This window comes from Sceloporus occidentalis, unplaced genomic scaffold, assembly GCF_023333645.1.
Source record: "Sceloporus occidentalis isolate IW3139 unplaced genomic scaffold, rSceOcc1.0.p SCAF_72, whole genome shotgun sequence".
Classification (NCBI taxonomy): domain Eukaryota; kingdom Metazoa; phylum Chordata; class Lepidosauria; order Squamata; family Phrynosomatidae; genus Sceloporus; species Sceloporus occidentalis.
In genome coordinates, this window is record NW_028317052.1 from 5,185,658 (window position 1) to 5,257,746 (window position 72,089).

The 72,089-nt window shown below is 40.4% G+C and overlaps 4 protein-coding genes across 5 annotated transcripts in view; all 4 read left to right on the plus strand.

Moving 5' to 3' along the window:
* The first annotated feature begins 1,404 nt into the window (after positions 1-1,404).
* LOC149286232 (pre-mRNA-processing-splicing factor 8-like) lies at positions 1,405-16,067 on the plus strand. Its single transcript, XM_089494449.1, has 42 exons — positions 1,405-1,501; positions 1,785-1,953; positions 2,290-2,454; positions 2,619-2,837; positions 2,964-3,176; positions 3,302-3,427; positions 3,608-3,713; positions 3,859-4,049; positions 4,131-4,250; positions 4,324-4,513; positions 4,629-4,748; positions 4,832-4,966; positions 5,048-5,177; positions 5,292-5,488; positions 5,766-5,972; positions 6,083-6,246; positions 6,453-6,579; positions 6,702-6,894; positions 7,318-7,505; positions 7,759-7,997; positions 8,112-8,258; positions 8,469-8,679; positions 8,764-8,880; positions 8,994-9,241; positions 9,432-9,611; positions 9,692-9,827; positions 9,924-10,093; positions 10,219-10,348; positions 10,439-10,585; positions 10,841-11,001; positions 11,195-11,386; positions 11,512-11,749; positions 11,835-11,963; positions 12,251-12,364; positions 12,613-12,786; positions 12,870-13,063; positions 13,308-13,547; positions 13,695-13,836; positions 14,122-14,262; positions 14,386-14,525; positions 15,467-15,669; positions 15,913-16,067. Exons 1-42 carry the CDS (start codon positions 1,405-1,407, stop codon positions 16,065-16,067), a joined length of 7,005 nt encoding a protein of 2,334 aa, XP_089350575.1.
* Positions 16,068-23,091: 7,024 nt separating this feature from the next.
* On the plus strand, positions 23,092-34,845 carry RILP (Rab interacting lysosomal protein). Its single transcript, XM_089494450.1, has 9 exons — positions 23,092-23,367; positions 23,698-23,700; positions 29,148-29,271; positions 30,059-30,180; positions 30,746-30,940; positions 31,961-32,118; positions 32,566-32,688; positions 32,927-33,010; positions 34,731-34,845. Exons 1-9 carry the CDS (start codon positions 23,092-23,094, stop codon positions 34,843-34,845), a joined length of 1,200 nt encoding a protein of 399 aa, XP_089350576.1.
* Positions 34,846-43,483: 8,638 nt separating this feature from the next.
* On the plus strand, positions 43,484-57,136 carry LOC149286234 (scavenger receptor class F member 1-like). Its single transcript, XM_089494451.1, has 8 exons — positions 43,484-43,586; positions 44,549-44,650; positions 45,473-45,998; positions 46,147-46,365; positions 47,018-47,146; positions 47,613-47,716; positions 53,220-53,357; positions 56,091-57,136. Exons 1-8 carry the CDS (start codon positions 43,484-43,486, stop codon positions 57,134-57,136), a joined length of 2,367 nt encoding a protein of 788 aa, XP_089350577.1.
* Positions 57,137-71,812: 14,676 nt separating this feature from the next.
* LOC149286235 (large neutral amino acids transporter small subunit 4) overlaps positions 71,813-72,089 on the plus strand; it is a 20,063-nt gene continuing 19,786 nt past the window's right edge. For both annotated transcript variants that reach the window (XM_089494459.1, XM_089494460.1), the window contains exon 1: positions 71,813-71,972. In XM_089494459.1, the coding sequence (XP_089350585.1) occupies positions 71,813-71,972 (160 nt within the window). The remainder of the gene's footprint in view (positions 71,973-72,089) is intronic.

The window sequence follows — 72,089 nt, forward strand, 5'->3', positions numbered from 1 at the left end:
TTACTGTATATTTCTGTGGCACCGCCCAGTCCGCGCGTCACTTCCTTGGTTTGTATACACTGTCTTCCTATTGGCTAACGGAGAAACCATTCGTAGTTACGTAGAAGGAACTGAAATTATTCGCTTCCGGGTTAGCGCGCTGGTCGTAAGGGGCGCGTTTGGCCGCCATTGTGTTCCTGGAAGAAGCGCTGTTGCAGAAGTGTGCCTCTGTGAAAGCTGCAGGTTTGTGTGTTTGATGCGAAATAGCGTGTAGCTCCATATCAAGTGCGGGGGAAGTAGTATTTTTTTTATTTGGGTTGTTTGAGGAGAAGGAACAGCGTTGGAAAGTGAAGTTGAGGCCTAAGAGGTAGCATCTAACGAGGCCGTAAAGTGTTGTGCGACTTGGCTCAGAAATGGCGGGGGAAGCAAAGCTCTGCTCTTAAGCCACACTTTCGTGCAGCGTTGTTTTGTACGTAGGGCTTGCTTGGCCTATCGCACAACTCTAACGAGATTGTTTTCGGAAGCCACTAAGGCGAATACCCGTAGGAACCAGGAGCCACGAGCGGCGTTGGGTACCCGCACTCTAACTTCATGGCTTTGAATTTATCCCTAATTTAAGATTGCTCTATCAATACCTTCTCCTGGGGCTAGGAAATGGTTTTCGTTACACATTTGGTGTTTGGTTGCTGGGAAATGTTTGGGGTCGTCTGCGTTAGTAGCCCATGGCTTTATATGAACGTGTGCTTCCTGTGTATAGCTTGTGCTGGAAAGTTTTCCCAGGATATGTGTGGCTGTTGGGAGATTTCCCTGATGTTCTTAAGTCTTTTTATTTGCTGTTCTATATGTTATAAATAGAGCTGATTTGCAGTCGGGGTTGTAATATGAGTTTGCTGTTAACTTTTTATAATTTTTGGTTTCACTTACTGTCTTGTTTTTGAAACGGTCCATATGCTGCATGTGTATTTTGGTCACAACAAAAGATTTGAAATCAATTTCTTGTCCAGCGAATGGGCATTGTTTTAGTTTCGTTTGTATAACATAGTCCTTATTAATATACAGACCTCTACTAATGAAGGTACAGTTTAGCTTTGTGTTGTTGTCATTAATATAAGGTTTTCTGTTATACAATCTGAGAATTGCTTAAACCAACCGCCTTTTCCCCTTTACTCTTAGTAAGGATAGACTTGAAGTGTATTTGCTGTGCCTGTTCATGGAATTTGTTTTGACTATAACATATAGCAACTTTCAGTTAACTGCAAAAAGGTAGTGCTGTGTTGGCTCTGACTGTTTGGACTATAGCTCCCATAGACTTACCCGGTAGAATCGTAGTTATTCATCTTCAACAGTTACAGAAGGATAACTGTTGGTTTTGTTAAAATACAAAATTTTGACCTGTTTTTCTCTTTGCTTCCAGTTTGAAACACCATGGCTGGGGTGTTTCCATACAGACCGGGGGCTCCCCCAATTCCCGGTCCACCTGTTGCTCCTGATTACATGTCCGAGGAAAAGTTACAGGAGAAAGGTATGTTCAGGCCGATTTAAGTTTGCTTCAACTGTATGTCAACATGTTGGGTTAATCATTTGATATCTAGATTTTGTATTCCTCCTTATAAAAGCTTTTATATCATAGGCGGTATCAGTTTTATTTGCCAGCCAAGACTGAATTGTTTTTCTGTAGATTAGAAAGAAGTAGGTATTGTGCTTTCAATTCTTTGGATGTCAAAATGCGTTACGATAAATGCTAAAAGCAGTAACTTAAAATTTCCAACCATGTTATTTTACCAAATATATATTTTATTTTCCAGCTCGCAAATGGCAGCAGTTACAGGCAAAGCGTTATGCAGAGAAAAGGAAGTTTGGCTTTGTAGATGCTCAGAAGGAAGACATGCCACCAGAGCATGTCCGAAAAATCATCCGTGACCATGGAGATATGACAAACAGAAAGTTCCGACATGATAAGAGAGTGTACCTTGGGTAGGTGTGCTCGTTACTGTGATGAAGAACAGTATATATGTTACACTTTTCTTCCTTTTGTTGTAATGCAGCTTTTACCTTGTAAATTCACAATTATTTACTTATGTTAAGGTTACTTTGCATATATGAGCACAGTTCTTGGTAGCAAAAACTAAACCATTCCATAAAATGTTATAAAACCTCTCTACTATTAATGTAAAAAAATGCTAAGTCTAAGACTGCAAAATAAAGTGTGCCCAAAGGATTTTTGAGTAGTTGGCAGTAGAGTGTAGAGTAAAATGATAAATATCTAAGATGTCGCAAAACAATAATTTGACTCATTTGTTTATTTTGCAGAGCTTTGAAGTATATGCCTCACGCTGTGTTGAAATTACTGGAAAACATGCCCATGCCTTGGGAACAGATCCGGGATGTGCCTGTGCTGTATCACATAACTGGCGCCATCTCATTTGTCAGTGAGATTCCTTGGGTCATTGAACCTGTATACATAGCTCAATGGGGGTAAGTAAATTTACTTTGCTTTTTGTATTGTTGATGCCCATGTAACTTTACTTCTTATGGTAGTGTGATTAAGAAATCACTATGTAAGGTTGCAGGAGTCAAAACTAAAACTTCAACTGGGAATACCTCTTCCCCCTATTTTTTTTTCTCCTCACCTCGAACAGCTCTATGTGGATTATGATGAGACGAGAAAAGAGGGACAGACGACACTTTAAAAGGATGAGGTTTCCACCTTTTGATGATGAAGAACCTCCACTGGATTATGCTGACAATATCCTTGATGTAGAGCCCTTGGAGGCTATCCAACTAGAGCTAGACACAGATGAAGATGCACCAGTCATCGACTGGTTCTATGATCACCAGCCTCTAAGAGACAGCAGAAAGTAAGATGTAGTAATGTTCGCTTTGTTCTGCACATGTCTGTTTCGAGTACATTGGAGAATTACATTTATATTGCACTTAGCCAACATTGCTTTACCCAATTTCTTCAATTTTTGCTTGTTTTGCAGGTATGTGAATGGTACTACATACCAGCGTTGGCAGTTCACCCTACCAATGATGTCTACACTTTATCGATTGGCCAACCAACTGCTCACAGATCTGGTGGATGATAACTATTTCTACTTGTTTGATCTCAAAGCCTTCTTCACCTCTAAGGCTTTAAACATGGCCATTCCAGGTGGACCAAAATTTGAACCTTTGGTTCGGGACATTAATTTGCAGTAAGTGAAACATGTTTTGCTTGAACCGCAACACATGTTCTAGATCTCAAACTTGCTACCCAACCTTGTTTAAAAGCAGTGCTTCATTATTTGCGTTAATTGTTGACCCTGTTTTTTTATTTCAGAGATGAAGACTGGAACGAGTTTAATGACATCAATAAAATCATTATCAGACAGCCAATCCGCACAGAGTACAAGATTGCTTTCCCCTATCTGTACAACAACCTTCCCCACCATGTACACCTAACCTGGTAAGTGCACAATATTATGCAAGATTGTGATTTTTTTTTTTTATTATTTTTTTTTTTTTTTTTTTTTTTGCGCCTTTTAAGTTGCATATTGTCCTTCATTAGGCACAGTTTGCAAGGTTTGTTGCAGTCAATTACATAGCACCATGATTTAATAGCTATGTGTAAAAACTATTTTAACAGGTATCATACTCCAAATGTTGTTTTCATCAAAACGGAGGATCCTGATCTCCCGGCTTTCTACTTTGATCCGCTTATCAATCCCATATCTCACAGACACTCTGTAAAGGTGAGGTTGCGAGTTGTTTTTTTTTGTGCTGTCCCACACATTTCTATATCTACTTTAGTGTACACCATTTATAAACTTAATTGATAATTTAGCGATTTAATATTGTCAGCATGACAAAATGCATTAATTTTTAATGTTCATTTAGAGTCAAGAACCACTGCCAGAGGATGACGAGGAGTTTGAATTGCCTGAATATGTTGAACCATTCCTCAAGGATACCCCTCTGTATACTGATAACACAGCAAATGGAATTGCTTTACTCTGGGCACCTCGTCCTTTCAACTTACGATCTGGCAGGACACGAAGAGCTGTGGACATACCCCTGGTGAAGAATTGGTGAGGATCTTTGTGTTTATTGTGTAATAATTCATTTGCAAATCCTTCAGACGGAAGCATCATTTTTATTTATGTTTTTAGGTATCGTGAGCATTGTCCTGCAGGACAACCAGTGAAAGTTCGGGTCTCTTACCAAAAGCTGCTGAAATACTATGTTCTCAACGCCCTTAAACACAGGCCACCAAAGGCTCAGAAGAAGAGGTATGTTGACAGGCTTGTGTGACTTATCTTATCTAGTGCCTGACTGCATCTAATGAGTGTCCTTTCTTCTTAGGTATCTTTTCCGTTCATTCAAAGCCACAAAGTTCTTCCAGTCAACAAAGCTGGACTGGGTAGAAGTCGGGCTGCAAGTTTGTCGTCAGGGCTACAACATGCTGAACTTGTTGATTCACAGAAAAAACCTAAACTATCTCCATTTGGATTACAATTTCAATCTGAAGCCAGTGAAAACGCTGACCACAAAGGTATTCATAGACGCTTCTGCCATAAATATGCGTTCTGTGTTGGTTTAGTGGTGGTTCTTTCAGGGAAGTCAGCTGCACCACCTTACCATTAAGATTGTTCTGTGTGTATTCTCAGGAACGTAAAAAGTCTCGATTTGGAAATGCTTTTCATTTATGTCGAGAGGTTCTTCGTTTAACCAAACTGGTTGTGGACAGCCATGTACAGTACAGACTGGGAAATGTGGATGCTTTTCAGGTAATTTTTAAAAAATATATATATATTTTTTAAATGTTTTATACGTGAATATATAGAAATTAAACTTGCTAATTGCCTTTTAGTTGGCAGATGGATTGCAATACATCTTTGCCCATGTTGGACAGCTGACCGGGATGTATAGATACAAGTACAAACTTATGAGACAAATCCGTATGTGCAAAGACTTAAAACATCTTATCTATTACAGATTCAACACGGTGAGTACATGATTAATTTATTGTGCTGCTCTGTTCAATTTTATGTAACAAAAGCTATAAAATTTGCATGTTTTCTTTTAGGGTCCTGTGGGTAAAGGACCAGGCTGTGGCTTTTGGGCAGCTGGTTGGAGAGTTTGGCTCTTCTTTATGCGTGGAATCACCCCATTGCTAGAAAGATGGCTTGGAAACCTACTTGCCAGGCAGTTTGAAGGTTGGTGTTTGAGTATTCTTGTAATGCATATTGTTTAAAATTACAATTTATTTTTTTTATTTTGAGTTGTGTGTTTGTACCTATCCTAAATTTGTTTCCTTCTGTCTTAACTAGGACGCCATTCCAAGGGAGTAGCAAAAACTGTGACAAAGCAGAGGGTGGAATCTCACTTTGACCTGGAGCTCAGGGCTGCTGTAATGCATGACATCTTGGACATGATGCCAGAAGGTATCAAGCAGAACAAAGCTCGTACCATTTTGCAGCACTTAAGTGAGGCCTGGAGATGCTGGAAGGCGAATATTCCCTGGAAGGTGAGTTCTATTTATCTTTAGAGTTCTTATTAGCACAGAAAAGTGTTCATAGACCCTTTGGTTCAACACTAGAAATGAGATTGTGATGGCTGGAACACATGAAAATGGGTCTGGGGTTATGACTGGACTATGATCAGTCTAAAATAGACTTGAAGTTCAGCTTGGATTGAGGCCTAACCTACAGTATACAATATACATGTATTGTTTAATGAAATAAGCCGTGATGCTGGGGAAAACTGCGTTTGTGTGTTCCTTTTTCAAGCATATCTTCTTTTAGGTACCTGGCCTACCAACCCCCATTGAGAACATGATTCTTCGCTACGTAAAGGCAAAGGCTGATTGGTGGACAAATACAGCTCACTACAACAGAGAGCGTATTCGTCGAGGAGCCACTGTGGACAAAACAGTGTGTAAGAAGAACCTGGGGCGTCTGACCCGTCTCTACCTGAAAGCAGAGCAGGAGAGGCAGCACAACTACCTGAAGGTGATTATTTTTTTATTTTTTAAATCTTTGCCAATCTGTGCCCTGTGCAATCTTTGAATGTTATCGTAATGATAACCTGCTTGACTTTTTTTTTCCCCTCTCACTTAAAGGATGGGCCATATATCACCGCAGAAGAGGCAGTAGCTGTGTATACAACCACTGTGCACTGGCTGGAGAGCAGAAGATTCTCCCCTATCCCATTCCCTCCTCTCTCCTACAAACATGACACGAAGCTGCTCATTTTGGCATTAGAGAGACTAAAAGAAGCATACAGGTGATTGTCTTGTAACATCTAAATATGTAATATAGAATTGTTTTGTAAAGGAATATAGACTTAAGCACTTAGGTATGTAAACCAGTTCAGTGTATATAATGCTCGTTTAGTTAGGGAATTAAGCACCTTTATTAGAAGGCATTGAAGCCACCCTGATTCACATAACTATTATGATTTACAATTTCATATAAATGTATATATTTCAGTGTGAAGTCCCGTTTAAATCAGTCTCAGAGAGAGGAGTTGGGTTTGATCGAACAGGCTTATGACAACCCCCATGAAGCCCTGTCCAGGATTAAGCGTCACTTGCTCACTCAAAGAGCTTTCAAAGAGGTAATTTCAGTATTGAAGAATATTTAGTATGCATTTTATTTCTGCACCACTACTGATTAGTGGTACTCTGTAAAGAGCGTTTCTGTATTATGTTTTTTTTTTGTTTTGTTCCCCCCCCTCAGGTGGGAATAGAGTTCATGGACCTTTACAGTCATTTAGTCCCTGTATATGATGTGGAACCCCTAGAGAAGATCACTGATGCTTACCTGGATCAGTACTTGTGGTACGAAGCAGACAAGAGGCGGCTTTTCCCTCCATGGATCAAGCCTGCTGATACAGAGCCACCTCCTCTGCTGGTATACAAGTGGTGCCAAGGTTGGTTCAGTTTCTCCCTAATTTGCAGATATTAACTTGTGTCCCACAGCTGTTGCTTATACAATTCATTTTCTTTGTCAAAAAAAACAATTCTTGTATGTTGCAGTTTGTCATAGCTAATTTGCGAAAGTGTTATGTTGCGCAGCCCCATTAAAAATGCCTGTTTAACGTCAAGTATTTTTACTTGAAGCGTTACTTTGTTTTGCGATATACTACAGTTCAAAAGTTTAGGGTCGCTTAGCTGTTCGCATTGATCATTAGGAAACCATTGAGCACTTGGCTAATTCAATTTTAAAAGGCTAGCTCTCCATGCCATTGGGACAAAGGGGGGTGGTGAAGCATACTGTTCTTTGTGACAGTAGTAATAAACATTTTCTTGATAGTACTGCAGAAAATACTCTAGTGCACTCTCACATTTCTTAGGTATCAATAACCTGCAAGATGTTTGGGATACCACTGAGGGCGAGTGCAACGTAATGCTGGAGTCACGCTTTGAGAAGATGTATGAGAAGATTGACTTGACTCTACTTAATCGTCTCCTGCGTCTCATTGTTGACCACAACATTGCTGACTACATGACAGCCAAAAATAACGTGGTGATAAATTACAAGGTAACTTTGCATCACCGCTTTTCTCTCAAGCTATATATGTTGGAATAGCAGCCTACTTCTTGGCTGCTACTACCCTTGGTTTAAAAGCATGTCAGTAGATATGCAATGGTTTTCATTGTTTGTTCTGTTTAGTGTTTCACTACTATAGTCAACTGGCGTAAACATAGTAAAGTGTTTATCACAATATTTCTTGTTAATATGACACATCCTGAACAATCTGGGTATATGTGCGTAACTTCTTTCTTTTTTCCAGGACATGAATCACACAAACTCGTATGGAATTATTCGTGGTCTGCAGTTCGCTTCTTTCATTGTTCAGTATTATGGGCTGGTAATGGACTTGTTGGTACTTGGGTTGCACAGAGCCAGTGAGATGGCTGGACCACCACAGATGCCCAATGATTTTCTCAGCTTCCAGGATGTGGCCACAGAATCTGCTCATCCCATTCGACTTTTCTGCCGATACATTGATCGGATCCACATCTTTTTCAGGTAGGGGTTAATAAGAGAAATGGTGATAATGTTTCATTAGTGCCAACTGTTGCCTTGATATGCTATGCACCAAATCTAAATTTATATCCTCATGTGGTTTTTTTTCTCCCCTAGGTTTTCAGCTGACGAAGCTAGAGATCTTATTCAGAGATATCTTACTGAACATCCGGACCCCAATAATGAGAACATTGTCGGCTACAACAATAAGAAGTGCTGGCCAAGAGATGCTAGGATGAGACTTATGAAGCACGATGTCAATCTGTAAGCATTTTATGTGCAGCTTCAGTTCTTGTTTGGGTTATTCCATTATCTTAACTACTGGTTATTCATGGCATATTTGTTCTATCTTCATTGCCTTAGGCCATCTATATTGAAAAAGGTTAAAGATATTCTGGCACTTACATGTCTATAGGTGCTAGCCATTTCTGTATTTTTGTTTTTGATCTAATTTTAAACTCTTGTTTTGCTTAGGGGGCGTGCTGTTTTCTGGGATATCAAAAACCGTTTGCCTCGATCAGTCACAACCGTACAGTGGGAGAACAGCTTTGTCTCTGTATACAGCAAAGACAACCCCAACCTGCTTTTCAATATGTGTGGCTTTGAATGCCGCATCCTTCCAAAATGTCGCACCAGTTACGAAGAATTCACACACAAAGATGGGGTCTGGAATCTGCAGAATGAGGTGAAGCACCATGCAGTGTGTACTCCGGTCTTCCTTTCATCCACATTCATTTGAGCACTTCAGAAATGTTGTTTCCCATTGCAGGTGACAAAGGAACGCACAGCTCAGTGTTTCCTGAGAGTGGATGACGAGTCTATGCAAAGATTCCACAACAGGGTTCGTCAGATCCTTATGGCCTCTGGTTCTACTACCTTTACAAAGGTGAGGTTTTGGGGGGGGGGGGTTTGTCATCCCCCTCAATCCCCCTACCCCCCTCGCATTTGTTTTTTCATCTGCAAAAAATGAACTTTCTAATAAATTATCCTTGCCTTCAGATTGTAAACAAGTGGAACACAGCCCTCATAGGCTTGATGACTTATTTCCGTGAGGCTGTCGTTAACACCCAGGAGTTGCTTGATTTGCTTGTTAAATGTGAAAATAAAATCCAAACCAGAATAAAGATTGGACTGAACTCCAAAATGCCCAGCAGATTCCCACCTGTTGTCTTCTACACACCTAAAGAACTTGGGGGGCTTGGAATGCTGTCCATGGGACACGTGCTCATTCCACAGTCTGACCTCAGGTAATGTGCTTGCTTATTTGAAGGAACTCACCACTGCAAATGTCTTTCTTGGCTTCATACAATTTTTAATCAGATTACCATTTTTCTTCCTCTGTGAGAACATAACCCAAGGATACTAAAACCAGATTTCAAATTCAGGATTTACAGTGCTTGTTTTGTAGATATCTATATTTTGTTCCTATCTTGATAGGTGGTCTAAGCAGACAGATGTTGGCATTACCCATTTCCGCTCTGGCATGAGTCATGAAGAGGATCAGCTGATTCCTAACCTGTACCGTTACATCCAGCCATGGGAGAGTGAATTCATCGACTCTCAGAGAGTCTGGGCTGAATATGCCCTAAAGAGGCAGGAAGCCATTGCTCAAAACAGGTAACGATAAGCTGCGGGGTTTTTTGTGTGTGGCCCGTTTGTAAGGTAGCTTTTTGTGATTCGGTTGTGTTACTTTCTAGGCGTTTGACCCTGGAAGATTTGGAGGATTCATGGGATAGAGGCATCCCACGTATAAACACTCTGTTCCAGAAGGACAGACATACCTTGGCTTATGACAAGGGCTGGAGAGTTCGTACAGACTTCAAGCAGTACCAGGTAATGTATGCTTAGCAATGGACTGTGTTAATGGACCAGTGTTAATGTACTGCATAAATGTAAACACTCCATATGAATTGTCTTTTTGGTCTGCAGGTTCTGAAACAAAATCCCTTCTGGTGGACCCATCAACGCCATGACGGAAAGTTATGGAACCTGAACAACTACCGCACAGACATGATCCAGGCTCTCGGTGGTGTGGAGGGTATCTTGGAGCATACACTTTTCAAAGGCACATACTTCCCCACATGGGAGGGTCTGTTTTGGTACGTGAACCTGTTTGTTGGATAGGATTCTAACAGCATGTTTCTGCTCCCTTTTTGGATGACTCCTTGCTTTGTTCTGTAAGTCTACCAAAGACTTATCGTTCCCTCTCACTTTTTTTTATCAGGGAGAAAGCCAGTGGCTTTGAAGAATCTATGAAGTGGAAGAAGTTGACCAATGCTCAGAGATCTGGTCTGAATCAGATTCCAAACAGAAGATTTACTCTATGGTGGTCTCCCACAATTAACAGAGCAAATGTATGTTTGACGTTTTATTTATGATCACAGTATAGGAGTGCCTTTATCTTCAAGCCGGTTATACACTCAATATGTTCTCTTCTATCTTAGGTCTATGTCGGATTCCAGGTGCAATTGGATTTGACCGGCATTTTCATGCATGGCAAGATTCCCACTTTGAAGATCTCCTTGATTCAAATTTTCAGGGCCCACTTGTGGCAGAAGATCCATGAGAGCATTGTCATGGATTTGTGTCAAGTGAGTAGTGGTGCATTTAAACACGGTTACCAATGTTTTCGGGATAACCGTTATAAATATATACAGAAATACTGATGTGGAGTGTGTTTTTGCTATGTTGTACCAGACAATGAAATATATTCAGCAAAGTGGAAACATTATTTTAAGAAAATGCAGTTTGTCATTTAGTTTGGGTTTTTTGTTACACCTTTTCTGCTGCCTGGTTACCTTTAATAGACACTTATTCACTGCATTTTATTTCCTTCATACATCCAGGTATTTGACCAGGAGCTGGATGCTCTTGAGATTGAAACTGTGCAGAAGGAGACCATTCATCCAAGGAAGTCCTATAAGATGAATTCATCTTGCGCAGATATCCTTCTGTTTGCTTCGTACAAGTGGAATGTGTCCCGGCCCTCCCTACTTGCTGATTCCAAGTATGTCTTATCTATTTGGAAATCTGTTTTGGCTATTAATACACAGATAATGGCTTCTGACTTTCTGTTGGATTCTTTCTCTGTATTTGATACGCTTGAATACGTGCTTTGGGTCGTTATTGAATATAACCCCTCTTTCCTAGTGGTGTGTGTATATACAAGATACTTCAATTAACACAATTTTCTTTTTTAGGGACGTGATGGACAGCACCACCACCCAGAAATACTGGATTGATATCCAGCTGAGATGGGGAGATTATGACTCTCATGATATTGAGCGATATGCCAGAGCCAAGTTCCTGGATTACACTACAGATAACATGAGTATCTACCCATCCCCCACTGGTGTGCTGATTGCCATTGACCTTGCTTATAACCTTCACAGGTGAGATTCTCTACCCTGCATGAAATCTGCATATAAAGTATTTTATTTGCTAGCAACATACCATCTTCTTGTAAGTCACTTTTTTTTTTTTTTTTTTTTTAAATGTGTTTACATTTTACTTTTAGTGCCTATGGAAACTGGTTCCCTGGTGGCAAGCCTTTAATACAGCAGGCGATGGCAAAGATAATGAAGGCAAATCCTGCTCTTTACGTTCTGCGTGAGCGTATCCGCAAGGGATTACAGCTATACTCATCTGAGCCCACTGAGCCTTACCTGTCATCCCAAAACTATGGAGAACTTTTCTCCAATCAGATCATCTGGTTTGTGGATGACACCAATGTGTACAGAGTCACCATTCACAAGGTATATCTTATGTGAGACATGACATGAGTGCGTGTTCAGTTGGGTACCTTCTGTCTGCTTAAACCTCTTGTTTTATTCTTTATAGACTTTCGAAGGTAACTTGACAACCAAGCCCATCAATGGGGCTATTTTCATATTCAACCCGAGGACTGGGCAGCTTTTCCTGAAAATCATTCACACGTCTGTGTGGGCAGGGCAAAAGCGTCTTGGACAGGTATGTTTTAAGCAGGAGCTCCTAATTGCCCCAGTAAAATTTATTACAATTGCCCTTATGTTATAGTGGAAATGATGGGAACACGTTTCGAAGTGTTTATTGGTAAGATGTAAAAATTGCGTGCATTCTAATAGTATTGCATGTAGAATGTAGAAACCTAGTGTAGTTTGTGAAGTGACAGTTGCGCAGAAAAAATGCAGCATTTGGCATGTTGATCACTGTTCAAATGTTTCCCAAATTTTTTTTTTTACCGGGCTTATCATACATGCAATCTATTCTCATCATAGCTGGCAAAATGGAAAACTGCAGAAGAAGTTGCTGCTTTGATTCGATCCCTGCCTGTTGAGGAGCAGCCGAAGCAAATCATTGTTACAAGGAAGGGAATGTTGGATCCCCTTGAGGTATGAGGGCTGTTACTTTGCACACATTTATCACAAATGGTCCTAAAGGGTTACCTAGGAAGTTATTTTGTTGTGTCCTGGGCAGCATAAATCATCACAGCTGGCCTTACTTGTGCTTGCTTGTTAGTTGTAGGTCTAGAAAATCTTCAGTTTCTGCATAGACCTTTGGATGACATCCAAACTTTTTAATTAAGATAAAATGAATGCCTTTTTATGCTGTATTTATTAATGGTCTTTTTTTAATTCAGGTTCACTTGCTTGACTTCCCTAATATTGTGATCAAAGGATCTGAGCTGCAGCTACCTTTCCAAGCGTGTCTGAAGGTGGAGAAGTTTGGAGATCTCATTCTAAAGGCCACAGAGCCTCAGATGGTTCTCTTCAATCTTTATGATGACTGGCTGAAGACTATTTCTTCATATACAGTATGTATATATAATTACAAGGTTTTTCAGATTTTAAACTCATCTATTGATTAACCCTAAGCATGAGTTGTCTCTTGTTTTAGGCATTCTCTCGTTTGATTTTGATTCTACGAGCCTTACATGTCAACAATGATCGTGCGAAGGTTATCCTGAAACCGGACAAAACTACAATCACAGAACCGCACCATATCTGGCCCACTCTGACTGATGAAGAATGGATTAAGGTTGAGGTTCAGTTGAAGGATCTGATTTTGGCTGACTACGGAAAGAAAAACAAGTAAGAGCGGGATTTTAAGTCCTTAATAAAATGCTGTTGCTTTTTTCATGCAAAAATATATAGATTGTGCCCCCCCCCATAATTCTAAAAACTGCATGGATCATGCTGTTTGCTGGTACTCCACAATGTAACTTCAATAATGTCATTTCCAAAAAGTGTAGTAAGTATGACTGCATTTAAAGGCATCAAATGCAAGCAGTTTTGGTCACTTATTTTTTTTTATTTTTTTTTTCCTTCCATCCAGCGTGAATGTGGCTTCTCTAACTCAATCTGAGATCAGAGACATTATATTGGGTATGGAAATCTCTGCCCCATCCCAGCAAAGACAGCAGATAGCAGAGATTGAAAAACAGACGAAAGAGCAGTCTCAGCTCACCGCTACTCAGACCCGAACAGTCAACAAACATGGAGATGAGATAATCACTTCCACCACAAGCAACTACGAGACCCAGACTTTCAGCTCCAAGACTGAATGGCGTGTCAGGTATGTACACTGGTAGACTACTGTGGTGGACTATTGCATATAGTCTTTAAATATTGTTGAAAGCTTTTTCTTGCATGCATGCTAACTTTGAAGGGTTTTGCTACCAAAGACTTGCCCCCAGGCTAATTCAAAGTGTTTTCTGAACAGGGCGATATCTGCTGCCAACCTTCACCTGAGAACCAATCACATATACGTGTCTTCTGATGATATCAAGGAGACTGGTTACACTTACATATTGCCCAAGAATGTACTTAAGAAATTCATCTGCATCTCTGACCTGCGTGCTCAGGTAGGTACTCATGGTTTTACCTGAGTATGTTCATAACTTGGGAGGTTTTTGTCATAAACGTATGTGTATGTAAATGAACATGTTGGGCTGGATGTATAAGCTTGGACATAAGGATGTTGGCCCAGTTAAGTGGTGTAATTTGGCCGATGTGTACATTTATCATGCATAGCATTGTAAAAAGTTGCTGTCTGTGTTGTACAAAGTTTTAGTATGTTTTATAGTTTATAGTACTCCACCTGACAAAAGGAACATCATAGTTTGATATGTTATGTGATTTATTCATAGATTGCTGGCTATCTATATGGTGTGAGCCCCCCTGACAACCCCCAAGTAAAGGAAATCCGGTGCATTGTCATGGTGCCGCAGTGGGGAACACATCAGACTGTCCACCTGCCCACCCAGCTGCCACAGCACGAGTATCTTAAGGTGAGGTTTTTGGGTTTTTTTTCTTCACCATTTCACTTTTGTCATTCTCATGTTATCTTTATGTACATGTGCCCAATATTAGATTTGGAAACTTGAATTAATTTTTTTTTTCTTTTTCTCCAGGAAATGGAACCTTTGGGATGGGTTCATACTCAGCCGAATGAATCGCCCCAGCTGTCTCCTCAGGACGTCACCAGTCATGCTAAAATCATGGCTGACAATCCTTCTTGGGATGGAGAGAAGACCATAATCATCACTTGCAGGTAAAGTGAAGACGTGTGAAACACTTCTGCCAGATTCTTGGGGCACTTATGTCCACTACACTCTTACTACATGTATTATAGACATCTGCTTTGGTCATCAGATTCGTATTGCCATGATTTAATACAAGAAGCTATTGTTTGGGATATGTGACAATCTGTCAACTTGTGGGATTTAGTTCTCGGGAATTCATCTCTTGTACATTCAGATGCTTGAGACCTAAAAACCGAATTTGACCGCAGATAATTACCGCTCAGCCCATGTAATATGTACTTTTTTTCATTCCTTGCTGTGAAAACTGGAAGCCTTATTTGTTCTTTTGTTCAGGATGTCTAATGCCTACCCCTTGTTTAAATTCTCACTGTATTCACCTCTGTCACGTCTTATAAGGCAGTAGCCATATCATACTGTGCCATTGACTTATTTTTGTGGATCTTTTTGTTCCCATTTCTTATACGGAAATGCATTTTCATATATGTGTACCAGGAGAAGAAATCAAACTAAGGGATCAGAGGCTTACGTGTAATGTAAGAGTTTCTTTAAAGAAAGGGTAGTTGATAAACAGACTCCCATCAGAAGTGGTAAAGGCTAATGCAAACATGCAAGGGGCAGACATACAGCTTTTCTGAATCTAAAGCAAGATCCAGGGTTGATTAAAAGTTGGGTTGGCAGAATAAATACAGCTACTTTAATCTTGAATGTGCACAGTACTCCTCTTAAAATCTGATTTTGTTAGTGATTGGGATGTGGAGTACGTCCCTTTTTATATCGCTTGCATCTTCCTGCTTTAAGAAGCGATGTGTGCTGACCAATAGCTATAACTGCACAAGGACTGATTAATGTGTGAGTCTGAGAAAACTGAGCGTGCTGAATCGACGGAATGGTTCTTATCTACCATCAAACTTCAATGATCATGTGACACAAATCTTTTTGTATTCTTCAGTTTTACACCAGGCTCCTGCACACTGACTGCCTATAAGCTGACACCCAGTGGTTATGAGTGGGGAAGGCAGAATACAGACAAAGGGAACAACCCGAAAGGCTACCTGCCGTCTCACTATGAGAGAGTTCAGATGCTGCTCTCTGATCGGTTCCTTGGCTTCTTCATGGTGCCGGCTCAGTCTTCCTGGAACTACAACTTCATGGGTATGTGCTATAGCTGCATTGTAAAACGAAATAGACAACACTGATTAGTTTAAGACCGGAAAGAGCTTTGGCCTCTGTGTGACTTTACCCCAACCCGCCTCCCCCATTTGCTAATTTACTGACTAGATTAAACGTTTATTACAGTTAATACTGTGAAATAGTGATTTGATTGCTGATTAGTAACAGAACTTTTTTCCTTTGCCCTTATGTCACCTGATTTTTTATTTGTATTTTATTTTTTAGGTGTCAGACATGATCCCAATATGAAGTATGAGCTGCAGCTTTCCAACCCCAAGGAGTTTTATCATGAAGTTCACCGCCCGTCGCACTTCTTGAATTTTGCTCTTTTGCAGGAGGGTGAGGTGTATTCAGCGGACCGTGAAGATCTCTACCAATAAATCCTGTATTTAGCAGTTTTGAGGATTTCAGTGACTGTTGATATTCAACACAAGGCTTTCGAGAATTTGTTCAGAATTTCAGTACAACTTGTTTTGGGTTTTTTTCTGTGATAGCTCTCATCTTATCCATAAAAGGCATGAGTCTTTCACTCTTTGGCCACAGCTCTGTAGAAATTGTCTGAACAGTGTCAATATCTTAAGGTATTGTGGTATGTACTTCACAATATTCGTTAATAAAAAATTTTTATAAATGTGATTTTTGTTGCCGTTTAAATTTTCTCAAGTTAGAGGACTATAGGCACAGGCTTGCCTTTAGGACATTTTTCATATGGGGAGATTTTTATAAAGAGCAAACAGGCAAAACCTGTCAATACAGGTCTTAAGGGCTTTATTCACTAAAAACTGAGGTTGGCAGGAGAGGTGCAGTTTTATTTCCATGCATCATGTGTACAATGGAAAAACTCTGTATAAAGTATATTTAAATTGGTCCACATTTGATGTAAATGTCTTGACGTTCCCCTTACTGCTTGAACTGTGATTATATACAGAGCCAGCTCAGCCATGTCAGAAATATTTGCCAGGCACAGTCCATAACTAGTGAATTCACGTTGTTGAAACCACAACTCTGGTAAACCCTGCTGTTAACTACCAATTTAGTGAAAAAAAACAAAAACCCAGGGTCTAAGACCACCAAAAAAACTACCATCTGTACAGTATAAGGCTAATGGGACAACTGCCATTTCAACAGCACTGTGTCTCCACTTAAAGCATAATGTTTTTGATGCTTCGGGTTTATCAAAGGTACCAAAGAAACCTCTAGGGCAGTTCATGCAAACTTCCATGCAAATGATCCCTGTAGCGTTTACTTTGTGATCCCACTACGAGGCCTTGTAAGAAGTTGTAAAATGCCTTCTATGATCTTCATGTACAGTTTGAAGCAACATTCCAGCCATCACATACACTTTAATGCATATGACAGCTGAGTCGACCCTCTGTATGCATTTACCCTTTTCACTGCCCTCTCCATTTAACTTTAAGCAGACTCCACATGCTGTAGCTTTTTCTACATTTTGAGTTTGAGAAGTAGCTTTAAAAGTTAAAGGGAAACTCATCACATTTTGCTTAATTCATTTACTTATCCATGTACTGATTTATACTTATTATAGTATAATTGTTTGGGGATATTTAATTTCAAAGGTTAAGGAGCAGTCCAATGAGCAATGCGTATTTAAAATACATCAGGTAAGCTAATGCTGGAGCTGTCTGTGAATTTAGTGTGCATGCGCTTTGGTAAGAAGGCAATCCATTCGGCTGAATCCAACTCCTCAGCCTAGGAGCTTGGGGTGCTTGGAGAAAGAGAGGCAAATGGATTGGGAAGGAATACATATAACCTCTCAATACATTTGCAAGCGGAAACCATTAAATTTAAGGGGGTATTAAGTTGTCGTACTCCACTAAAGTGTACATGATGACTGAAATGTCCTTTAAACTTCATGAGCTCAGTAGTATAGCCACTGTTATCAGAGGTTATAAGTTAATTGGGGGGGTATCATACAGACAAACATGTATAACCCATAGGAGAAGATTTTACATAAGGTTGGTTTCCAACAGAAATAAGTTGCTTATTTTCTTGTGAACATAGTTGCATTTCAGTTTAGTTTGTCTATAGAACTGTAAAATATATTTGAGAAAAGGGACAGATCTGCTTTAGGAAATAAAATGAGGGGGGGGGGGGGATAATCTTACAAATCCAGTCAACCCTGTCAAAGGCCGACAGCTTCTTGCAGTTCTTTGCTGAAATCGGCAGCTCCTATAAATTTGCAGCGCTCAAACTGCTTGTCCAACTTTCCACACTACAAACCTAAGCCAGAGGCATGGAGTCGCACAACTTTTACTCTTAACACGGCCCAGGTATCACCATCTTGCTTGAGGTGTTTCCTCGTGTGCTGTCCTGACTATAATGGTCAATTTTCATCCTCTTAAGAACAGTGAGACCATATGTATAATTAAAAACTGTTTTACCATTTATTATGAATTCCTATTATAAAAATAGTAAATTCTTCCAGGACACTAAAACAGCAATTGCTACTCGTACTCGTTACGTTATACTTGTCGGTTACAGGCTGATGACTGAAAGTATCTTGCGGCTCTGTATTGCGCAACATTCTCCCCACAGCGCACACCTAGAGAGATCCTGTGATGCTACTAATATTCGTGTCCCTGTAACTGCCCTAAACTTCTGCCACATTCACATAAAACCTTTGAGCAGAGGTAAAGGGACAGCCTCACTAAAGAATGCATATTAAAGCAGTTTATGAGCACTTTAATATGCTTTTTTCAGAAAAGAAAAAACTTGATGCAGAAACTGCAATTGTGCTCCTCTGTGCTCCGGGGCTGTTTCCTACTGAATATTGTAATCACAGCTGGGCACGCAATTTTAGTCTATTTTTGTTTCTGGGAACCATTCTTACTTATCAGGTAATTGTTAATTCACACGTCCTCTTCCTGATATTTTATGTAACATCAGAAGCCTCAGCTGCTCTAAAAACTAAATAATAAAGCTTTCAGTCACTCAAATTATGGGATTATTATTGGGTGAGCAAACTGACCATTCTTGTCATTTTTACAACACAATGTATGCTTAATGGGAGCATTTATAGGTCTAAATTGGGAAATCCATGGCTTTGCTGATTGTAGCTTATCATTCACTATGGAGTTATAAGCATCAAACCATGTCTTTATGGACCTTGCTTTGTGTCATGCTGGAATAGAAAAGAGCCTTCCCCAAAATGTTCCCACAAAGTTGGAAGCATAGCATTGTCCAAAATGTCTTTGCATGTTGTAGTAGTAACATTACCCTTCATTGGAACTAAGGGGCCTGAACCTTGAAAACAGCCCCAGATCATTATCCCTCCTTTACAGAGGGCATTCTGGTGGGTAGTGTTCTCGCATCCACCAAACCCGACCATAAGACATCCAGATAGGCATGATTCATCACTCCTAAAAAAAAGCTACGTAGCTACCGTTACTCCAAGATGCTTCCACTTCACAATAACAGCACTTAGTGTACTAGGGCAGACATTTCCTACACTTGTCTATGGAGATTGCCGCCTATGTGCTTGATTGTATATTCCTGTTAGCAATGGGTGTGCCTGAAACACCTAAACTTAATGAGGAGGGGTGTCAACATACATTTGGTCATATAGTGTACTTGCTGCATGTTTGCTGTTTTTATTTGGCTTAGGTACTGTCAGAAGGGAGCATTGTTTGGCCCATAGAGTTTTTTACAACATTTTACTGTAAACAGTTCACAATGGAAAATACGGCTATAAAACCATCAAGCTCGGTAGATGATTCCAAGTGTAAAGTGATGTTGTGGAGGCTGGACAAAAGTAGAAAAAGTGTACAAAGTGTTAAAGGCAGTGTCCAGAACTCTAGGCAGATGCCGCCATCCAGTTGGGTAGAGGGATTGTGCCTGTCCAGGTCACTGGGAAAGATACATCCAAGGTCTTAGCTGAACCTGAAGACCCTCCACTCTTCCTGGTGGGATCTCTAGATAACTGATAGGTCTCCCTGGTGGTTGATTACCCATCCTGGGATTGTTATCTACCTGGATGTAGTACCCTTTGTCTCAAATCTGATGCTAAAATAAGCAGCATGGAGACCAGAAGAGGCACTCTGTGACTCACTGAACCCCTACGTTCAGAGCCTTTTACTTGCCATTTACCGTATTGGCCCGAATATAGGCCGCACTTTTTCCCCCCACTTTAAGTCTTTAAAGTGGGGGTGCGGCCTATATTCGGGGTCTAGCGCCCGACGCCCGGGACATACAGCGGGGTTAGGATACAGATCTCCCGCAGGGGGGCACGGGAGGTTGTCTAAGCGCATCGTGCGGACGGTCACCTGCCGCAGAGGTTGTTTACCCGCATCGCCGCAGCCAGTGACCGTCCGCACGATGCGTTTTACCTCTGCCCCCAAGACTTACCAGTGAGTGCCGGCACCGGAAGTTGTATACGCGTATTGCGTTGATGTCCCCCGCCGGCCCCGCAAGACACCCAGGAGTCTGCTCTGGTAAGTTGGGGGGGGGCAGAGTGGCAGCATATCTCGGGGGGGGGGAGGAGGAGGACAGTGGCAGCATATCTCGGGGGGGGGGGACAGTGGCAGCATATCTCGGGGGGGGAGGAGGACAGTGGCAGCATATCTCGGGGGGGGAGGAGGACAGTGGCAGCATATCTCGGGGGGGAGAGTGGCAGCATATCTCGGAGGGGGGGGACAGAGTGGCAGCATGTTTTTTTGGTGCTTTTTTAAAGAAAAAAACTTTTTCTTTAACCCCCTTCGTTCCCCTATAGACGTACCGGGACGTCCAAAAAACGCCCACAAAGAAACCCCTATGGACGTCCTGGTACGTCCAGCCCTTCGTGCAGCGTCAGGGACACATCCCTGCCGCTGCACGGGAGACCAAGCTGTTGTTTGACAGCCTGGACTCCCCTCTGGCAGCAGAAGCCGGCATCGCCGGCTTTCTGCTGCCCGATCTCCCGTAACAGCTTCCGGCATGAAAGCTGGTAAGCTGTTGCAGTTGAAAGAAGGGCATTCCCTTCCGGGTTGCGTCACTGCTAACCTTGACGTAACTTGACGTAACCCGGAAGGTCATCGGAGGACAGGATATCCCCTGCGATCACAGTGTGATCGGTGCAGGGGGATCGTGGGGAGGGGAGTGAGAAACCATCTCTCTCACTCCCCCTCCCGTCCTGAAAGAGAAAAGCAGAAAAAAAAAGTTAATTCATTTAAAAAATAATATTAAATAAATCATTAAAATAATAATATAAATAATACAAAAAAAATATTATAATGTGAGCTGTGATGTCATTGTGACATCACTGGCATGTTCAGGAGGTCCCTAGGAGGACCTCTAACCATTTCCGTGTAAAAATAATATATAAAAAATAAAAAAAATGTAAAAAAATTAAAATTACAAAAAATAAAAAAAATATATATAAAAAAAGATAATAAAAAAATTATTAAAAAACCTTACTTCCCATTGCCCTAGCATAACATCTAGCCAGTATAACCCTTCTGCCCCCGTTCACAACCCCCAAACCCGTTAAGCCATAGGCATAAAAATTATACAAAATTGTACACCTTATAGTATGCTCCCTGGTGCTGGGAAAGTCTTTAAAATCTATATAAATTAGGTATTTCTGAAATCAGGACACCTAAATTAATAAACTTGGAGGGGATTTTCCATCACTTTACCTAATTTTGTGAGGATTCAGAGGGAAAATGTAAAAAAAATTCGTTAATTTTTCTAATCTTCGCTAGTTTTTACTAAATTTCTCATTCTAAATTTTCAGCTAATCATCCAACTATGGTATCAAAGGAAAGCTCTATCTCTCCTTGAAAAAACAATATATAGTTTACATGGGTACACTAGTCACAGGAAAAGAGAATCATCGCTAAACCGACATACCCCAAAAATGGCAAAATTGCTCTGGGCTTTAAGGTACTTTGAGGGATTGAAGGGGTTAAAAAAGCACCAAACTTTTAGGGTGCGGCCTATATACGGGGGCGGCCTATATCCGAGCCAATACGGTATTTTCTCATGTATGCAATGATCCTACCAGCTGATCCCTTCAACCCAGGTTTCCTACACTTATTTCAGGACTGATGAACTGTGTGAAATATACAAATAGTTAAGTATCTGGTCCTGTCTATATGAAAACTTTTAGGCATTTCGCATTTCAGTTTAGGATTTAAAAAACACAAATCAACACAGCCTGCCAGAAAGGTGTCCATGTTAACACACAACAGGGCCGCCATGAGAAACCTTAGGGGTTTAATACAGACATAAAGGGTCCTCTCCACCCACCAGCCATAGGCTAGAGCAAAAAAAAAAGGCAGGTTGAAGGCTCTAACCTGCATTAATGTTCTTATGTGCAGCGCCATGAAAAGCGTCCCGCACAACCGCACCACAGTGAGTGCCACGGGGTGCCAAACCAGGGGGCTCGGGCTTTGTGAACCTGTCAGAGGACCAAGCTTCCCTTCTTTCACGGGTACCGCCTTAACCAGGGCCGGCCCTATAATGGGGCAGACTGGGGCAATTGCCCCAGGCGGCACTTTAGAAGGGGCGGCACTTTGCCGGCCAATGCGCTTTTTTTTTTTTTTTTTTTTGAAGCGGAGGAGAGAGAGAGGGGCACCGAGTGGTTTTCGCTTACCCTCTCGGCGCCCCTCTCTCTCTCTCTCCTCTGCGGCGAGTCTCCCTGTTCGGTCCCGGTGCCGGCTTGTAATGCAGAGCGCCGGAAGTGACGTCAATTTCCGGCGCTCAGCATTACAAGCCGGCACCGTGGCAGAGCAGGGAGACTCGCCGCAGGACTGTTTAAAGGTAAGTACCGGGGGGGGGATCGTAGATTATGGCGTCGGCGAAGTTTAAAATGCCGCCCCCCCCCCCGGCGTCGGCGGGGGGGGGGCGGCGTTTTAAACTTCGCCCCAGGCGGCGTTAAGTCTTCGGCCGGCCCTGGCCTTAACCTTAGCCAAAAAGGCAAGAAGCGGACAGCACAAGTAACCATCCTGATTGGAAACTTACTTCAGCCAAACTCTACTCAGAGTGATGACTCCACATATTATGTTTTCATAAACAAATGGTATAATAGAGTAAATTAATGACGTATAATAAGCTGCAATTACTAATGACGTAATAATGAAGATCAGTCCATTTATAGCATCATATATTCATATGTAGCCCTAAGTGACGTTATGCGAATGAATGGTGGAAACCCCAGCAGCGTCACATTAGCACCGGACACGCTCACACCGACTGACCTGACAGCTCTGGTGACAGCAAGCCCCGCCCCTGCACGCTGCGGAACGCCCTCTATGGGTGGGGCTAACATTGATCTGTAAACAGATTTTGTGGGCGTTTCTTGAGAAGTCTGCGCGTGTAGGTCGTGGTAGGCGTGGTTTTCCTTAGATGACTCTCACATGACAGCTGGCTGCCCCCGTATTAGAGGACTGTCTACCCCGCGTAAGCATGGACGTGCCGGAGCCTGTGTGGTTAAAGGCCCCGGGGTCGTTGTCGGTACAGGACGTGTACCATATGGCCGTGTGCCTCGGCTCTGAGCTAAAGACGTTAACGGAGCAGTATGGTCCGGATTCGGTGTCAGGGGTCGTACCTCAAGTGGTGCGGGTGCTCGAGTTATTGGAGACTTACGTGGACTCCGGGAGGGAGCGGAGCTTCCCGGAGAAAGAGCTGCTGATCCGAGCCGTGCAGAGCATGCAGATCGCCAAGGAGGAGCGCACTGCTCCGGTGAGCGGGAGCGGGGTTAAAACATTTACATTGGAGTATTGCTGATCAGGGAGCCTGCGCACAGTGTCTGGTTCGGTGCCAGGGACACTAATAGACAGCATGCCGTGCCTTTGGCCGCTAATATCCTCTTTTGACACTTTTTTGCTTCACACTGTAATGGGTTGTTTTAGAAAAGCCATATAGCGCCAACATATTCTGCAGCGCAGTGCCGAGGTATTAGACCGGACGTAACAGTAGACCGAATGTAACCGCACGGAATACTTTCCTTTCGGTTTCCCACCCGTTAGCGTTCCAATCCTATGTTCCTTTCGGTTATCCGTCCCGGTTCAGGCTGTGTCTTATGTTCTTGTATGCAGACCGTACACGGCTATTAATGTACAATGGATGCTCGGGCTTGTTAATATTCATCAATAAATCTAATTACATTTTATATCATGTATAACTGTTTTATACATCACATTGGATCCCGTTGGTTAAAACATAGGCATGTACCTTATACACTTCTTTAAAGGGATACTCTGGCCATCCTATGCACTTTAATGTATATGACAGCTGAAAGGCCCCTGTGACATTCGCTGAGCCAGCGCTGGAGCTCCCTGGGGTTAATTTTTTCAGTACAAGTGCTTTCCTTGCGTTGATTTAAGGAGGTGGGGAGCTGCAGCTTCTCCATAAAGCACGTAATTCCTTTATTTTATTTTTAATATGCGCATGTGAAGCGCTTTAAAAAAGCATTCCTCTCTGTTGAGGTCTCCTGAACATTAAACTGTCCCTTTAAAGTGGACCTGCCATTCCTGTGAGGACAAGATCCCGTTTGGGTAATCTATACAATTTGAAGATCCTTGTTCACAATATCTTTCCCAAAATGTTTAGATAAAAACTATTGTATTAACCGGACCTTCTTTTCTCTACTGGTACGTGGGCCGTGAAGTGGGCTCACACTGCCGTGGGCTGGATGTTAATACACTGAGCATGGTCAGGCATGTTGCGTTCGAGGCACCTGCATGCTTGTTGAAGGTGGACGGACAGCAGAGTAGAATTTCCAGTTCTTTGTATGATGGCAGCTTGTCTGGGTCCTGATGCAGTAAATCACCCCAAAACCATGATGCTGAAACCACCACCATTGGTATGAAGTTTGTTAATGTAGTATTTGGCTGTCACCAGGCATAGCTGGGTCCCTGTCATCCAAAAAGTTCCACTTTTGACTCCTCTGTCTACAGAGCACTGTTCTGTATATTAGATGAGCATCCGTAGTCATGTTGGAGAGTAGTAGCGCCTTGCTGCTGCCATGAACACTGGCCTTAGCTGACACATAGGACGCCAGCCCATCGCCGGGTGGTGTACTAGGCTCCTTCTTTAATGAGATTTTGGCATGTGGGTCACACCCAGGAACATGCATTTGATCAGCATGACAGTAGGAATTTCCAGACTGCATTCAGGGATGTCTTTTTGAATCTGGCATGATGTGGCTTTGGGACCTTGTGTCCTGATGGAAATGGCCAACATTTGCCAGAATTGTGTTGGGCAGGCCTGGTCCAAAAGTAGGTTTCACAAGGTCTTCCAACCCATGACCCTAATATTCCCTTTTGATGGGTTGGGGTTGGGTTTTCAGACCTGACACTTGGACCCTGGGCCAGAACAGAACATAGAAAAACAAATATTGGCGTCCTCCCTAATTGCTTCTATGTATTACTACAACACACAAAATGATCTGAGCACGATTACGAAAAATCTATGGAGAAAATCAGAAAATGGGTAAAAACTTTTTAGCGGTACCAGCCACGTATCACTCATGCCAAAAAATCAGATTAAAGGTTCATACATTTTCATGTTTCTGGAATTATTCATAAATGATTACTGGTGAATAAGGTTGTTTTAGGTAAATTGACTAACTATTGACACTGTTATCAGATTGCATATAAAGAAACACCCGTTCTTGAATTAATCGTGATTATTGATCTCGATTCCTTCCTGGATGTTCCCCATGAGTGAGAGGCCTATTAATTATCTAGACTGGTTTTCTACAGGAGGGTTCTTTTAATGTAGAGTAACTGTACTGTTTAAATACCAAGGGCTATCGATGGAAGGCGGCCTTAATCTCTAGGGCTTATTCTCTAAAGTGTGAGTTGGTAGAAGAGATGTGGTTTCATCACCCTGAATTCACTATGTATTATGAACCATCCACGTAAAATATCTTGGCAAGAATGGCTGGCCCTGTATAATGCATGCCTTATACAGAAGAGCTATTCTTTGAACAGGAGCTCGCTGCGCTTTGCACCCCATACCGTAAATTGGTTACCAAAATGAAACTGCAGCTCTGCTGCTAACTCCTTCTCATTTGTGTGTATGTGTAAACAATGCTGTCTGCTTGTTAAATACAATTGAATCGCATACTGTATGCAAGATCACTTTGTTTACATGGGAAATTCCCACGTTCTATCAGAAACGCACCCTGCTTGCACGTAGAAAAGTCCGTTAGGCTCTGATACTAACTGGTGTTAAAGGCTCATTTTCACTTTGAGATTAGGGCTACGAACAAGTAATTGGGCCATGAAGGGTTTGTATCAATCGTAGATATGGAAGAATATTCTTCAGGATATGTCCTGCATTCAGACGTTACAGGCAGCTTCATAAATGTTGTCAAACTACAACCCCTATGATGCCAAGCAAGGCATTGTCAAAGTGCTTTATTGTGGGATGTTTGAGTAGTGAGGCAGCTACCTGCTGGGTGTACTCTTGGTAATTATGTATAATAAGCAATGTATTATACATAGCGTATGGCTGACAAGCACGTAGCCCTAAAAGTTTTGGTGGCTGCCAGCTTTGGATTTGAAAAGCTTTGTCAACCTCGTACTGTTTTTACCGGCCATTGTAAAAGTTAACCCATCACTTTAAAACACGTATCACAGTGTGAAATACTGGCAGAAATCCATTCTAAACAAGTACTGAAAGTTTCAGCTCTAGATACTGAATAAACATTTTCAGTGGTGTTTCTTGATTAAAATCATCATAAGATCTTTTGGGTGACTTTGCCTGCGCACCACACCAAGCTGATACTTTATGGCGATGCTAACAAAGTCTTTCCCTCCATAGACTTGGTCGGCTATTTGTAAGAATTTTAATTTTTGCCAAACAAACTATTTTTATCTGATGTTACATGAGAAGCCCCCTTCAACTTCCCGTTCTTAGGATCAGAATGAGTATTGCTGTCTCATATGGAACCAAGTAGAAGTTTATTCTCCTCCCAAAGAAAATTAAAACAATCAACCTGAAGTAGGACTTTTTTTTTAAATCTTCTTTTTTCTCTTTATGTAAAGAAATAGTGGAAGTATTAAACACTCATCTACAGACACCAGACAAGCCAGAAGGCTTGTTTTTTCCCTCAGAAATCTCATGATGCTTTGACAACCACAAGGGATTCTGGGTAGGCAAATGCAAATAAGGTTAACAATTATCACCTTTGCCTCTATATCCACTTTATACATGGATCCCTTGAAAGTAACTGCCCGCTGTACAAGACAGCCTTTAGACAAAACTCGGGAAGAGGTACAATAGCCAGATCACCACTCATGGACAGCTGTTTCGTCCTTCATGGGACTCGTCAGCATGAGGTTGTGATACTGTAAAGAAATAAAATACGTGTTTTTTTTGTTTGTTTTTGTAACGGGTATTTTGGTGTTATTAGTTTCTCTCCATGAACTTTAGGATTCTGTGTTATAAATAGCTGCCGGTCATGTTCCATGTCACCTGCTAGAAGCTGAGCCTCTCAAGACCTTTCAAGCAAGTCGCAGAAGCAGGTGTCTGAACCGGCATAGGCGTTCTGTTCATTGAGATACCAGACTTATGCTTTCATTAGACAAATTCGCAGGAGAAACAAGTCTATTTATATTTTTTTATATATATATAATATATATATTTGTCCTACGCGAGGAATCTGAAGCTTTTTGTGGATTCCCCCGTCTTATAGCCTGTAAGAGGTACTTTGCATACCTGCCTTTCCTTTGGAAAACAAGAACAAATAACGCGCTTAGCTTCCTCCTAAGGTCTCTTGTTCTTGTGCTTTACAGACGTAAGGCAGTCATTCATCAGCCTGTTTATCTTAGTTTTATTTGTTTTGGGCTTTCCTGGCTGTTTCTCTTTTGAGAACTGAATCATCATCGATACTGTTAGTTAAAATGTTGTTGTTGTTGTCGTTGTGTAGTTTTTCATCTTTTGGCAAAGTCCATGAGTTTTATAGCGGTCATGCTTTTCTTATCAGTCACTGTAGTCTGTGCTCATACGTTGGGCTATTTTTCCTCGTTGACCAGTAGAGATCAGGGTTAATGTTTGTTCTGCTAGCTGTGTGCTCTTAAATCAATCTTCAGTCAGAGAGTAATGGTATTTAATACATGCCAAGAAAAATCACTTCGCTTCAAAATTAACCTGCCGTTCCTTCCTTTGTTTCCGTCTTGTTTAGTCTAAAATCTAGGCCGTTTCCCTTGGTCTGTTATCCCTCGATTTAGCAATCATCTTTTACGCCTGATGCCTCCATCCGTTTTTTTGCTCTAATCTACTTGTGGAATCCTGGAAATCCTCAGTGAATTGTGGTTTCCAAGATGTCACACGTGTTCAAATATTCAAGGCGGATGTAAACAAGGGTTTAGATGCTCTCTGTAACACTACCTGCTTACCCTCACGCTTCATCTAAATGGAAGGTGTTGTACAGGAGCCCTGGTTGCTTAGCTCATTACTACTGGAAGATGCTGTTTGACATAGGCTTCCCCCTAACTTTTACTTATATTTATACCATAGAATTTTACAATAACACTGTTCTATTTTCTTGTTGAAGATATTTCAGCAGGGCCTCCTGATCCCATGTGTCTTCACTGCTCAGCCTGCCGTCTCTGACATCACAGAAAGGGCATTACGTTTAGGGTCTTCTAGTTTAACCAATTTGCACCCCTTAGGCCCTTGCACTACCTCCAAACCCGTAAGCCAATAGTATTAATAAAAACAAAAATCCTGGGCCTGAACGGGTTAAACAGACCTCAGTCCCTTACAGCGATCACACAAAACACCTCACTCAGTCACGCTCACTCTACATCACTGGCAATCACCGCGTCTTAGGATCTGTAAAGCTTTGCCGTTTCATATGCTTGGGCATGAAATGGCTAGTATTAGTTATAATAATAATTATTATTTATTTTATATAGTGCCATCAAATTCTGTAGCGCTGTACAATGGGTGGACAGGACATAATAAGTAGAATGTAACATAACAAATTGACTACCAGAGACAACAGGTGAGGAGGGCCCTGCTCAAACGAGCTCACAGTCTAGTGGCTGTAGGCAGCCAGACTGCGGTGATGAAATACATAGGGCAGGGCTTTGTAGGAATGACAGAACTCCAGTCAACTTTTGTATTTCAATAAACTTTTAAGCACAGTTTTTTTAAGAGAGAGGGAGCATTAAGGTGAAAAACAGAATCTTAGACAGGTCTCTTCAACATCTCTCTATCAGGGGTGTCCAACCTGTGGCCCTCCAGCTGCTGCAGGACTACATCTCCCATCCTCCTCAGCCAGCCCCTTAGCTGAAAGAGCATTATGGGAGATGTAGTCCTGCAGCAGCTGGAGGGCCGCAGGTTGGACACCCCTGCTCTACAAGATACTGAACTTATCTGGGGAAATTTTAAGAGCCCCCCCCCTCCCAGGTGGAACAGCTCCTTTAAGGTGGTGATGGTATTAACGTTTGGTACATCTACTTGGTATATTAAAGTAATTCCCCTCTTTTGTCTCTTTAAATTAGGATCTCGAGCAGAAGCTTCTTGAAGCCCAAAGGAAAGAGCATGATCTGCAAAACCAGCTTTCCCAGCTCACAGAGGAGAACCAAAAGTTGTTAGGGCAGCTGGCAGAGTCCAAATCTCTGGAAGGTAATGGCTGTCATTGAAGAACTATCCGCCGCCCCCCCCCCCAAAGAACTAGAGTGCCAGATAAATAAATAAATCATGACCAAGCTTAGACATACATCTGTTGGTTCTCGGAGGACATTTAATTATTGATACAGAACTGGATGCATTGTTAACGATTTAAATTACATTTGTGTCCTCGTAATAATAATGATCACTTACTGCTTAAAGGTGATTTGCTAAGAGAAAAAAAAACAACATATACCATTCTTTCCTGCATTCTTTCCACTTCTGTGGCAGCATAGCCTTTCAGATAGATAGATAGATAGATAGAGATATATATATATATATATATATATATATTATATATTTTTTTTAACATTTAAAAGTTTAAGGACGAGCTGAGATGAAGGTTTTCCATTTCTCTTGCTCATGGTGGTTTTTTTTGTTATTTCTTTTAATACTTATCCAGCCATTTACACGCTTCAAAATAATGTCACTTAACCTAGTTATGCGGTGGGATAAATATTAAATAATGCCCAAAGCTGAGATGTAATTTACAAATTGTATAAGCATTATACATGTTTAACTGATCATGGATTTAGGGATCTGCACCAGACACGGCTGAAATGTGTTGGGCCCCGTTATTCCAAGGAGAAGTTGGATTTGGATTTTTATCTGCTTTGGTGCAGACCTATTGCCCTCAGAACACTTGGTTATTAGTTCTTCCTTGATGATCTCTATAATATCCCTGGATTGTGACGGCTTTGAAACAAATACTTTTACATTTGAATTTATGGTTTTCATTCAGAATGTGCTGCAAGAGAAGAGCGAGATTTGATGCTGAAATTGAAGAAAATAGTGGATAATCAGAGAGACCAGATCCGAGCGTTGACTCATGAGAATGTGCAGAAGACCAAGGATTCGGAAGCGGTAAGAAATGCGACAAAACTATAGAGAATCTCAATAACCCACAGGATAGAGGCCGCTCATTAGATGTATTTCTGTGTGCCCCGAAACTTAGAGCCTTGAAAACCAAGATTTATTGCTCCAGTGCAGCATGCGTGTCTAACATGGACTCCACAGCAGAAAAAAACCTTCCAAATGCCAAATTATTGACATTGCCTTAGTCCAATAATGTTTAAGATTCTTCCGGATTAGAATCTCATTTGCGGTGCTTTTTCAAGAAGTGATTTCAAGATTTCCCAAGCATTGCTTGTGTTCTGTGTATCCGCTCTTCTCAGAGTGCTTGAATATTACCCAGGCGTAATGGTGCCGTGGTTAGCCAGGCAAAATAATTCCTGCTTACAGCAATGATCTACTGGTGCTTTTTTATTTCCCGTGGCTGCGATATGATCCCCTTTACATATCTAGGAAACGGTGACTTAGAGCTCTGCAGGCAGACATGGCACAAGCTTTTATTTCGAAGTTAGTGGTAAAATGGTACGTGTTCAGAGTTTGATAAACACAGGCTGTGTGCTTTTTTTTTTCTCCCCAGCTACAGGAACAGTTGGACCGTTTCATGAAAATGAACGAAGACCTGCGGCGTAAACTAGCCGTCCTCCAGGCTCAGCTCCGAAGCTCTCTACAAAGAAAAACCGACGTGGAAAATGTTCTGCAGGAAAAGGTTAAAGAACTCGAGAGACTCTCACGTGGGAGCGACGTGCCCTTCGGCATCCCGGACGATAATATGGTATGTGTCGTGTGGACAGGTAAAAGCCATGAACAGCAAGGTCAGAAATGGGGCATATTTAATGTTTGTACAACCGCTTTATGGCTGCTGCAAACTGTGGCTTCATGAAGGGTTGTAGCCTGGCACGTAAAAAGGAATTTTTTTATATATATTTTATGTCTTTATTTGAATCCAGTTATCATTCTCGTGATTAAGTTTTATGATAGGTACTTTTTTTATATATCTGTTTGACACAATTTTCCGCTCCGCTTGTTTTGACTACTTTATAATGAGTAAAGGTGCTTTTCTCTGTCTAGTCCTCGCGACCGTTAAGTAGCAGACATGCCCTTTTTTGGGGGGGGGGGGGTTCGTTTTTTAAATTGTCTGAGAATCCCCTACTGTTTCATACAGGGAAGCGTGTGGCTAAGAATTGTTATGATGTTATACACTAGGCATGTGCAAATGGGCCAAAAATGATTTGGACAATTTTTGGGGGGTTCGTTTTCAGGTGCGTTTTTAAATCGGGAAGAAATCTGTTGCCCACATTCACTCGCGCTCTCATTTACCTTCTCTCTCATGCTCTCTAAATGTTTCTCTACATTTTCTGATGAGCGATTGCGCATCTTCTATTTTCTATCTTCGTTTGCATCTCAGTGGATGTAACCCTCCGGGAACTTCCGCCAAAACAGCAGCACTTGTAGTGACGTCCTCGCCCATATCCAATTGGGGAGAGGATGTCACTAAAAGCTCCGCCATTTTGCCCTCGCTTTAACTGAGTGCGAGTGAATGTAGGTCCATGACTTTCAAATGAAAATTCTGAGCTTTTGGTTTCATCCCATTCATGGGGAGCCTGGCCTCTTTTCAGGGCTGCGTATGAATCACAGAATTTAACAGTATTCCGTAAATCAGCAATTCATACAAATCCGAATGCACAAGCGTATTTATACACTACTTATGTCCTGTTAACCCATTATACAGCACTGCGGAATACGATGGCGCTGATTTTGTTTGAATTATTTATTATTTTATTTATTAATACAGAACACAACAGAAGTTTGTGTTGATCAGGAACCAAAAGGAGAAGCTCTATCAAGTCAGCCGTGCTTCACAAAAGAAGATGTTAAGCAGATTGTACAAGAAAGAAACGAACTGAAGACAAACCTGTTTCTTGTAAATGAGGAGCTGCAGTATTACCAGAGGTGACTGCGTTCTATTCTCTGTGTCATGAAGTAACTGCATGCGCAAATTTCTTATTAATAAAAATGTCTTATTTCTTTCCTCCTCTTTCTAAATAGTCATGTGACCTTTACCGTACTTTGTTAGCACGTAATAACGTTTACTGATACCCTGACCTATCTTCTGACGGAAAAACTGTAAAGAGGTTTAAAAGTCGTATTTTTTGTTGAGCAGCACAAATTAACAACGCAGCAATATGTCCCTTAACTCAAATAGCAGGCTAACAGGACTGCAGTATGTATAATATTTATAATATATTGCATTCAGCGCCCTAGCGGCCCTGAATTTCCTTGTTGTAGAGATGTATATAATCAAATGTAATATCACACTGTACCTTTCTAATATAATTTGCCGTTGGGTACACTGCTCCTCCATTGATGGCTGACCTTGCATCTTTCTCTGGGTTTCAGGGAGTTGCTGAATGATGAAAGGATCCCAGGCCTCTTATTATGTGGGTTGAAATCTGCAATAAGGAAGCAGCGAAAGAAGATCAAAGCCAAGATGCTTGGAATTGTAGAGTCTCCAACAAGCAGGTCCGATTTCCCTCTGACAAATGCTCCAACGTTTGATGCATCCATGGCTGGTGAAACTATGGCTTGGTGTGCTACGTGTTTCTTAATCATTTTGACATCAATGTAATATGATGATGATTATTTTGTATTAATGTCCGAGTTGTCGTTAGTTATTTAATATAAGGTAATAACTCCACGCTATAGCCTTCTGATAATAGTCACGCAAACTTTAACATACCAAATTGTTTTTTTTCTGCAGTGACGATGAAGAAAATTCATGGCCACAAGAGGCAGGCACTGACTGTGTTGACTCCAAACCCTCAGATTCAAAAATAAAGAGCTTGTAAGTTTATTTGAACCTCTTTATTTATTTGTAAATGTTACTTGAGTGATCACAGCAAAAGCAAACACGCCACGAGTGAGTATGTATGTAAATGCTCTCCTAGAGTGGCAGCACCCAAAAAAAAAAGTGCTCCTCCAGCACTCAAAACAGTAGTCGATCTTCACGGTGGGGCGCATCATTAGTCTCTAATTCTTTGCTTCTAAAAACAACAAACAATATCACAGTATCACAAGACTGATAGAGTATTGCCCTTACAAGAGTCTTCTCCAAGGATATATTCTCTCAACGCGTTTCACCAGCTTCCTCAGGAGGCTTCCAATTTGTAATTGTTCTTGTATTAGATTCACTGGAATCTACAAGGTTGATACAGAGCTGCTATCTGTTATAAACGGGCAAGTCCTGAGGAAGCCGGTGAAACGCGTTGAGAGAATATATCCTTTTTTTTTTTTTTTTTTCCGTTTCACCCGACTCTTTTTTTACTCTTCATAGCCTGTTTTCTGTATGGATATGCGAGTGCAATAATACCCGCACTAATACAGGTGCTTTATTGTTTTTACAATATCACACTATTGCCTGTATTTCTTGCTCCTATGTGTTTGTTCGCCCCGCTGTGAAGATTGACTACTGTTATTTGATTGAAGATTGACACCTAATAATTAATTGTAATCTTCCTGGCTTTTCAATTACACAAGTTTGATTGCTGGTCTTGTTTTAGACGTCCTTGTTATTAAAGAACCATCTCCAAGAGCTTTGCTAGGCGTGAATCCGTATGCTACACTGAGGATATTTAAACATCTAATATATTGAAATTTTGGCTCCATGTCTATCATGCACTTGACTTAAATGTATCGGTTTGTTTCAGGCAATTGCTCGCTTTATATATTTGTAATAACTGCGTGAATGACCTGCATCTGTCCCCGTCCCAGTAATCTGGTCCAGTGCTGACCTCTGGTGGTAGTTGGGTGTTTAGACAAGCACTGTGCTGTCTATCATGAGATGCCTTTATGAGCGGTGACTGTAAATGGATAGAACATCTCACCTTCAGATGTCAGGCCCACTCATTTCTGTAACTTTCCCAAATTGGAGAAAACTTTTTTTTTTTTTTTTTTTAACAATAAAGCTAATTTAATACAACATGACCTAGACTTGGTAGCAAGTACTTTTTTGTGAGGTGGTGTACCCCCACTTGAAGGGCCACTCCAGCACTATTTTCACATCAGCCATATGGTTGTCCATCTAGCTTGGACTTCAATGCATTTTACTGCATACAAAATGTTAGAATGTCAATGGAAGGCTTAAAGATCCTGTTACTTGCTTGAAAGAGTATCTGAAGTCCCAGAGGATATCACACCTAAATACTCAGGAATACATTACTGATACTTCCTCACTGAGAAACAATTTGCGCTACGCTTGTACAAGCCATAATGGGTCACAAAACAGTAGCGTTGCATTTTAATCATTGTATATTAAAATGCCTTGTATTAGCATTATAAAGCCTTGTATTAGCATTAGGTATCTCGTTGCATTACGCTCATTGATTTGTGCTTCGTGTAGCATCGAGACATTGCTAACTTTTGGCTGATATGTTGAGTTTAAGAATAATATTTGAATGTTTGGAAATATTTCTGATGTGACACCAGTATGAATTTAGATTCCTTTATTAACAATCTCCCGTATTAGAACAAATGACAATTGTTCTCCTGTTTTGTTTCTCCTAAAGGTTTGGGATGTGGTATGGCAAACCTACCATAGATGCAGGAACCTGGGAAATCATTAACCCCAAGGAGCTCACACTGGTGCAGAAAGAAGAAGGAGCCGATTGTGAGAATGATTGAATCGTATGAGGTTTTGTTGAAGGTTATTTTTCTTGTGGGAATACCTCCCGGGCTCTCTGTAATTAACCTGTACAGTTGGTGTTCTCAGGTGCTGAGACGTCGCCTGATTTTGAATTTGTGACGACTGATCTTATTTAATTGTAACATATAGATTTCTGCTCCCCTGTGTCTGCTACTCCAATCTGTGAAAAGTGTATATTATCCCTTGAGATTGAGCTCAAATATATTTTTCTAACACTATTTTATTCAGTATATATCCCTTTTTATAATAAAAAGTGATTTTTAAAAAAACAAAAATTAACTATGTATAGAGACTATTTTTGCAAGTGTTTGTTGTAATATATAAACATATATATCTAATTTCTAGTGTACTTAAAATATCAGATGTTTAAAAAGAAATAAAACAATTGCAATGCATGTTCTTTGGTTTTTTTGTTTTGTTTTGTTTTGTTTTTCTTTTCTTAATGCAGTCATAAAACAAGCCTAGTAAAGGAGAAAAACAAACAAAATCTTATCTCACTAAGAAATGTCCAAATGTTTTAGGTCACTAATATAATAAATGGGTGGTCTCCCTCCCATCTAGCATTAAAGATTCCACAAGCATTTCATAGGTTTTAGCACAACTATATATTTAATTACTAAAACTACCTGCAGATTTTGAGTTTGTCTGTCAATCAGTTTGTAGTTTTTATTTAGATATCAGGGACTTTATTTACCCCATGGATACGGAGATTAACGGCAAAAGTAATATGAAATATCTCCTTTCTCACCCAACCCAGATCCATATAACGGCTCTGTGAACCCCCTGCTGCCATAGGGGAGCAATAACATTAAATGATGATGGGAACAAGTTAAGATGGTTGGATCACAAGGTATAACCATGTCGTTGGCTTCTAAAGCTTTCTGATTCCATGGTTTGCGGTCGTTGGAGGCAGACTGGCCAGGTTAGCCCGAAATCTTATGCCGGGACCAGTGCAGCTTGGGGCCGGGTAGGGACTTGGCTTTACTTGCTTTGCAGGCCTAAAGGTCCATGCAGTCCCCTGGTTTTCAACTGGATTTATAAAACTTATTTATTTTTTTTTTACATTTATTATTAGCCACTTTTCAAATTGTACTTTTTACTCATAAACCAAGATATATATTTTGTCCTTATCAGCAGTAAAATTGGAACTATAACAATTAGTTTTACCTTTCTTTTTGTTTATTTCCATGGGTCAATTTATTGGTCAGTTACAGGATAAGTTCTGCAGACATATTTCTTTATACTACATTTTGACTTGTGTGTTCTGTTTTTAATTTTTTTTTCTCCCCCCCCCCCCCCCCCTTTCCTTTAATTCCCCTGCTATTCAGTGCAGTAACTGCCTGCGTCGTTTTAGAATCTCCGTTTCACAATCCATGCTTCCCAGACAGGGGTGATCAGAGGCATTTTCTTTTGTGCCAAGCTGAAAACACAAGTTACTGTCAGGAAGACCCAGCTTTATCATTTGATCTATTCAGGAAAAAGGTGCTTCCTAGAAAACTGCTGAGTGCTCAGGGCTATAAACCCTGACAAGGACAAGCAGGCAGTTTGACAATCATAGGAACATGCAGTTAAAAAGTGACTTGTATTGTGACCGGTTACAAAAGTAGTCTTCCATCCTGGATCTACCCAGCCTTGTACCCTTTCAGTGCCAGGATGCGGTCTCAGTGAGGTTTATTGTTTTTCTTTTTATACGCAAGTTTAGTATAATGTTTTTCATTTCCTTTTTTACTAACCACAGATTGTGGACTAAAATCAACAGTGGTATATTTACTATGCTTGCCCCATTACAAAGGGCTATCTTTGGCAAGTTTTTTTTTTTTGTCCCTCCATCGATTATTCAGTATTCATTAATATACTACAAAATATCATATTACTTAGTATGAAGGGCCAACTTGCGTGAGCTTCTCCAGCCAGGATGTTGTAGTTGATGCCATATAGTTCATTATATAGCCATTCAAAATTTGAATTGTTGACCCTTCGTCTGTTTTATGTATCTTACATAAGATCTCCCCACATTAACTATACATTTTGCAAGGCCAGTTCAGCCCTTTCAATAGGAGAGGTTGGCCCTTAATAATACAGGGTGTTGAAACATTCCTGGTTTGGTTAATACACCCCACTATTGAATTGTATTTCCAGATATATAATGGTGCTATTTCCAGTGTTAGAACATGGTTTCCCCCCCCCCCCCAATAAACTTGGTTGCGTCCCATGAAGCCTCAATCATTGTGCACACACAGCTTGGCCATGGCCCCAGGAATATCAGTGTATTGAGAAATCGTCTGTGGTCACCTTCCTTATTATATTCAGTTCCTGTATGTCACTATTCCCCCTCCCACAGTTTTGGATTCAATGGCAGGAATTGTGCACCCACCTCTCAACTTCCTCAGGAAAAAAATCAAGAAAGAAGCTGATCCAGTAGGGCATTCACACGCGGCTTTGGTGGGGGAAATCGCATCCAGCGATGTGAATATGGTGGAAGAATCTCGGCTCAACCTTTTCCCTGTTATACCTAAATTTACCCTCGGCTCTTATACCTGATAAGACTTATGAGAAGGTGCTGAATATGCCAAGGACAATGCGAAAACTGCAGCTTCTAGCCTTCCTGTGGACCTGGCTACAAGGCATAGCTTCGGAATTGGATCCTAATGGTGCCAATGTTTGTAAATCAGAAAGGTAGGCATAAATTGCCCAACATATCTGTTTTTATTTAATTTTTTTTTAAATTAAGATCCATAAAGCTTTTCTGAGCGGCTGACTGGCTTTAGTAACACCCTTACGAAAAAATTACTGCAGTTTTTCTGAAGTAATCTGGACATGAAAAAACTGTAATACTGCACTTTTACTGCATTTGTACTTCACTGTACTGCAGTTTTACTACAGTTATTTTTGTACGGAAGTACAAATGCAATAAAGCTACAGTACATTGAAGTACAACTGCAGGTTTGCAATATAAAAAAAAAAGTGCGGTAAATGTGCAGTAATACTGCAGTACAGTGAAGTACAAATGCAGTAAAAGTGCAGTATTGCAGTTTTTTTCATTTCAGAAAAAGTGCAGTAATTTTTTGTAAGGGCATCCATCTGCTGTGGCTTATGGCTGAATATGAGGACCGTAACTTCCATGACACTCAGCCAGACAGCTGGAATACTAGATTTGCAAAGCCCTGCTATGAACTGTGAAACGTATGTTGTGCAATATAGTGTGTATATTCTTGCAGCATACTTACACCTGTTTGGTAGGCCTCGTATTACACATTTGTATTATTTGAGCCTGAGACTAGCTTAGCGCACCGAAATTATTTCTTTTCCCTGTATGAACTGTGAAACGACTGTTATTTTCAAAGCAAAAAATAAATCACTGAGTTAAACCAAAAATGTCTGTGATTATGGAATATATGAAACCTGTCACAATTAAATCATCTTTGTTGGTGTTTGCCTGTTACAGCTTGAATGATATTTGACAAATCACACCAAGAAACTAAAAATGATATAATAGATCCGTTTAAATCACATTGATACAATATTGCAACTATATTCCATGTAACTGAGGTTTGTTCTGTACACTGCTCACATCACATTCACAATGCATTATGGGGGGGCAGTCCTGGTGATTTTCTCCCACATAAAAGTGCAGGTGACCACTATACAATGTATGAGTGAATCAGTAGACTAGCATTCAAGAATTATCGCTGACTTAAAGCTTTTGTCCCACTTAGACAAATATACTCTAGAAGGTTTCATTGTATTCTTCCCTTCAAAGGTTTAAATCACCTTTAAGAAAAAAAACTAACTTTTGTGTCACATGACATTTTTTTTTGGCAAAAATTACAAATTTTATATGATTAAAGAATTATTTCAAGGAAAGCTTTGGGCAGTCAACAGTCCTAGTTATGTTTCTTATACTTTTACTTAGTTACAAATTATAAACTGTGCATATTAGGTGGAACCAGTAATGTTCCTTGGATGCTGTGCTAGGTCTGACCCAGGGCAGCTGCCCCAGCTACCCCTTCACAGCTGTCTTTGCTGTGGAGCGTCGGGATATGACATATCACGGCTCATTATGACTTAACGGCAATGCATATGTTAATGTGTAAATGGATTGGTTGGGGAGATCTCTCTTGTAACCCACCCATTGAGCATCAGAACACCAAGGGACTGATCGCCCAAAAGGTTGATCTGCCCTCGGATTTGCGGCAGGGGAGCTGCCATCTACCTGGATCTCTCACCCTAGGCCAACTAAGGTGTAACAGCATCTTTAACTTTACATTATGCAAAACCAGCTCACTTCTGGCTGCAGGACAAGCTCAATGGGGCTGGACCTTCGTAATGTAAAGTTCAATCAGAGATTTGGAATGTTTTAGTTTTGTGCAAATTACCCGCAAACTCATGTTTTAGTGAACAGAGGTCTAATCTTCTTTCTTGTCTGTCAGTGAGTATTAGAGATATTATATTTAATCATCCAATTTTCATTTTTCATTTTCAAGTATACCCTGTTTTTTGAGTAATTTAGTTATACCGCTGATTAGGGTTTTTTATATTTTATTTCGTAAAGAGCCTTTTGTCTGGTTGAAGCTTTCTCTGCTCATTTAGAGTAGTGTTTGGCTAACCAGGTCCATGTTTACATTCTAAGAACTCCTGTGCTCTAAAAGTGCTTTTCAGAAAGGTCCTCAGCATATGATGGATGGGTCATGAGCAAAACAAGTGTGTTGGTGTGGGTAGGATTAAGTAAAATGCATGTGGGCCATTATGGGGTGGGCAGGGCCCCCATTAAGTCCTATTTTTTTCTCCACCCCAACAAAATCAGCATATATCCCCTCCCCCCAACATTTCAGGTGTCTAACCTAGGGTTACCTTTATGGGGGCATGATAGACCATCTAAACTACTCATCCAACCACCTAACAATATATCGAAATAGAATGCTGGGGTATGACATCATATTGCGATGCTCAACTTTAATGCATTTCAAGGCAGTCATGCGAAAGCTGTGCATGAAGTCTGTGCTGCAAAAGCAGAGGCCCGGTTTGCTTTAACAGCCTAGTGGTCAGTCAGGGTAGATCCTCCGATATCTTTAACTGGCCCACGATCCCCACTGCCTGTGAAAGACTGCATGAAAATCTGGACTGTCCATCTTAAAATTGGAGGTATGTTTTAGGCTCATGCTTATCCTCCCAGATTAAATTTCCACTCCTGTGTAAGAAGAGACAATTCTCCTCAATGCCTTGCTCAATGACATTCATTTTATGAAATGTTCATAGTTGTGTGTTAAATATTGAGCCCCTGAATTTATGCAGATGGTTCACCTAAATCCTAATGGTCATCACAGTCTGGGAAATGAGCCAAATTGAATGTTACAAAATAATTTTCCATTGTTGTAGCACATCCTAGCAGACATCCTTGAACACGCAACAGATGTGTGTCTCGCATATCATAGACCAACACAGGATTTGTTTTTTTTGTTTTTTTTTAAAAAACCTTTGGCAGCTGTGGTTCTGGCCGTGTATCTCAGTAAAGGCCCTGTAACAAGACCTCCACTTGGCATACATACCTATTTATTTTTCAGTGGCAGAGTTGTGTGCATGTCCTTGCGTTTGGCAACATGTGAGTACCTGGCAGTTACACTCCCATCAGCTTAGGACTCAGGGCTCCTATAAGGCAGTCATGGCCTTGAGTATTCTTGCTCTTTCCAGGTCATCTGTAATGACTAGGAACCTCAATGAAGCTGTTTGCATTGTCCTGGTCTCTACATTTCAGTAGTCCAATGGTTATACCCATTTCACATACCTAGGGGTAGCTGTTAGCGACATCATGTTGCTACATCAGAGATACAAGCTAATAATCATTACGAGAAAACATACGGATACGGCACCCTTGAACATTTTCTACATCGTGTACAATATATGTGTGTATAAAATAAGTGTAGTGAACCATTTTGGCCTTTATACATTCGTAGATGTGATACAGAACACCGCATAAAACAATAACAATTAAGAAAATATAAATAAGGAAACAATGCCTTAAAAACAATTATTGGCACCATCTCCAAAGACCTTTGCGTTCCTTTTTCAACATTTTGCAATGTTATTAAGACGTTTGCTGCTCATTGAACCTTCCATGATGTGGAGGCACGAGGAAAACTGATCAGAGAAGTCTTCGAAGGTCTGTGCAAACTGGGAAAAAAACACCACTGTAAGTAAGACATTTACACAGCTAAAGGCTGACCTGGAGCAACCTGGAGTGATTGTTTCAACCAGTCCCATATGCTGCACTCTAAACCAAGAAGGGCTTTATAGTTGAAGGACATGTTGGAACCCACTGCTGAAAGCAAACTATAAAGAGGCACGACTGATCTTTGCCAAAACGAACCTAGTGAAACCACAATCTTTTTGGCAAAATTGTCTGTTTTAGATTGTCCGTCAATGATTCCTGATTTCAATCTCATTGAAAACTTTTGGAAACAGTTGAAATCTACCATTAGGAATCTTTGGCACATTCCAGAAGTTGAATAAACTGCAATAGAAGAGTGAGAGAAACTGCTAGCAGTCAGGTGTAAGAAGCTTATAGACGGCTACAAGAAACAATCGATGGCTGTTATTGTTGCCATGGGTCACACAACCAAATATTAGGGAAGGTTAATGCTGTCCTGGTCCTATTTTGTTATTTCTTCTGTGAAATAACTACATGTCAGTTGACAGAAGGCATTTTTTTGTTGAATACCTTTGGTCATCCCATTAAAATATTCTGAAAATAAAAAGTAGGTACATTTCAAATTATTTCTCATGATATTGTACATGATGTAAAAAATATTCAAGGGTGCCAATAATGTTGACCGTAACTGTAAACATTTTTGTTCAGACACATAAACAACAATCCAGTACCTCTACTCTGAACAAAAACTAAAATACACCCTGATAATAGTAATAATAATAAAATTAACATTTCTTAGGAATACTGTAAATGTGTTATTCCAAAATGATCGTTCTCCAAAAAATGATAGACATGAGATCCCCTTAATCTTGAATCTGGCCTCAATTGCATGGACTCCACATAAAAAGAAATCAGTGGTAACGTTTCCCTGTACCGATTTGCAGAAGCTGAGTGATTTGGAGCATGGTAGGTAAAAGAGTAACTTGTATATTTTAAGATAACTAAAAGAAATTGCACAGAGTACCTTTTCTAATCATCTTTTTCTATAATTGGCATCCATGTGTTAAAATCATGATGATAAGATCACTTTTACATTTTGCACTAGAACCATTTTTTATACATAAACTGCAGGAAATATAAATTAGTTTGTGTAAACCAGTTGAGTTCTAGCTCTAAATGGATTGCCAAGTACTGTGCTGAAGCACCTGCCAGTCATCCAAAAATACCTAAAAAGTGTCAATCTTTAGGAGGGACAGTCCTTCTTTGACACCCTAATGCCTGTGCCCTCTCTACTCTCTGTATTCCCCCTTTTTCTAGAAACTCAGAATGTGTGGTGTATATGAGTGTGTTATACTATAGATTTTTTTTCTGCCCCTGCGAATCACATAGCCAAGTACAACACAAATGCATGATGCATGCAAACACATATACAGATATGTAGCCACTTAAGATGCACATATATGGGAATCCCCACATACACACATGAATATACACCGACTTCCATACACATGTGGATACAAGAACAGGGTATCTCTGCTACTGTTTCTGCAGGCTGATGACCGGAGGATCTCTTCACACTAACTCTGACCCTTGAAAATAGACAGGAAATGGCACCTGACTTCACACATTACAACAAGCAGCGTCCCTGCTGTGCACTGCAAGAAAATATAAACAACGCAACAAGAAATAACCAGCAGGTGGAGGCCATTTGCCTCTAGGGTCCCTGGGGCAAATATTTCTCCCTCACTGCTTGTTGTCTCTGGAAATTACTACTATATTCACAAAGTGTTTCAAAAGGACGCCTTCCTAGAATACGGAATCTGCTGGAGCCATATAAATAAATGTAATGTTTAATCTGGATCTTGAAAAGAATACTAGGTCCATCTTCCAGGTTGTATGGTTTATTGCGGGTATTTTGGCTTTGGCCAAAGGCAGGTGGCTATTGATTTCCTAGATCAAAAAAACTCCCTACCAAGATATAAGGTAAAGATGTGACATGTTCTAGGCCATGCACACAAGGAATTGATGGATCGTGTGACTTTGGTGCCCTCTTGAGGTAATGCTTTATCACAGCCAGTCTGGCACACAGTTAGGACCATGGGGTTAATAATGTGGGACAGAACAATTTTTGGCACATTTTTGAGTTTTTCCTTGTACTCGGGATTGCTGCGTTGTTTCCAGTGGAGAATAAAGTAACAGTCACAGAACTGCAATTTATATTAACACATTGTTATTGAGAACACTGATCTAAATCCTGATATAATCTGACATTCCCATCACATACTATTTAATAAATAAATATTAAGCATTCATCAATAGCACGCTAGAAACTGCGTACACAATACACATTATGTTTTTTCTTTCAAAAACATTGATGAGCCATACCATTTCAAGGTGACATATCCACATCTATCTTGATTACTGTATCCTGTTCGTGATTTAACTTGTACTTGATATGTGGTCAAAACAATATGGCCGCCCTAACCTATTTCCTGCTTCTCCCTTCCCTCAGTGTCACCAAGGAGCTGATGTGCTGCCCAGGCTGGAAACAGGAAGGGCGAGGGTGTACAACGGGTAAGTAGCAATGCACATCCTTGGAAGCTGATGGAATGGCTTTGGAAGATGGGCAGGAAGTCAAACAGATACAATACATCAATCACAGCAGACACTTCTACTTCCCCCAAGGTTTCTGCTTCTCTTAGTATCAACAATTTGGTGATTATATTACAGGTTATACAATATTATGTGGTTGACATAAAGGCTATTTAAATGAGGTGTACATGCTGCTGAGCAAATACTCCCCAACGCTATACAAACAATGCTACTTGTAATTCATTTAAATAGTCTATACATGGCTCAGCTGCTATTGCCAAAGACTATTGAAGTTCACCGGTGTCCAGACCACTATGGGGATCATAGGATTAAAAATCCTAAGGGACTTGACGGACACAGTGGGTGATGTATAAACATTGGTCCGGAGCTTTAAAAGTAGTATTATCCCTATAGCAACCAATGGAATGTCCCTGCTGTTACTATGGTGACAAGAACACAATAAAAATAGCACATTTTTATGCATACCATCCCTATAATGAAATTTCAGTAATAATAAAATGAGTAATAGATAAGTTATTGCTTTTTGTAATATTAGTTTCAATAAAGTGTTTTATGAGCACAGATATGCTGGGACAATGAAAGGAGTCTTTACGTCATGGTAGGACAATTTAGGAAGGCCTCTGAAATTTGGTGGGTGTTACTCCCCTTCTCTTTTTCACTTATGTTCATTTTAGACAATAAGCCCTTGTACTATTGTCATATTGATATTCCTTCATCTTTTATCTTTTTGGGAATATACTTAGAATTTGCACCTTTGTAAATTTTGGGCAGTTATCTTCTGTTTTATTTGAGGAAGTGGTTTTATTTCTCTGATGTTCAGCAAAGTTTTTATTTAGTGAAATCATATAGTGCAGTAGGTAGTGCTTGAACACAATGAGGGGTGGTGAGACCCCTGATCCCTCATAATATTCTTTCGCCCCCAGCAATCTGTGAAGGAGAGGATGCCTGCGAAGCCGATGAAGTCTGTATCAGACCAGGAGTCTGCCGGTGTAAGCCAGGATTCTTCGGAGCTAGCTGCACATCCCGTGAGTATGACTCAGAGGAGGGATGGGGATGAAGCAAGCTGGCGAGTGCCTTTTTGCTCTTCTTCTCTGAAGAAATTGGGTTACTAGATAAATGGACACTCCAGAGCTGGAGCTGAGTGGAGAATACCACGTGGCTTTGACAGCATGGCATGTATTTAGCCTAGTAGCTGGCGGATGGGGAAACAGGCAAATGCATGGAGGGCAGATTCTGCAGAAGGAGGGACAACACACAAATTTAAAGTAATCACTGACTTATCATATTTATTAAAGCGCATATGATGGCTGGAGTGATTTATTGATATTATTAATTTGCTAAACTCTAGACTGAGTTCAGTGGGGACTGAACACAACATGCTGGAAATCTGCGCAATTTATTGAAGAAGAAAATGCTTTTCTATAGGGCGTGTTGTGAACTGCGGAAGTAAGGGACATACATGGGGTTCTAATTATCGGTTGGCTCTGGTGATACTGAAAAGACATATTGAACATATGTACTTGATTCAAGATTAATTTAGAAAATCACTATTTTACGAAAGGGTGTTAGATACCCTTATATACATTTCAGCGGTAAGTGATAGGGACAGCAACACTGCTAGCCTCTTAAAAGATCCTGAGCCCAAAACAAAATTTGGTAGTGCTATACCTATACACACTTATTAAAAATAAGGTTGACGTGGACAATCCACACAGCCAGTCTGACACACCGTATTAATGCCTTTTTCACAATACAGACTACTGGACATAGGATCTCAAATTGTTGGGATTTGTCAATGGAGCTACTTTAAAACATGAGTAACTTTTTAATACTCCTTTCTCCTGCAGGATGCCCAAACCAGTACTGGGGCTCAGACTGTAAGCAAAGCTGTGCCTGCTTCCCTTTCGGGAAATGTGATCCTGTAATTGGACGATGTACCTGCAATCCCAACCGCTGGGGTCCGAATTGTGAATATCCCTGTTACTGTGCCCAGCAAGGGACATGCAATCAGCTTACCGGGGCCTGTGAATGTGACCCTGGCTGGTGGGCACCACACTGCAACAAACAGTGCCACTGCAACCTACAAAACTCTCGCTGCAGCCATACGACCGGCCGCTGTATTTGTGACAGCGGTTACTGGGGTCAGAGGTGTGGAATGAAATGCAACTGCAACAAATCTCCCTGTTCACAAGCCACTGGGAAATGTGAATGCCGAGAAGGCTGGTGGGGCGTCTCATGTGAATACCAATGCAACTGCTTGCATGGCAAATGCAACCCGTTAAGTGGCGAGTGTGATTGCTACCCGGGGTATCAAGGAAAAAACTGTGCCGATCCATGTATTCCCGGAACATATGGTCCCAGGTGTAAAAAAAGGTGCGTTACATACACTGCTGAATTCTGCCATCCATAATGCATAAGAACAGGTCCCCAAAACATTTCAAGGTGGGAAAGAGAAAGCATTTGTTTTTAAGGAGCATTGGTTCGTACTTTTATGATAAGTGTATTGCGTTTACCTTGGCAGGTGTGGGAGATGTAAGCAGGGAGAGACGTGCTCGTCTGTGGAAGGCCTCTGTGTGTCCTGTTGTCCTGGTTGGAATGGCACTCGCTGCGACCAGCCTTGCCGTCCTGGTAATTATGGAGAAAACTGTTCACAGAAGTGTCCGAAGTGTCGGGGGAACGAGGTGTGTAATGCAGAGACGGGAACCTGCCAAAACTGTGATGCAGGCAAGATGGGACCTAGGTATGAAATATACATTGTTTTTCAGCTTGTGTTCTGAACCACCAGAATGAAAGAATACAACACAATATCTACTGTCATTATAACAATATGGTGACTATAACTAAAATGAATCTCATTTAATTAGTTGACAAAATAAAAGCACATCAAAAAAAAAAATTTATACCATAAGTGCAGCTAAAACCTACCCTACCAGCTAAAACATGGTTGTTTATGCAATTTGCCCGGAACTGCATCTACTGGAGGTGTCCCAGTCAGATGTTCACATTCGCTTACTGTTATTTATTTGCACCAATGGGTTTTTATGGTGTCCGAGTTATGGAAAATGTAGATACAACTTTCATTTCTGGCATAAGATGTCCTTTTAACAGGACATTTATTTTTACACCAAGGAGACCTATATACTCCACAAGCTGTTGAAGAGTGGGATACATCTGTTGTTTACCCAAGGTTAGGTCTGAAGAAAAGGTGGCAGGTTTGATGATTGTGTGATCTCATTTGTTGCTATTTAGGTTTAGGTTTTTTGCTTCTTGCTCTGCCATACATACTAAAGTCTAATGCATGCTGTGGAGGACACATGACAGCCTTTAGTAGGTCCCTAAAAAGTAACAGAGATTGCATGAAAGTTCTAATACCTGGATTTGTTTGCCAATAGATGTGCGGAGACCTGCCCACCAGGCAGGTATGGAGAAAGATGTCAGTTCCTATGTCCAGTCTGCATCCATGGAAGCTGTGATACTGTAACAGGAGACTGTATATGTGAAATGGGATTTTGGAAAAACAGGTAAAACACAGAACCAACAGTTTAAAAACAACGTTTAGAAACCTTACATGAAACACTACAGGCACAATAATTAAGGTTCATATTATATGAAATGGACATCGCTAGGATATATACAACATATAAGAAAATCACTACATCCAAAATCTTCCCAGCCTGTGAGACTGGGGCTCTAGATCAGGGCTTCATTTTTTCTCCCTTGCTTTTATGCCTACCTTTTCTTCTTTGAACTTTAGACATGCTTACCTTTAATCTCCTCTTTGTTTTAGTCTCCTAGCTACTGTTACTTTTAGTATGTTTTATGTATCACATGTCTGTCTGGCTGACACACAGATATAGATCCTAAACTCCTAATTTGAACTTTGTACAGCTGATGAGACTCATCTATGTCTGTGATTGCCGTGGTCTATATTTTTGTTGGCTAAATGTCTTTGTGGTGAATGTCTTTATCTTTTGTTTCTTCTTGTAGCTGCAATGAGACATGTCCTCATGGATTATTTGGCTCTAACTGTACAGGTATCTGTAACTGCAGTGGTGGTCCTTGCAATCCGATATATGGAACCTGCCAGTGGAGTAAGTCATCATGGACCATTTTTGTTTTAGGTGTAGGATTCTGACATTGTTAAATAGGTCTTCACTACTAGTGAAACATTTAAAGGAACACTCTTGCGATCATATTTCATTGGGAGGGTAAGGGGGGTTGATTCACTGCTACTCCGGAGATGGAGCTTCTAATAAAGGAAAGTACATTTAACAGGTCCAGACTGACCATCTAACACACTGGGCAAATGCTAAGTAGGCTGCTGGTTTATGGCACCCCGTACTTATGCCAGGCGGACACAGGAGGGTGCACACCGCCCGAGCATAAAAACTTAACATGCAGCCACAGGCATCCTGCTGGTGGCCTTAAGGTGCCATGGCTGCTTTTCATCCCCAGCACAGCCCTGACTTTTTTTTTTTTCCATAGGTTAAAGAATACATTATAATATGCATTTTGCAGCAGTGGGGCTGTATGGGACATTAGACTCTCTTACATTATTAGTTTGCATGTATACACTAGTTATTCTTGTTTGACTGGTATGGTTAATTATTAAATGGCAATTCAGTATGAATCAGTAGTATACTATAGATTGGTTTAATATTTGACCAAAAGTCCATTAAAGCAGGTTATGGTATATAACACAGAGCTATATAATATATTGATTTATTACAAAGTTTATTTTCCATTAGCACTAGAGCATATGTGTTCATGCACAATAGATTGTGGAGTTAGATTTGGTTATACCTTCACTATGTTTGTTTATCATTGAAGCCTCCCTGGATTGTCCTTTACTTGGGGTGCAGAGGAAAACACCAGGGTGCTGCTAGTTACCCTCTTTTTACCCCTTTATGATACGCAAATTTCATCCATGCTTCAATTAATTTCCACATACACTGTCCCTACAAACCTCTTTATTATGTTATGTATGTAAAGGAACACTCCAATGTCCTAGGTAGCTTCCTCAATTGAGAGTTCATATTAAAGTACTTTATATGAAAAGTTATAAGGGGGCTCATTAGACTTTGCCAAGCCGCCACTGGAGGCCACTGTCAGTAAGTATATTAAATATGGAGATTAAAGCCACAATCATGCAAGTATGTTGAAAAGCAGCTGGGGATACTTTTTATGGGCAAAACTATTCATACCACATTTATGAAATAATATATACAATTAAATGCATTTATTAAGGGAAAGGAATTGCAGAAAAGGCATGGCAGGTAAATGTCATTGTTACCAATGGTGGGCCCACCAAAAGTCGCCCTGAGCCCTGCATCCCAATACAGTCCTGTGTATAATCTTTGTAATTTCAAACATTGGACGGTATGATATTCATCAGAACAACGGTGATCAGAGTCATGGAGCTACCTCTGATGTCTTCTTAAATTTTCTAAGTTTGCCAAAATTTTCATGAATTTAAACATGCCTTCCATAGTTTTATTACTCGCAACGCATGAAGGGATTGTGAATAATATATTACAAACACATTCACTGTATACAGCTTATAATGATTACATTTTGTGTATGATACAATTTTTTTTAAATTGAGTAAAACTACAAAACTACAATTTGTGTACCATTTTCAAAAAGCATAAACTACATTGAATGTTCCACCCAGAAAAAGAATGCACAAGGTACATATATGTATAATCTTAAATTTAGTTTGCATAAATACTTAGTTACAGATTAACATAAATTAAGGTTTCCAAAATACAGACTTCAATTTTGTGTGTACTCAGCGGACAATTATCATTAAACAGATCTTTCGTATTAACTTTGACTCCCCACTTTTAAAGTCAAGCTGACAGGATAATGGAGTAAGAGCTATCTTAGAATGTATATGTTCTCTTTGACTTAATATATTTTGTTTATACAACACTATATACCAATAAAGGGGAAAAAGATACTTGAAAACTACATGAAGTTGCCTGCTTTATCCCAAATACATTTACAAAATTTTTTTAACATAGAAACATAGAATTTGAGGGTAGGTGAGAACAATTCGGCCCATGTAGTCTGCTTGTTTTTTTATGATGTAAGGACTCAGATCTTAATCTGTCCTTGGCCTTGACCTACCCCATACATGTTTAAATTCCTTCAATGTATTAGCATCTACCACTTCTGATGGGACATTGTTCCATTTATCTACCACCCTCTCAGTAAAGTAAAACTTCCTAACATTACATCTAAACCTCTGACCTCTAGATTATGGCCTCTTGTTCTAACATTTCTCCTCTGAAATAAACCCCTCCTGTACTTAAATTAAACCCCTTTATGCATTAATGAAACAGGATTGTGAGCAAGAATCAGAATTAAATTATCCACTAAACATACCATAGAAGGCAGTGAACATGACATGGTACTGATTATTACACATTTTGAGCACTTCCTCATTTATGTCCCATACATGCAAGTAAAATCAGATGCATGTTCAAAAGCTCACATAACTCTATAGATGGGTTTCTACTAAATGAGCTGGATTGTCAACCTGGAATGAACATGCTGAAAATCAGCCCTGTTCAGTATAGACACCCATGAAGTAATAAAGGTTTTGTTCAGCCCACCAGAGGTTGTGAGTTCTTCACCCTAGTTTTCCATGAACAAAATAAACAGAGGGCAGGGGGTAGTCTTTTTTTTTTTTTTTTTAACTATGGAAGTGAATAAACCTTTGTCACTTTGAATTGGTGGAGAATGATGTAGGTAAGTTGCAGAGGATTATTTGTAATGTACAATACAATATTCTGTAGTAGGACACACTACCTTCCTCATTCATACAGGGTCCTCTTCAGCTTTTGGCCAAGATTGTTAATAGTTACTTGAATCATGTCTCTGTCAGAAAATATTGCACCTTCCTCTTCAACTTAACAAGAGTGTTTCTCTGTATTCGGTATTTCTGCCCTACTAAGGACACACTATACTGTGCAGGGTCCTCATCATCTTCTGGCCCAGATTCTTCCTAGTTACCACCCAAAGGCATATACTATATGGACAAAAGTATTGTCCCCTTCAGCATACCAAGTTGTTTTGGATAGTGCTATGCTTCCAACTTTGTGGGAACAGTTTGGGAAAGACCCTTTTCCATTCCAGCATGACAGTGCCCCAGTGCAAAAAGCAAGGCCCATAAAGACATGGTTGGATAAGTTTGGTGTGGAGGAACACCTCTGGGATGAATTGGAACGGAGATTGTAAGCTCAATCATTACAATCATTGTAATCATTTTCAATGTTAAGTGCCACCTAAAGATACAAGCTCCGCCGAGAGCTCTCATTCCGAGACAATGCATTGTCCTGGATTGAGGCTGCCCGGGCCCGGGACATGTGGTCACCCTAACTTGGACCCAAAGAGGGACAGCTGAGAGGTATCATAAGATAGGTAAATAAGAGGTATAGGTCAGAAGGGTGTTCAGTCCCTTGGCTCCCATAATAATAATAAGACCACGGGATGACCATTTGCATGATCCATCATATTCCTAACAGAACAGTCTATGCCCAGTTTTGTTGGCTTTGCCAATTCTGAATACGATAATCCAATACAGTGATTGTCAACACAAAACAGGCCAGAAATTGTGTATATCCTTTTATTGAGATGCCTGTCCTCAAGATGGGAAATCCAAAACTATAGCTTGTTTGTGACCCTGTAGGCCCAGCATTTGAAACTACTGGTCTAGTACCTGGGATTTGTGTCTGTTGCTTGTGTAAAGCCCTATGTACTATTCCCAGTGTGTACAGCTCAGACTGCTGGTGCAGGGTTAAATAACTTTATTTTATGCAGAGGATATCTATAGTTAAAAAGTCTCTGGTTGCCATGACAATTAATTTGTCTAAAAAAAGGTATAAGTACCTAATGAGACAGCATTGTTGGTTTGCTTTATAGGCCCCTCCATGCATGCCCCATTTAATAATGAAACCCACCTAACTGTATAGTAAGCAACCAGCAGCGGAATGTAACACAAAATACTGATGTATGTAATACTGTGATTTAACACTTCGTATATAAATGAAAAATGTCATGCCATCACAGCTTTCAAAATTGCCAACCGTCCTACATTTGTCAGGACATGAACCTTACGTTGGGCCAGCCCAAGGTCACCAGATGGCTCCTTTGATCAGAAAAGCTCACGGAAAATGTATACTGCAGGACTATGTTAAAATCATTGATGCCCCTTATGGTGCATTTTCTACATGTGCCCCATATGGACAAAAGACACCTGACCATTACACCAACAGGGATATTACATAGACATTAATATGTAGTTGGTCCACCCTTTGTAACTATAACAGCTTCTACACTTCTGGGAAGGCTTTCCACAAAACTTTGGAGTGTTTCTGTGGGAATTTTTCTCATTCATCTGGTAGAGCATTTGTAAGGTCAGGCACTGATGTTGGATGAGAAGGCCTGGCTTGCAATCTCCATTCCAGTTCATCACAAAGGTAATCGATGGGGTTGAGGTCAGGGCTCTGTGCAGCCAGTCAAGTTCTTCCATAGTAAACTCACCTAACCATGTATTTATGGAGCTTGCTTTTTTGGACCTTGCTATGGACGTTATAGCTGCAAAGGAGGGACCAAATACATATATTTAGAATTCAATGTCATCAAAGTCCCTGTTGGTGTAATGATCAGGTGTCCCAATACTTTTGTCCAGTGTATATAATGTGTGTATTTTACTATATTACAGGCTGTCCAAATCATTATATATATATATATATATATATATATATATATATATATATATATATATATATATATATATGTGTGTCTGTGTGTAGATAGATATGGATAAGTAGTACACAAACTAAGAAACTCAAATATGCTTTGCTTTCAGATCAATGAATGCTGATTTTATTTTATTGCCAGTATATCTAAAACTGCTCTAATTCTTAAGAGTTTTCTCTCCCTATAGCATCAAGTCAGAAAGGAGCCATAATCGCTGGGGCCCTAATACCCCTGTCTCTTCTTTTCATTCTGTGTTGTTGCTGTTGCTGCGGAAACAGTCAATCGGAGTCTAAAGACAGGTATTTATTTATGGAACCCTGCTTACAGTTGAGTACCGGCTTGATTCTACTGGGTAGGAAATGCTGTCTGTGGTATTTTATATTCTGTGTGGTTTCCCTCGCCCCTAGTTAACATTTCCCCACCAACTATTCAAAAAGTGTGATGCTTGACATTTCTGCTGCCTGTGATGCCATGTCTCATATAGATTTTTCAGAGAGCTTTTCACTTCTTTGACTTGGCAGAACAACTGGGTTAGTTGCTATACACATAACCCACTTGGAGCAGCATGACCTGAAAGTTTGGTCTCTTTACGCAATATTTTGTTTGATGGCAGGGTAAACGATGGTGAAGGAGGGTCCTTATCTAGGATGAAGCACAATTTTCAAGGAGCACTTGCAAGCATAAGCTCTGTGTTACCGTGTTGTTCTGTAGGGAATTCGAAGTTTTCATGGGTTACTGGTAAGACACACTTGACCATCTTATATGTTAGAGGCCCAACACAAAATGTTTACAAAACGCTTTTATTTAATGTGTTTTATCTTCCAGTATCACACCATGATACAGAACTTCCCTTCAATCATAGTTTCATTGAGTCTCCTTCAACTGGTTGGTTATCTGAAAATTCCTTTTCCTCATTTGAATCAGATGAGGGTGGACCTGTGTATTGCGTTCCTCCCAGAGAAGGTAATTTAGATGCAAGCATACAGAAACATGGTGCAAGGAAGCAGTTCTTGCCTCCCCTTTTGCATACTTGACTGTATGTTACGTACATGGTGATGAAGATATAGCGTTTCATTTTCCCAACAGTCACTGCAGAGCTTCAAGTATTTCAGGGACACCCTAAGTCTTAATGACACAGTTCTTCTTATATTAACTTAAAAACAGGATTTTAAAGAAACAGTTCAGCTTCTTTATCAACAATGGCTTATTTTCACATGACAATTATGGCTTCCTGGCAGAAATTAAGATGTGTCAACCTTTTACACAATTCAGTAATTATTTCTAGTATGGGTTTGGCATTCCACTGTGAGAACGATGTTTCTAATTTTGCATTTAGTTACAATTTAACAGAATAGGTGGAATACCACATTTAACCCCTTGATGACAATTGCCGGTCCGGGCACGTCACGGAAAAACATGTCGTTTACGACAGACGTGCCAGGACCGGCACGCCATTAAACGGGTGCAGAAAGCGATCTACTTTCGCTTTCTGCACCCAAACGGCGTTGCTGTAATGCCTCGACCTCTCTGGCCCCTCCCTGGGGCGGACGCCCGTTTTAAAAGCGTTTAGGATCGCCTCCTAAACTTAAATGGTGTCGCTGGAATGCCTCGATCAGGAGGCATCCAGCGACACAAAACACTTACCTCGGGATGGACTGTGACCGCTCCGGAGAGCAGTCACATCCGCCGCTGCCAGTGATCTTCACCATCAGCAAGATGGCGGCGGCCCGGGAAAAAAACCAATAAAGATGAAAAAGTTCGCTAGATGGTCGCCAGACCCTCTAGAGAACTCTGGCTCTACTTGCAGGTTGAATACAGGTACTGCATTCAACCATGCAAGTCAATGGAGCCCAGCTTTCTAATCACAGTGTGATTAGTAAAAATAAATTTAAAAATAAAATAAAATTTATAATAATTAGAAAAAAATTGAAAAAAAACAGTAAAATGTAAAAAGAATTTCCCACTGATGTCACTATCAGGGGAACCTTCAAGTTGAAAAAAAATGTTACATTTTTTTTTTTAAAAAGGCAAAAAAAAATAATATATATATATAAAAAATATATTTTTGTGAGCAAGTCCTAAAATTAGCATATTAGCTTAAAACAATTCTCGCATGGAAAGAGTTAAAATACTGGCATATTAAATGCCCATGGGGTGTCTACTTTTAAAAAATGTATGATTTGATGGGGTAAATTGAATTGGCCGGGTTCAACAATGTCCCAATTAACACGGGGGGAAGGATGGCCACACATCTAATTTCCAATTAGAAAAATGCACACGTACCAAATGTGGCCTTTTAGTTCCCCCAAAAAATGACAAACCCATGCATGTGGGTTATCACTGTACTCAGGAGATGTTGCTGAACACATATTGGGGTGTCGTGTGACAGCAGCATATACCAGGAGCTGTAAATTCATACATAACATAGGTGTGTGGGGGAAAAATACACACAAAAGAATACTACTGCAGACTTTGAAAAAATTCTGGTGGTAAAATATGTGCATGCAAAGAGTTAAAATACCCTGGGGTGTCTAGTTTTCAAAAATATATGGTTTATGACATATACGAGAACCTTTTAATTCATACCTGAAGTAAAATGTGTGTGTGACAAAACAAATGCAAAAAATGACTACCACAAAGTTTGACAAAGACTGGTGGTAGATATGGTGCATGGAAAGAGTTAAAATACTAGCATTTGAAATACCCTGGGGTGTCTAGTTTTCAAAAATATATGGCTTTATTGGGCACACTGAAATGGCCCGGCTCAAAGATGTACCAAATAGGGCATGGGCAGTGGATCCCCAAATGCCAAAGTTCAACATTGAAAAATGCACATGCCCCAAATGTGGCCTTTTGCCCCCAAACAGCCAGGCAAAATCATTTATGTGAGGTATCGATGTACTCAGGAGATGTTGCTAAACACATATTGGGGTGTTTTATGTGACATATACCAGAACCTGTTTATTCATACTTGAAGTAAAATGTGTGTGAAAAAACAAATGCAAAAAAAATTACTACCATAAAGTTTGCTAAAGGCTGATGGTAGAATTAGTGCTTGGAAAGGGTTAAAATACTAGCATTTGGAATACCCTGGGCTGTCTAGTTTTAAAAAATATATGACTTGATGGGGTAAATTGCGTGGGCCGGCTTCAAATATACCCGAAATGGCACATGGGGGGAAGAATTACCAGATTTGGAAAAAATGGCTTTGAAATAGCAAAACGCTACCTGTACATATTGCCCCATAATGTGTAGAAAAAAGCAAAAAAACATAAAAACATTGGGTATTTCTAAACTCAGGACAAATAGTAGAATCTATTTAGCAGGTTTTTTCATTAGATTTTATAGATGAGTAAAAGATTTTTCAACGAAAAGTTAGAAACAGTCATTTTTTTCAAAAATTTTCACCATATTTTATACTTTTTTTAATAGTAAATAATATGATACAATCAAAACAATGTCATCTAGAGAAAGCCCTTCTTGTCCTGAAAAAAACAATATCTAATGTGTGTGGGTTCAGTAAACAGGAAAGAAGAAAATTACAGCTAAACATGAGTAGTGCAGAAATGTTAAAACGGCCATTGTCACGAAGGGTACAAAAAGTAAAATAAGCCTTTGTCACGAAGGGGTTAAAGAGCGTGTTTTTATAATAAAGCACACCTGAAATATAATATCGAAATGCGTGTTGCTTTTCAGGAATGTCTGTAGCAGATATGGATGGATGTCAAGAGATGAGTTCTAAATGCAACGTGTTTCCAGATGCACTGACATTGAACTCGGAAGATGCAAGTCATCTGTTTTCTATCCCTAGGACTTCCAGCATTGCCAAGGCCAAAAGACCATCAGTATCATTTGCAGAAGGGACCAAATTTGAGAGCAGAAGGCCCTCTACCACTGAAACACCTAATCTTGCTCGAAAACCAAAACTTGCATCAAGTCTTCTAAAACTACCTTCTATACAGTCACATCCAATAAAAGGTGGAGAATTACAACAATGTGACCAAACCCATGAAAACACAAACACTAGTCAGGAACCAGAAGATCATCCTAAACTTCAGAGGACCATGCCTGTTGGGCGACGAAGAACTATGTCTAATGCTCATAAAGTAGCATTAAAAAGTGAAATGGCAGAACCTGCTTTAAATGAAAATATTTATGAAATGAAAAGGAAGATCCCCAGTGTTACAACCGTTTATGTTAGCGTTGGACCACCCAGAAAACTTTGCAAACCCCGCAGAAAGTCAGAAAGCAATTTAGATGGGGCTGTTCAAGCCGTGTTGAAACGACTTGGTAGTTTCCAAAAAGGTATGCCAAAACCAGCCAGGAAAAGCTTACTCCATTCACCAAATTTCAGACCTTCTCAAACAAAGATATCTTGCGAGGAAGATATAAAAAATGAAGACCCCACAATGGCATGTCCCAATACTACATCTCGGGGTAATGGAACAAAGAAGCCTTTAATTCCAACGTCTGCCATTCTTAAAACGATAGTAAATGAGGGGGAGGGTGATCCAGTGCGTGGGGGCAGCACTGGTTATTTAGAGAATATGTATTCTACTTTGACAGAACCTGTGATTTTGGAACAAAACTTAAATGAGGAACATATTTACCAGAGACCAGAGGGTATAGCAGACTCAGAACCAAAGTATGAAAATGTGTCAATTCCAAATTCATTTGTGAATAATGAGGCTCATCCGTTATATGAAGACGCTCAAATGAACGGCGAAAGTTCAGATACATAAGTAATTCAGGATAAAATCATACAGCTGAGACTATAATTCCGCTAAACATGCTGCTTCAGATCAATCTACTGAATCAACCGAGACAAATAATGTCGAATTTTTCTTTTTTGTATTAGAAAGTCAGTGTTGGACTATTTTTTGTTGAGATATCCTTGTCCTATTTGTTCCTGCATTCCTACATCCACATCAAGCATGCTGTCAGAGCTGTCAGAGCTTCAAAAATGTATCTATTAACAACATAAACCCAGTCATGTGCTGACTACAAGGCGTTATGTTATGGTACTCACATTTTGCATAATAACAAAAAAACAGTGTCTTGCTCTGAAGACTGTGAGGCTTAGAGCTAAAGCGGGTTCTAGGATTGGTTTTCCCAACACAAAGTAGAACTAATACATATTTGATATTCCTTACTAAAAACTTTTACTGGACACAGTAGCAGGGGTAGGAAGCAAGAGGCTTTGTTGAAGACATATAAAGAATTATGTATAAAGAATCATTCTGGTGCAAAGAGTGGTCTTATAACCGTAGCAACCATTGAAGGCTGATACTAAATGATAAAATCAACTTTACTGAATGCTACGTGGGCCTAGAAGAAACCAAAAGATTTAAAGAACACCAGTCCAGCAACATATATGAGATTTGCTGTGTGGCTGTATAACCTACCTTAATACCTGAAAACCAGCCTGATCTGTGCAAAAACAAATTAGTATTTTCTATACCTAAAAAACTTCTAGCTGTATGATCCTTACATATGATTTAGTAAGTCATATGAAATCTATGTTGGAATTCCCTACAGGAATTGTATGGCATCAAAAAGAAATGATCTAATAATTAGCATTCAATAAGTGTAAAAAGCTAAGAAACTCCCCACAAATACAACCCTACGTTGTAATTGAAGGCTATGTTGTGTATGTGTCTGCTATGTGATGCTGTAGCAGATATGGCTATCCGTGCAAATAGATTGTTGTCATTTATTAAATCTATACTCGTTTCTTTTTTTTTTTTGTCTGTAAACAAGTGTTGAGCTTCCCATGAAGTCATTACATCTCTTTTCTGAGAACTAAATCATCAGGTTGTTCAAAAGAAATACCTGGTCATGCATTTCAGGATGGCTTGTTACAATCTCGGAATTGTAATGTGTAAACTATTACACTTTGAAGAGCAGTCAGACTGTTTGGAGCACTAACACCCTCAAGGATGGCCAAGTCTGAGGGATCTTCCTATATCGTTCAGAGATAATACTCGGAATTTTGATAAAATAAGAACCCATGTTTTGCAGTTTATTTAAACAGTTAAACCAGCATGTTAAATATTTATTATTGGTGAACTTTTTGATGACACTCCATAACTACTCATAGCATTTTCACTGAGCTGCAGATTTGCAGACCATCCAACTAATTTTCACATAAGACAAAGATAATATGAGTAAACCCGAAATGAGTTAATCAAAACCAATATTACTGATGTGAAGAAGTAATTGTCCCCAATACCTAACAACTGGTTGTGCCACCCTTGATGGCAACAACTGCAATCAAACATTTGCAATCACTGGCAATGAGTCTTTTATATCACTGTGGAGGAATATTTGTCCCCCTCTACTTGGCAAAATTGTTTTAATTCAGGCATATTGAAGGGTTTTCAAACATGAACCTCTTTTTTAAGGTCATGTCCCGCATCTCAATCGGATTCAGGTCAGCACTCTGACTCAGCCACTCCCAAAACCTTCATTTTGGTTCTTTTGGCTCATTCAGAGGTGGACATGCTTGTGTGCTTCGGATCATTTTCCAGCTGAAAAATCCAACTGCGCCTGAGGTTTAGGTCATGAACTAATGGCCAGACATTCTCCTTCAGCGTCCTTTGCGCCCCGTAACCCTCCCATGGATGCCATTTTTTCAAAGTCTCTTTCTTATTGTAGAATCGTAAACACTGATCTTAACTCTGGCAAGTGAGACCTGCAGTTGTTTACCTTAGTCTGGGTGCTCTCGGTCATATGTGTCAGTCACAAATGACCAATACGGCAACCCTATTGATGTCCAATGTACAATTAGTAGGTCTAATACATGCAGAAGAAGAGTATACATCTCTAAATGGCCTACAGGGAGAGATGTCAAGGTCTTTCAACTATAGCCCGTACCAGGTTGACCATCAAGGTTGACTTAGAGTAACCATGGTGGAAATGAGCATCGGTGAAGACTATTATTATTATTAAATATTAATTAATAATAATATGCAAGGTAGTGCCAGCTGACACAAGATAAACACAAGGGGATGTCCAGGTAAAAAAAGTAACAAACTTTATTGCAGTCTATAGACCAAAATAAAAGCACACAGACAGCTCAATTTGGACTGCTCAAACGAGGGACACTTCATGGAGCAAATAATGAACAAGGGGCAGAGGTATCAATCTGATTCATGTACAATCCTCTCAACTGTGGCAGACTTAAAATACAGTAGTTTTTCAAAGTTTGCTATTAATAATGGTATACAAATAAGATTAAGATTAATTAATGACAGCAAACAAATACATGAATAGACTTGATTGGTTAGTTGGTATTGTGCCACAGAAATTATTTCAATATGTAGTCAGGTAGCCTGTATATATTATTACTGGCACAGAGAACTGGTACTAAGATTGTAGTCATTTTGAATATTTTTTCTTTCCGTCTGATGGAAAATTCCAACCTTGCTCACATACCTTTAATAAACTTTCTGACTTGTTTTGGTGACAGATCCACCTTATCTGCACAATAATCTGTACTCACCTTTCCCTTGCCCAGTTCTTGTTGTTACATATATAGTTGCTATACACACCATTTTATTTTCCCCATCATGCTTTTATCCTTTGGAGAGTAACTAAACAGCAGAATTGAGCATGTTGTCACATTATGAGATCATATTGTGTGAAGTTGTTTTATTTTTTCAACTACTGCAGAATCTGTAGAGCCTGCACACTTCTCATTGTGTGTTTTTTAATAATGCGCCTAAACACATAAAACATCAGTAAAAATACATTTGGAAGTAGAAGAATACATTTTATTTACATCTCTTATACACAAATTTCTGCTGCTTTACAAAACAATCGGCCAATCAGGAAGAGGAGTTGAGGTGGATAGTTTAAAATACTGTTGGTGAAGAGTGTGTCATTTCCTGTCACTGTCCTGTATTATTTCTATGACAATAGGAAGTAGAGTATCGTGTCATTTGCTACATGACATGTATTATTTAAACACTGATATATAACAAGTACTTCTGGTGCAGAGTATCATCCCCGTAAATCCCCGTACAGTATTAACCTCTACCACATCTGCTTGGATGCTGTTCCACTTACCTATCACTCTCCCAGTAAAGCAAAACTTCCTTACACTACATAAAAAAAAATCTGGCATGAAAAAACTTTTTCTATACATATACATGTTCTATCACCAATACAGCAGGAAATGTGAGCTGTGAACTGATTAACTTTGTTCAGAAGCCAGCTTGTTGGCATCAAGAAAAAAACACGCATGATATCGAGTTACTTGGCTGGTAACAGCCATGCTGACGCAAGGTATTGCCAGAATCTTTACGAACATTTAGTAACATTTTGTTTGTTGATGTTGTCGAAATGGTTGTTCCCAGATATGACTGTTTTCGGGCCATGTTTATCTGTACATGGAAATTAAAAAGTTTTAATATTTTGCTTGTGATAGGTCAGTTCTTGTCAAAATATACCTGGCTGCATACGCGGAGGTTTTTGTTTACTATGCATCTTGACTTAGTGGAAAATACATTTTATTAGCATAAAACTTTAGTAATGAGACAGAAAAAAAACTGCTGGGGTTGTTGCAGAGAGATGTGTAAGCGAGAGCTAAAGTTAAAAATGGACAACAAGGTTTCATAAGGGGACACAACGAAGATCCATGATAGGAATGACAGAGGTCCATCAGCGGAAATGTGTCCAGACCAGACACATCATCACCCTTAATCCTTATCCTTCCTCTCCTCGTGCCTTTACAAAGCCTCCCCTCCATTCATTTCTCTGTATCTAGATATAACTAATGGAATCTACATTATTGCCTTTGCATTGACTTTTTCTTGGTCGACACGTTACAGCTTATATTTATTATTGTCAATGAAAAGGGGCCAACATTAGCTGTGGACTTGAGTACCCCTCTCCACGAAGTAGACGTTTTATTTTATCTTCTGTCTTTCTCGAGGAGCCCAACCTCTTTCTAACTAATAAGGGGCTTAAAACTTTTACTGCACCCTTATGATTTACTATGTAGATCTTATAGAGAATATTTTATTGACAAAAAAAGAGAACTGATTAACTTTAGCTATGGACCATCATTGAGAATTGTATAGGGTTAGTTTCCCTACTTTTTCACTGATGCACACTTAGGTCTGATGGTTGCTGAGCAGAACACGTGAATGTACAGCCATGTTGCAAGAACAGACACTTTAACAACAACTCTTGACCAGTTGCCAATGAAGGGAGGCATCAACCTGGCTTGAACCTGGTGAAGATCACACCTGTTACAACTTTACCTGTGAATGCTTTGCTGTTCTAAGGGTATGCTTCCCTATGATAGCAAGACTGGGCACTAGGATATGCTGAGCACAAACAGCTTTAACTCTGGAATGGTTTCTACATGCCATAACACAGACCCTTGTCACTATCATTTAAGGTCACAACTTCGTAAGGGTTAGTGCAAAGTCAACCCGCACAGCTTCCATCACCCCTAGTCATTCAGAACCATTAAAACAACCACCACCCCATAACATTTTTATCAAACCTTCTGGCACTAAAGGAGTTAATGAAAAATGTATTAAATTCTGTATTAAAAAAGTGTTTTTGACATACACCACAGTGGGACAAATTTATACACAAAGTCAAGAGAGACAAAAAAAAAATCAAATCACGTTGCCTCCCTCGAGCTGTTTGGTGTACACCTTGTAGTATTTTAAACACGAAGACAATTTACGACGGAATACAGAGTGTCACTAGAGGATAAAGGGCGTCCCACGAGAAGCCGAGCGCTGCAGGCTTCCCAGATATTGGTCTACACCCTCATTTATTATGTTCACCCTTGATATCTATCTTTCCAAATCTAAAGTTCTTTTCTTGTTTTTGCCTGTATAGCCAGCCTACATGATGTCACTATACATTAAGGTGTATAGCAACATATATTTCTCATAATTTTGCTTAAAAAGCGCTTGTATTTTTTCTTCTTTAAAAATAAGGTTCCTGGGTATACATAGACAGCCATACACACTTAGCAATGTTTAGCCAGCATGTTTTTTTGAAAGCACGTAGTTATCTGTAAGCAGTAGAAAAGGTAAACTGACAATTAGGAAATACAAATCTCGTTGGGGAAGAATTGGATGTCCTAATGTCAAAGCTATTATATGCTTTAGATTGCATATCTTATGTTATCACACATATTCATTGGTAAAAAGAGTCCTTAGACAATCAATGACTGCCTAGACGTGTAAACACAGTCACATTTACATTGAGTCTTATCTATGCATAAACACTATGTCCCACAAGTTGTAGTAGCCTGGGGACAGGAAGAAAAGAGGAGAATAAAGGAAAGGAAATGCATGCAGTGTGAGTAGGACTAACGAAAGTATTGTAAATGGCACATTAGGTAATGGTCTGCCATATGAGAAAGATTGTCCTAAGGCTCCAACTCACAGTCAGGGATCATGCTATCTATAAGCAACTTGTTTCAGCAAATTGTGTATGACTGTGTTATTGCGTCCTAGTAGTAGAGGGCAGTAGACCCAGTTCATTGCTTTTGGAGGGCATTGCAGTCCCACCTCTGTCCATTAGAAATCCCTGTAATAATTTTGCACTATGACCACTGAGCATTGGGGGAGCGATTCAAGCAAAGCATCCAACATTTAGTGCCAGTCACCATGATAATGTGCTGAGAAGCCTCTATTCCTGCATTTGTTGATAGACACATAGTAGTAAGGAGCCTCAAGACAATTCTTACCCACCGCCCAATAGATAGTCTTGTTCTTGACCTAATATATACACTTTGTGAAGGCCAACACATTTCCATCACATCAAGGATGCCAGTTGACCTCTTATAAAGCATTGAAGGAACACTCCCGTCATCACACATACTTTAACGCATATGATGGCTGAGAGGTCTCTTCAAATTTCTGAGGTGTACCCATTGCAATTGCATGTGGGTTTTCTTTGTTTACTTACTAAGTACTTTAAAATGGATTGGCTATTTATGGGGCCCCCTACGACACTGGAATGTCCCTTTAAGATTAAAGTTTTGGGTTTTCCTATGACTCACAGATTAAAAAGTGAGTTAGTGATTAAAACACAAATGTCTATGTGTATGTCAAGCCAAAAAAAAAAAAACATATCCTTTCCCTGCTGCCATTGCAACCTGCCCTTAAAAACGAAACTGGGTCATCAACCTTATATGACCCTGCTGAAAATCACCACTGTACTGTCCTCTGGGATGAAATAAGAGGCTGCGTAGAATACCAATCATCAAGAAAAAATGAAGTAAGTTTATCCATCCCAAATACAAGGCGTTATCAGATGGTCAGTTGGAAACAAAACCACCGGGCAACCGAGACCCTTTCGGCAATCACACCACCTTTTTTTCCAGGCTTGAGACAATGCACTGTCTGCAATTTTGAAGCAGGGAGAGAGGGAAAGCACTTTGCTCCTTCTAATCTTATCACGATAGAAAAAGTCTGCTAACACATGGTCACTTAGTCCAGAAACAAACACTCACTGCTAGCAGTCTTTACTTCCATCTGGGGTATATGTCAATATTAGTCTATTAGCGCCATTCACCCACGTTTTGTTTCCTGACAGGTCTAGCGTTCAAACCTGAATCTGTTGTATGGCATCATTATTGTTAAAAACCTCTTATAAAATATGCAGCATTTGGAAAAGTGGAGCAGAGCTTCAAGAATTTATTGTGGAATGTAATACAAACATCTGCAAATTTTCTCATTGTTTTTTGCCTGTTCTTTCTCCATCGTTTATAACATTTTTTATTAAGGCTAAGAATTGTACAGGTTTCATGCCACAAGTTACAAAACAATCAAAGTACATATAGAACCAGGGGCGAAAATTCCTTCAGGCCCGGGCCCCGCAACTACTTGTCTGTGCCTTCTTTGCCCCCCCCCCCTCCAACATACACTCTGGCAATATATGCAGACACGCTTACACAAATTACACACACTTACTCACTCACTCACTAACATATACATTCACACACACACAATTACACATCCATGCATGATTCATCATCATACAAACATACATTCCTGCCCCTGCTTACCTCTCACTGCTCACTTAAATCTCCAAAGACAAATATTGTTTGAGGCTGCAGAAAAGACAGATATTGTTTGAGGCTAATGAATAACATTAATTGCTTGGGGGCTACCATACAAAGGGGGCCCTCTGCAGTGGCATATTCTGGCCTAGGCGAGCTAGACCAAGGGTGGCAGCCTATGGGACACTTTAAAAGAGGCAAATTGCCGTGTTGTGCGATCAGCCTCCCTAGTAAACCACAGCAGAGATCCCCTGGTTATTCTACAAATGCCTATGCAGTCCTTTGTAGTAACATTTTCCATACTACCTCAGGTGGAGCATTGAGATGTGATGGGATATCCTGGTACTCTGTGAAAAGAAAAAGACCCCCTCAGCATGGTAGAGCAGAGGACACTGCCTGGGTCAGGCCTAGGGCTATAACCCACATAAGTATATCACTGGACCTCTGTTAAGTCAGGTGTATAGGTTGTTTGTGAACATGGAAGGTAGAAAGTATTTGGAATATCATGAGGAGAAAAGGAAACCTGTAGTCTAGGGGGTACATGGGGAGGAGAGTTGAAAGACAAAGAGGATATATTATCATAAAATGTCAATAAAGGTCAAGCTACAATTGTTTATCCAGCAGAGGAAAAATGTGTTTTATTTCCTTCGAAGAATCCCTCTGCAAGATAATACTTGTACTTTTGTTTTAATTAAGTTCATCGGTTGGCTTAAAAAAGAACTAAATTCAATAAAATAGGGTGGAACTGACCATGTCATGCTTTATACTCTTAGTGTTAAAGTGAAAGCCTAGACTATTATTACCTTTAGGGCCTGATTGTAAGCAGGAAAAAAAGATGTTTGGGGCGCACTGCAGATGGTAATGAAGTTATCAATTAGCCAACAAGCGCCCCAAAGCTGGGACTGTGTCCTAAGACATTGTACATAAAAGAGGTACCGCTGTGACACCTGGAGAAGAGTCTCTACTACAACGTGAGACTTCACTTTGGCGTTGCTGTTGTTTATGGTGTTACTGTTATTGTGTGAGTTGCCAGGACTACCTACCGAGTAACCGGCTGCAGTTACCTCATGCTACAGGTGCAATTCAGCTTTCTCTCATATTCTTTTCAATTGTGGTTGTGTGTGTGTGTGTGTGTGTGTGTATGTATATATATATTATATATATTTATATATATATATATAATATATGTATGTTTACTCTGGTTACAAAACCAGTAAAAGTCCTACAATAATGTGAGAGGGAAAGAATTATAAAAAAAGGTTTACTGGACTAAGAAGACCTGCAGTGTTCATGTCTTATATACATACATTATACATACTGTACATTGTACTGCATTCACAGTCCTTACGTAATATGTCTGATGTTTATGGGTGAGCTGTAGGTGATTCTAGTGTATGCTACATTGAAAACACTAAGATCAAAAATAAATCAAATGCAGACAGGAGAGAAAATCTTTAGAATGAATAAACTACTATTTGCAAAATAAAACAGTAAACAGTATATGTGATTAAAAGACATACTAACCAAAATACCAAAGGGTCTCCAAGGACAATTATAGCTTTTGCTCCAAGAATTGCAGGAGTAGATTCAGGATAATTTTATGCCTATCTTATGCATGTTTAACTTCCCTCATTGTATTAGTCTCTACCACTTCTGATGAGAGGCTGTTCTATTTATCTACCACCCTCTTGATAAGGTGAATATTAAATAGCTCCTCTGGCTTTAAAGATGTCCTTTTATACCATATACCATATAGAATTCCAAAATCAATGAGCAGTTGTTCCACATGTACAGAGTGAATATTGTAGACATTACTTACACATCTGACAATTATTGTTGTAAGAATGTGTCTTGTTCGCTTTGGATCACAAGTGATAAATATTTTGTAACCTTGTCTGCACATTTTAGGTTTTTTTTAATACTAAATACTACTTAAAGTTGTCTGTAAACAATCGGTGTTATTGAAATAAACAATACATATATACTAATAATTTACAGTACTTTGGCCACGATCCAAAACAGATCTGTTACTACGAAGTCCACCAGGGGGCGCTCTATGGCGGCTTTCCAGCAGGGTTTGCAAAACATGTTTAAAGATCTATTGAGCAGCTTCTCTGGAGAAGGAGCCATGATCGTCCCAAATCTTCGCAAGAGGCTGAAAAATAAACTACAGCTGGCTCTTGCGAAACAAGGGTTTAAAAGTACACGAAGGGTTTGGTAATTCTTAGACACGCTGTTCCCCGAATCGAGATCAAGACATAATCTATTATTTGAGGCCATTGGAACATCTGTTTATAGAGAATACCCTGTGTATTACAGTCACTGCAGTGATTGAATTGCTATGAAGTCATTTTACTACCGAGTACAATCCTCCGTATTTGTTATTACATCACATTCATGGCTAAGGCTCTTAGTGCCCCTCCAGGGCTCAGGATCCCATCCAGATTCTTGCAGTTATGTTTCCAGTGGTCAGATGGAGTGTGTTGCCCGAGAACACACAGTTGCTGTTGTTTTTCTGCAGCTTTGTCCTCATTCACCCTTGGATCAAGAGTGAAAAATATGCTCTGGGTGGAGATTTCTTTGTGTGATTTAGAGCTCATAATGTACACAGCAATTTTCTTAGCTGCACGTGAGCCTAAAAATACTTATTTTAGAGTAAATAACAATCATTAACTACTTGGGTGCCGTGGGTGAAAATAGCAAGATTCTGAAATAGCGAAATGTTTGCTTAGCTTGATCTATAAAAAAGAGCAGTTTGGGTTTAACTTTGTGAACATCAGCACTTATCTAAAATATGATGAGGTCTTACTGAAGATGTGTTTCAGATAAACTACACCCCTAGGAGACTATGTTCATGTTTCTCCTGGTATTGTTATTGAGTTGTCTTTAGAATTTGTCTACATAGCTTATGATTGCCATATCAGCATTATACTACATTGCTTTATGGTTCAGTTGCCTGAGTGAGCTTCCCCCCCACCCCCGTGTTATTTATTGTTTTTGTGGGTGAGGGTATCAGCCTCAAGTCTTTGTCTGTCCTACTGGATGCCATTGGCCAAGCTCTTTGGATAAGACTTCTTTGTTAGAAGGCAGTTGCTTTATGCTAAACTCAGTGCTCCCAATCCACAAAGTAAATAGCTAGTATTTTTTTCATTATATAACTCGCTGTAATATATTAGTGGAGATCTACTAATACTTTTTCTTTGCGAGTCTTTTAGGCACCTGAAGTTTCCCTAATACAATGATCCCAGAATGTTAATGGGCATGACATAGTTTGAATGCCTTCTTTCCATTTCTTATCGATCCTGATTTAAGTTTCTCTGTTGCCCATATTTAACTCCAAAGATTATCTATGTAACTACTTATGTATTTGTTCCAGTTGATCTTTAATAATCGCTTCCCGATTGGTTCATTTCTGTCTCTAGCCCATTTCAGCCAATCGCATGCGAGCAATGTTTTTCCCCAGAAGCTCCGCAATAAAAGGACCTGAATAAAGAAAGGAGAAAACAAGTCGGTCGGGCCCGAGTAAAAGGAGAGGCTGCGTCACCTGGACAGCTCCGGGTCAAAGGAAAATTGAGATCAAACGGCCAAACCGGGACCCTGACCGACCCATCATCAGAAACCGGACCTGGTATCATCAAACAGCCGGACTGCAGAAGGTGTCATCAAGGAACTACCTGTAAATCCAGTAAGTAGGATAGATCAAGGGGTGAAGTGATAACTAAGTGACTGGTACTGGGCTCGGGGGTCGTTTATGTAAGTGAATATGGGACCGTCAATAGCTGGACGAGGCGGCGTTATCCTTATTATGATTGGAGGGTCCGGTTTAAGATGTTGCTCTATATTTGTGTGCGCGGTACCGGTTTATACGGGTTGATACAGCGGGCACTGGAGTGGATCAGATATACTTTGTGAATAGGTTAGGCTCTGAATGTACATCTCGGATATACTTATATATGGGGTATTAGGGGGATGGCGAGAGTGCCCGGATTATTCAATTAACCGGGTACTAAGCCGCAGTAAATATTATCACTTGCAGTGTCCGGTGTGCCATGATTTATTACATGTTTATGACACCGGCAGTGTTCTGATTATCGCGATGTACCAGATTCTTGTGACTGTCAGTGTTCAGTTTATCGCGATGTACTATATTCTTCTGACACCGTCGGTGTTCTGTATGTGATAGTTTTACTAGAAATGCCTGGTGTACGGTGATTCTCGTGCGCTATCCAGTGCCGGTTCATTGATTCGGGTGTAGTTGCAGAGCTTCTGATACCGGATTGTACCGGTATGTCCCAATGCGCTGTTGTTTATCAGCTGAGTTACTGCAGTTGCGCTGTTGCGGGTATCCTCTGAATGGATTGCCGCATCCCCTGGTAACTAGCTGGCCGCAGCGGCTAATGACATAATTACCCGGTATCTGGTTACTGCAGAGGCTGCGCTGTATTACCCTGTCAATTGATGCCGATTTTTGTCTCTCACCCTACACCTGCTCCATCCCCTCCAGCACCGCTTCGCCTGTGTCACCCCACCCCCTACTATATATTTAACGCAGTTCTACCCCCCACCTCCTTTCTCCGGCCGCTACCTGTCCAGCATCTCACAGCCCTTACTGTGTGGTCACTGCATGACAGCCTGTACCTTACGCCTTGGCGGGTTTATATAAAGCGTCCGTTACCCGCGCACTGCCGCCTCTTCAGCTTACTCCCATTTATTGCCCCTTAACTTCATTTGCACCAATTCTTTACCGCATCTAGTGACCGTCCCTTACACTTCCTCACTGCCCCCTCTACCTCCCGCCTTACTGTTTGTTGCCCTGTATGAACGAGCACCCTACTTTGGTCTTTGACAACACCCACATTACTTCACCTCCTTCCGCCGCCCGCGTAGCAGCGCGGCCGTGGGGCTCGTGCCACTTCGGGATTTACGTGCATCAGCTGCAGGGTCTCGCAGCCTCGCGCCGGCTGGTTCAAACCGGCTAGTATGACACCTGCTTCCAGCTCGTGCATTGCCCTGACAACGGGCCAATAGCAGAGACGATCATGTAGACCCTAGGACCAATCATGCCTCGCGGGGCGGTGCCACTGTCACCGGAGCGCGCGTATTTGTCTGTTTCTCATTTCTCGGGGACTGAGGCGGGGAGGCTGGGGAGTGATTTTGGTTTCTTCCTCACACAGCAATCAGTTGACAAAATGGAGAAAAATCATTATCACAATAAAGCCGCGTTATCAATCGATTGTTCTGCAGTCTGATAGGAATTCTTTAATAGAGCTGCCTGCTGCAGAGTGTTAGGAGTGCTGAGTGTGGAAACAATGTTCACTATAAAGATACATCTAGATTGTAAGCTCCTGCGGGAACAGGGCCCTTCATTTCTCTTGTATCTCTTTGTCAATTGCTGTATTGTACTCGTCATTATCTGTAACAATTTTCATCTGCAGAATCTCTAGGCGGTTTATAAATAAAGTATAACACATAAGAACCATAGTCTCGCTATAAGAATTTAGAATGCCCCCACAGGCATAGGTCTTTAGTCCATGTCGCCCGAGTGCTATGGATGCTTCTGTTGTACCCCTGTCAGGACCCACACCAACTTCTACACATTGGGGGTATTATCTGAAGAGGCTGCTGGTACCCCCTGGTCCAGTCTGCTGACTCACCTGGCCCTAAGAACATGACATTTACTTTGCTGCTCATGAAACACCGGTAGACATACTTGTTGGCATAACTGACACGTGCAGCCATGTTGCAATACTGTCTTAATTTTAAGGGTCGGCCGCACCACACTTTCAGATCCAACAGGTCTAGGCGGTGGGAATATGTGTCTCTAACCAACCAATTCTGTCAGATTAGTACCCTGTTGCGAGTCCAATTTTCCATCACTTTGACAGAAATGTAGTCTTGTCCATATATAGTATTTTACTGTGCTAACTGGCAGCATCTGTACTTCCTGTCCAACGCACCCTGACCATGTGACATCATCTAATGGGCCAGGAAGCTGCCACATTAGCCAAGTCATCTAGTCCATGGCACTGTGACCTGTTGAGTCCTAATGCTAGTCAGATCACAGTATTCAAGTCATTTTATGGTATTTCAGGCCCCCTTTTTTTCTTCTTCTTCAAATTAAGCCTTTGGAATATTGGCTTTGAGAACCAAAACTGGGTTTTGTATGTATGAAGGCAACTGTCCCTGATAACTAATAGTGTTAGTCCTCTGTCTGTAATCCAGTTCAGGATGGCCCATGTTGGTTGAATTTTGTAGGCCTGAAAGCAGCTGTCCCAATACGTAAAAGTATCGGCCCCATTGTTTGCCACCAAAAGCCTCCCATGCAGATGTAAACCTCAGAAGCGTCATGTAGCATCTTCGCAAGGCTGCTCTCCAGGTGTTAATGATAATGTGGAAAAAAGGATGAAAACCGGCGACAAAAAGGGGGAAAGATAGTGGAATAATGGTGAAAAAACTTTCCTTTCTTTGTTGTTTATGGAAACATAGCTGCAGTGTTAATGATAATTAAGCAGTGTTAATGATAATGTTGTGGAGCTGAAGAGCCTCTCTTCTTATTTTTATAATGTTTGTTTAGCAATAAAGACGGCTCAGAACGGGAAGCAATTGGGCTAAAGCTAACGTGGTTAGTCTTATCTATGCTCTATTATCTGTTAGCCAGTTTTCAATTCTCACCATCCAGAGTCTTTGCTCAAGAATTATGCCATTAGATCTTTGCCCCTCTCAAAGACATATAGTTGATAAGAAAGATGAACCCATTGACTTTACTTCACTATATTTAACCCCTCCACTGTTGATGCACTGCTGCTGCGATTAATATGCATCATTTAAATGCTATTTTTATAAATGTCTTGTTATTATGTCATAGCAATAAATAATGCATATTAATGTATTTTTGTAATCACTATAATATGCATTAATGTCTTGCCGGTAGAGTACTTACCCATAGTAGATGCCGCAGCCCAATAGCCCATCTGCTGTCCAATTTTGAAAGCGCCAATCACTGACAACAAAGCACCCCAGGTGAAATGAGCATGAACCACTTTTTTTCAGCGCACGCTCACAGGTGGGGTAACTGTAGACCCCCTGCGACAAAAGTTGTCTCCCAGTGAGTATGCTGCATGGGCTTATTGGTTCATATGAACGTATGCCAGGCACCTAGGGGACAGGAAATGTGACAAATGCATAGGGTAGATTCTAATGAAAGGGGCATAACGAGTATAATTTAAAGGGGACACTCTATTATATAAATTGTAGCAAGCTTGGTTAAAGTTTTTTTGTATAGACTTTTGTATAGTTCTGTTTTTAACCATATATACACTTTTATTTTTTCCATTTCTGTTTCCAGGTTGACATTTGAAAAAAGAAACGAGAAGAAACAATGGCCCCTACTTTGGCCACGGCGCATCGGCGCCGCTGGTGGATGGCATGTACAGCTGTGGTTGAGAACCTTTTCTTTTCGGCAGTGCTTTTGGGCTGGGGCTCCCTCCTTATCATGCTGAAGTCTGAAGGGTTCTACTCCTACTTGTGCCACTACCCAGGTGAGAGCCAGGCTACCTTAAACAAGCTTATCTTTATGATATTCTCTAAGGTACTGACCATGCACTTCGTAACACTTTAACCCCTTCATGACAAAGCCCGTATATGTACGGGCTCAC

Excerpts from the sequence above, each read along its gene's own strand:
- LOC149286232 (XM_089494449.1), top strand. The coding sequence starts at position 1,405 with ATGGCTGGGGTGTTTCCATACAGACCGGGGGCTCCCCCAATTCCCGGT. Across the intron at positions 3,714-3,858 it reads CTCACAGACACTCTGTAAAG|AGTCAAGAACCACTGCCAGA; the intron begins GTGAGGTTGCGA and ends ATGTTCATTTAG. Across the intron at positions 9,242-9,431 it reads ATTCCACAGTCTGACCTCAG|GTGGTCTAAGCAGACAGATG; the intron begins GTAATGTGCTTG and ends CTATCTTGATAG.
- RILP (XM_089494450.1), top strand. The coding sequence starts at position 23,092 with ATGGACGTGCCGGAGCCTGTGTGGTTAAAGGCCCCGGGGTCGTTGTCG. Across the intron at positions 30,181-30,745 it reads AGACCAAGGATTCGGAAGCG|CTACAGGAACAGTTGGACCG; the intron begins GTAAGAAATGCG and ends TTTTCTCCCCAG. Across the intron at positions 33,011-34,730 it reads GATTCAAAAATAAAGAGCTT|GTTTGGGATGTGGTATGGCA; the intron begins GTAAGTTTATTT and ends TTTCTCCTAAAG.
- LOC149286234 (XM_089494451.1), top strand. The coding sequence starts at position 43,484 with ATGGCCGCCCTAACCTATTTCCTGCTTCTCCCTTCCCTCAGTGTCACC. Across the intron at positions 47,717-53,219 it reads ATATGGAACCTGCCAGTGGA|TATCACACCATGATACAGAA; the intron begins GTAAGTCATCAT and ends TTTATCTTCCAG. Across the intron at positions 53,358-56,090 it reads TTGCGTTCCTCCCAGAGAAG|GAATGTCTGTAGCAGATATG; the intron begins GTAATTTAGATG and ends GTTGCTTTTCAG.